General features: G+C 54.4%; 2 protein-coding genes and 19 non-coding genes across 21 annotated transcripts; 9 read left to right on the top strand and 12 right to left on the bottom strand.

The window, feature by feature from the left end:
• The first annotated feature begins 14297 nt into the window (after positions 1–14297).
• Positions 14298–43190, top strand: COL6A2 (collagen type VI alpha 2 chain). The gene is made up of 28 exons (XM_009944894.2): positions 14298–14513; positions 19242–19376; positions 20316–20914; positions 21483–21503; positions 22229–22294; positions 22858–22911; positions 23022–23066; positions 23242–23268; positions 23547–23573; positions 23676–23720; positions 24907–24960; positions 25358–25420; positions 25692–25754; positions 26674–26763; positions 27646–27708; positions 28117–28179; positions 28281–28343; positions 28878–28940; positions 29361–29411; positions 29808–29843; positions 30213–30275; positions 30529–30591; positions 30882–30917; positions 31169–31214; positions 31793–31945; positions 32196–32648; positions 32983–33021; positions 41593–43190. Exons 2-28 carry the CDS (start codon positions 19271–19273, stop codon positions 42198–42200), a joined length of 3060 nt encoding a protein of 1019 aa, XP_009943196.2. The 5' UTR covers positions 14298–14513; positions 19242–19270; the 3' UTR covers positions 42201–43190.
• A 5640-nt stretch (positions 43191–48830) lies between these two features.
• FTCD (formimidoyltransferase cyclodeaminase) lies at positions 48831–55269 on the bottom strand. The gene is made up of 14 exons (XM_075430136.1): positions 55105–55269; positions 54140–54323; positions 53609–53737; positions 53386–53474; positions 52777–52956; positions 52550–52687; positions 52115–52246; positions 51383–51444; positions 50488–50617; positions 50189–50350; positions 49892–49935; positions 49673–49811; positions 49163–49258; positions 48831–48966 (listed from the first exon to the last, which is right to left on the bottom strand). Exons 1-14 carry the CDS (start codon positions 55156–55158, stop codon positions 48880–48882), a joined length of 1626 nt encoding a protein of 541 aa, XP_075286251.1. The 5' UTR covers positions 55159–55269; the 3' UTR covers positions 48831–48879.
• A 333-nt stretch (positions 55270–55602) lies between these two features.
• On the bottom strand, positions 55603–55684 carry TRNAS-CGA (transfer RNA serine (anticodon CGA)). Its single transcript has one exon. It is a non-coding gene; the product is annotated as a tRNA-Ser (tRNA).
• A 262-nt stretch (positions 55685–55946) lies between these two features.
• TRNAP-UGG (transfer RNA proline (anticodon UGG)) lies at positions 55947–56018 on the top strand. Its single transcript has one exon. It is a non-coding gene; the product is annotated as a tRNA-Pro (tRNA).
• Positions 56019–56290: 272 nt separating this feature from the next.
• Positions 56291–56362, top strand: TRNAA-UGC (transfer RNA alanine (anticodon UGC)). The gene has a single exon. It is a non-coding gene; the product is annotated as a tRNA-Ala (tRNA).
• Positions 56363–57184: 822 nt separating this feature from the next.
• Positions 57185–57256, top strand: TRNAP-AGG (transfer RNA proline (anticodon AGG)). The gene has a single exon. It is a non-coding gene; the product is annotated as a tRNA-Pro (tRNA).
• Positions 57257–58094: 838 nt separating this feature from the next.
• On the bottom strand, positions 58095–58166 carry TRNAA-UGC (transfer RNA alanine (anticodon UGC)). Its single transcript has one exon. It is a non-coding gene; the product is annotated as a tRNA-Ala (tRNA).
• Positions 58167–58440: 274 nt separating this feature from the next.
• TRNAP-CGG (transfer RNA proline (anticodon CGG)) lies at positions 58441–58512 on the bottom strand. The gene has a single exon. It is a non-coding gene; the product is annotated as a tRNA-Pro (tRNA).
• Positions 58513–58908: 396 nt separating this feature from the next.
• On the top strand, positions 58909–58980 carry TRNAA-UGC (transfer RNA alanine (anticodon UGC)). Its single transcript has one exon. It is a non-coding gene; the product is annotated as a tRNA-Ala (tRNA).
• An 825-nt stretch (positions 58981–59805) lies between these two features.
• TRNAP-AGG (transfer RNA proline (anticodon AGG)) lies at positions 59806–59877 on the top strand. The gene has a single exon. It is a non-coding gene; the product is annotated as a tRNA-Pro (tRNA).
• An 838-nt stretch (positions 59878–60715) lies between these two features.
• Positions 60716–60787, bottom strand: TRNAA-UGC (transfer RNA alanine (anticodon UGC)). The gene has a single exon. It is a non-coding gene; the product is annotated as a tRNA-Ala (tRNA).
• Positions 60788–61061: 274 nt separating this feature from the next.
• TRNAP-CGG (transfer RNA proline (anticodon CGG)) lies at positions 61062–61133 on the bottom strand. The gene has a single exon. It is a non-coding gene; the product is annotated as a tRNA-Pro (tRNA).
• Positions 61134–61529: 396 nt separating this feature from the next.
• Positions 61530–61601, top strand: TRNAA-UGC (transfer RNA alanine (anticodon UGC)). The gene has a single exon. It is a non-coding gene; the product is annotated as a tRNA-Ala (tRNA).
• An 827-nt stretch (positions 61602–62428) lies between these two features.
• On the top strand, positions 62429–62500 carry TRNAP-AGG (transfer RNA proline (anticodon AGG)). The gene has a single exon. It is a non-coding gene; the product is annotated as a tRNA-Pro (tRNA).
• An 838-nt stretch (positions 62501–63338) lies between these two features.
• Positions 63339–63410, bottom strand: TRNAA-UGC (transfer RNA alanine (anticodon UGC)). The gene has a single exon. It is a non-coding gene; the product is annotated as a tRNA-Ala (tRNA).
• Positions 63411–63683: 273 nt separating this feature from the next.
• Positions 63684–63755, bottom strand: TRNAP-UGG (transfer RNA proline (anticodon UGG)). Its single transcript has one exon. It is a non-coding gene; the product is annotated as a tRNA-Pro (tRNA).
• Positions 63756–64453: 698 nt separating this feature from the next.
• On the bottom strand, positions 64454–64525 carry TRNAP-AGG (transfer RNA proline (anticodon AGG)). Its single transcript has one exon. It is a non-coding gene; the product is annotated as a tRNA-Pro (tRNA).
• Positions 64526–65057: 532 nt separating this feature from the next.
• On the top strand, positions 65058–65129 carry TRNAA-CGC (transfer RNA alanine (anticodon CGC)). Its single transcript has one exon. It is a non-coding gene; the product is annotated as a tRNA-Ala (tRNA).
• Positions 65130–65442: 313 nt separating this feature from the next.
• On the bottom strand, positions 65443–65514 carry TRNAP-UGG (transfer RNA proline (anticodon UGG)). The gene has a single exon. It is a non-coding gene; the product is annotated as a tRNA-Pro (tRNA).
• A 214-nt stretch (positions 65515–65728) lies between these two features.
• TRNAA-UGC (transfer RNA alanine (anticodon UGC)) lies at positions 65729–65800 on the bottom strand. The gene has a single exon. It is a non-coding gene; the product is annotated as a tRNA-Ala (tRNA).
• Positions 65801–65941: 141 nt separating this feature from the next.
• Positions 65942–66013, bottom strand: TRNAP-CGG (transfer RNA proline (anticodon CGG)). The gene has a single exon. It is a non-coding gene; the product is annotated as a tRNA-Pro (tRNA).
• Positions 66014–66682: the final 669 nt, after the last annotated feature.

Genomic DNA, 66682 nt, shown 5'->3' on the forward strand with positions numbered 1-66682 from the left:
GGGAAGCTTTTCTGTGTCCTCTTTGGTGCAGGGGAGGGAATTTGAAAGAGAAGGCAATTTGGTGTGAGAAACTGTAACACATCAATGTCTGGCCTGCATAGCAAAGACAGATGTGACTGTGTCATATCTGCATGGGGTCAGGGAGGCACCACACAATTCAAACCCTTCTGCTCTGAAATCAGAAAAATCGGTTTATGATTGCGTTGTTCCTAGTCTACAAGTCATGCCAGAAGATACTGAAAACACTCTGATTGACAAAGGTACTTGTTGCCTGTGATGTCTGGTGGGTTATTAGGTAAAGAAAAGGGCTAGAAAAATATTACAGGAGCTATTTCGCTGGCAGGGCATTGCAAAACAAAGAAAATAAGAGTTTGCCCAAGACCATAACTCAAGGCTGCAGGAGATGTAGGAATCAAACCTCTCTCCCTTGATTCCACTGTGCAAGGGATTCTGTGAAAACCACCCTGAGTGCACAGGCAAAGGCAGTCATGCATAGAAAAGTCAAGCTCCTGTTCAGACACACTTCTGGCATAATGTTTTCTTCCTCTGTTGTGCATGGAGCATGTGAGCACCCTACTGAGGCACCTATACTGGCTGAACCCTGCACATCACTGCCTTTTATAAGCCTTTTTTGGGGGTATTAATTTCCCATAGTTTGAGCTATCTTCAGTGAAGGCACCTTAGTCTAAGCTAATAATTTAGGACTTCTTCACAGTATGGGCAAAAATTAAGCACGTCTGGAGTAAAATTAACCAGAACCGTATCAGACAAGTTAGAGGGTGACAAACTGGTCCATACAGGTCCCACTTCTCTCTACCGGTTATAAGGGGAGTCGTGGTGGCTGTTTCAGAAGTCCATGGCTCCTTACGATCCCAAGAGTAGACACTACAGTTCAGTTCTTGTATAGTGTTATCATGTATTTTTGTGCAATTTTTTGTAAGCTTAGATAGTTGAATCAAGCCTGTGACCACTGTGTCTCCAGTTTTCTTATAGTCCATTGATTTTGATAGCCAAATTAGAAGCATGTGTTCACTATCAAGTTGCAAAATTGGAACTGAAGTACTCGGTTGACCCACAAACACTATTTTTTTTGTTGCACTTAAACTGCTGATTGATTGTTAGCCACTGGATAGAACATATGTGCTGCATTACTAAAAATAGATTTATTACTTTGCACATTTTTCTCCAGGAAATTTTCATTAAAACGGTCCAAAAAGTCCCTTTAATTCTGTTGGAACAATTGAAATATATTGTTATATGTTATATAATCATTCAATGAATAGGAGCCTGATAGTTTTTACTGATACACTGGGACAAATCTAGTCAGCAAGTGATTTTAATAAGTTGTTATAAGGAACTCACTGCTGAATTGAAAATTATTTTTCTATCTGAATATTTTTGTTAATCTTCTTTCCCAGTCTGGATGGTTTCTACCAGAATTAGGTCTATGTCGTGAAGTAGACACCAGTTCTGGCTTCAAAGTTGGCCTACATGTTGTGATGAGTTCTATAATTGAATGTGAGCCAGTAATACACCCTTGCAGCCACGAAGGCCAACAGCATCTTGGGCTGTAATAAGAGTAGTGCTTCTGAGCAGGTCAAGGGAGGTGATCTTTCCCCTCTGCTCAGCTCTGTAGTGCTGTGTCCAGTGTTGGGGTCCCCAGGACAAGAGAGAGATGGACATACTGGAGAAGGTCCAATGAAGGGCCATCAAGATGATGAAGGGATTGGAGCATCTCTCACACAGGGAGAGGCTGTGGGAGCTGGGACTGTTCAGACTGGAGAAGTCTCAGGAGATCTTATCCATGTGTATAATTACCTGATGGGAAGTAATGAAGAAGCGTTGTCCAGAGACAGGACAAGAGGTAACAGACACAAAGTGAAACACATGAAACTCCACCTGAAGACAAGGAAACAATTTTTTTTACTGTGAATCACAGAATGGTGAGGGTGGTCAGATGCTGGAACTGGTTGCCCAGAGATATTGTGTGGTCTCCATTTGTAGAGATGTTCAAAACCCAACTGGACACTGTCCTGGGGAGCCTGATTGGGCTGACACTGCTTGAGGTGGTGGCTTGGACTGGACGATCTGCAGAGGTGCCTGGCAGCCTCAATCATTCAGCCATGATTCTGCTGGTCCCCATTTCACCAGAAGCAACAGAAAGTGATCTGCTCTGCCTCCCTGCAGAGTCCCGGGCTAATCAGGGTTTCAGAGTATTCAGAGTATTCTGCAATTCCAAGGCTTTACATGAAGTAGAGAAAAATTAAAGAGGTATCTTCTCCCCTCTTTCATGTATCACCTTGGATCAGAAGGGACTCAGAAAGCATGGGGTAAGGTTTATAAACTCTGAGATGGTTCCTGACTTATTTCAAGGGAATCCTGCTGGATTTGGGACTGCCCTTGCACTGGGAGCTGGGCCCCCATTGCTTACTAGCTCCCAAGCTATAGCTGGGGACAATGGAGGAGCAGTCAAGGAGCAGCATGGTTTTTGTCTGTGTGAAAGAGAAACAGCTTACAGAAAGTACAATAACTTGTGCTGATTTTGCTGCTTAGTCATACTGCAGTAACTGTAACTTGGCAGCTGGTCTTACCCTGTTCCTTGCAAATGTTTCCATTTATGGCTGGGATTTTTATTTCCCTTTGACTCCAATCGCCACACAGATGGAAAGTCTCCAAAAGGGGAGGCCACAGTTTATATCAGGAGAAACCAGCTGTGTGTATTCATACCTCGCATTTCAAATATCTCTTACAGGAGAACACCACCCAGGATGCTCAAGGGATTCAGGATTCGTTAGGGATCATTTTGGCTGGAAGCTGGTGCTGTGCCTGTCTGCTGGCAGGCGCACAGAAGTCATGGTGGTTGTCAATATTTTCCTTGCCCAGGGCTCAGATACGCTGTAAAGGGGAAAGATGAAGCCGTTTGACCTGGTTGTCCCTGTTAGCAGCTGGGTGCCGTGCCTCGTCCTGCCAGGGACACAGCAGAAGGGGTGGAAACGTGAGCAGGAGGTGCTGGAGACCCTCGGGGCTGTGCCTGTCCTCTTCCCAGAGCCATAGCTTCTGAATGCTCCGTGCTGGCCTCCCGGAAGAGAGGATCCGGTTGCAGAGAGACACAGCATATGGGATCCAGGTTCCCTCCATGCATTACAGATGTGCGGGTTTACAACGCACTGCGCTCCAGCAAGCCTACAGCAAAAAGTATTCCTGGTTTATGAAGAGCTTTAGGGCAGACAAAGCAGAGTCACGAGCTGGAAGAGGAATGTGCCTGCTGTGAGCTTATTGTCATAGCTGGAGCTGGAGCCTCTGCAGGAATGGCACCAGGATGCTGCAACCCCGTCTTGCTCTTGCGCTTTGCCTGGCTTGCTGGTTCCCCATCTCCTGCTCACATGGATAACATGGAGCAGTGGGCTGAGAACAATTGAGGAAGAAAAAAATTCCTCACCCAGGGCACCAGATCAGAAAAATAACTGGTCTTGCATTTAAGGCCAGGTTTCAGCAAGGCACTGAAGATGCTGTATTGTTGCTCTCGTTCCGTGTAGTTTTGTGGAAATTAAGTGTGTGGCTTGGTGAAACCTGGACTGAGCAGCCAGAGGTGGCTGCAGGTGGAATGGGGCTCCCCTCATCCCCCCTGGAAAGGCAGAAAGGGTGCAGAGACTGGAGCACTGACCTGGCAGCTGCCTCAGGTTATGGATAACATGTCTGAATCGTTTCCTTTCAAATGTTTGGCTGGGTTCTGGGTGTTCTGTAGAAACACGTGATTCCAGGAGAAATCTTTTGAAAAGAGAGCATCAATTTTTCCAGTCAAAAAAGCCTAATCTTTGACATAGCCTATTCCTCCACAATCAAAGCTTTCAGCTCCCATGAGCAGGGAGCCACCACTGGAAGAACAAGCGTGTTGTTATTGCCCTGCCCTGCTGATGAAGTTCTGCCTGCAGCTCTTGGCTTTCTGGCCTGTGTTATGATGAGGCTTCAAGACAAGAAGATGGGAGCCATTTAAAACCGTCACATCATGGCGTAGCATCCCTCAGCCCATGTCTTGGGATGCAAAGAGTATATGCGTTATCCCATTCTCAAGAGCTCGTCTCATACCCAGTCCTTTCTTCACCTGGGCAGGGAGAAGAATGGGAGAGATGTGTGGGGCTAGGGGAGACCCCATAGCGCTCTTCCCGAGTGGGAAGGCAATTAGGTAGACCTAGGACAGGTCCTGCTCCAGACAGGACTGATCAAGGGGTGACATGGTATACGTGTTTAAACTTAGAACCCTCTTAATTTTGGTGTTCGGTAGGGTGAGGGGGATTGTTTTATCGAGTGCATGGACACAGTGTTATCACGTCCATCCGATTTGTCTGGGAGGAAGGGTAGAGTTTGTAGCATGTGTTTGTTAAGGCTGTGATGATTTTAAAAGTGAATGTGTAGTCATAATGAGTATATATTCAAATGATGGCTCTTAAATACACGTTCTCCTGAAAAGTGGGCTCTGGGACACATGAAAGCAGCACCATGTTCTTGCTCTCCCTGAAAGCAGGACTCTTAAGTCAGCATGACGCTATTGAAACTGGGGCTGGTGCTGCTGACTGATCACAGCAGCTCAGAGATAGCAAACCAGATCTGTAATCTTTAGTGGCATTTCTGGTTCAGGTCCTCTCCGGTGTGCTCCGTACCAGCCCGTGCCCACCCCTGCTCTTGCTGCTGGCGGGCAGGGAGTCCCCACAGGTTTTCTCTGGCAGCTGCAGCATCTACAACCAAGGCTGCAGAGGGGCCAAGGTAGACCTGGCACTCCTGTGCTCCCACACCTCTTCCCAAAGGTTTCCACAGCAAAACCCCGGACCGGAGGCAAGCTTGCTGTTTGCTCACGGAGACGAAACACGACAGAGGCTTTGCCAAAACCAACTGCTGCCTGCTGTCTCATGTTGCCAGACGCTGCCAGCCCCCTGTCCTCCCGCAAGGAGATGTCTGTTCACTGCGGTCTCTCGATGGGATCCATGTGTTCTTGAAGACAGGCCTGGGGAACTTAATTGTCCCTGGTCTGGGGTTTTCTATCAAGCACTCCTACAGCCTTCAATTATCTGGATTCCCAGAAGGGATGTGGGAGGCTGATTTCCCCACAGGGTTTCCAGTGGCTCCTGCAAGCCCTTCCTTTCCAGCATCCTTTCTCATCATGCCTGTCCTTGTTCCTCCTGAGGGTGGGCTATGCCAGATCATATCTTGATCAGAGGCACAACTTTTACTTTTTCAAGTGCGACAGAGATGTGCTAAGCAGGCAGGACGTTGATTCTGCCTTCATGAGGCAGCGAGGTGTGCAAACATGAGCATTTCAGGATGCTCACGTTTGCCTGGTCTCATACACGGTTCAGCTGTTCAGCCTGGAAACGGTGAGCCTGTCACAATCACCACCATGCTTTCAGGATAGGCGCAAACAACATACTTCATTCCTTTGTGGCAGGGCACATTTTTTATGTGGTTATACTAGTTATCCTGTTGTGTGAAGAGGCACTTCCCCACTACTCAGGCAAGCAATGTCAACCATTCCAGGATCCTGTAGACTGCCAGAGCCATGCAGGGGAAACCTTTATGTAAAATGAAAGTCTGGTTTCTGTGCCCAAGAAGATAATTGTAAAAGAAAAAAGATAAGGCATGATTTCTTGCTCATTTCTGCTTCTCTTTATATTTTTATCTTTGTAGGTAGAGCCGTTGGAGTCTGGATGGATGGAGGACAGAAGGGAGGGTGAAGAACTATATGTAAAACACAGTGAGTACATGCCTTCACTTTCATCTCCCCAGTGATATTTCTGTTTATCACACACTGAAGCTGGAAAATCTCAAGCCTCTTTGGACTGGAGATAGGCATTCGAGTTCCACTAGCAGTCTTAAGGAAAAGCAGTATAAATGTAAGATTTTATTTATTGTGATCAAAATTGTTTCATTTGATGTTGGAGATTGGGCTCACATTAATGCTCATATGAAGAGCACAGACTTTCAGTTACCCTGGGAAAAGGATATGTCACATCCCTGGCAAAAATATTTTAACTTCCTTGTGACCCTGATCTCTCGGGCTGATCTAATGTGCCATCAAAAAAGAATCCAAGGAAGGATGGAATATTACCCTCCTTCTGGACCTCTGTATTGCTAACTTGCTCTTCAGCATGCTTGCTTGTTTTATCTCAGAGGAATACAAGTTAATAATGCAGCATATTTTTTGGTTTGGGTTTCTTTTCTTTGCTTTTCTTTGTAGAAGGACCTTTGAAATCAACTCAGATAAGAATCTTTTTCTTAACACTGATTATATATCTAATTATATCACATGTCTTACATGCCCAAAACTCCTGTTTAAACACCAATTTCCTTGTCAGTAATAGCAGGTTCGCCTGACGGTAAAGGGGAATATTATTGCAATGTTGTATTTGGCCAAAAGGACACTTCACTACAGAATTATACATTTCCTGAGTGTCAATCTGTAGCTACACATGCAACAAGGGCCTCTAACGTTTTGTGTTAGAGCAAAAACTCGAGCATGTGCGTAAGAGAAGGGGAGGTGTTAAGCATCGTGCCAAAAGCAGCCCAGAAATGCTCTGCTGTACGTGACCTGGGGAGCTGGGCTGAAGTGCTGTACAGGGTTCCCTGGACTCACATCAAATATGTGAACAGCAGCAGCCATCGAGCAGTGGAAAAGCTCTGCAATCTGAGGAACAGCAGCTGGGTGGTTGCCCACCACACTCCCCGGAACAGGGATGTTCAGAGGGCAGGGCAGCTCCCCGCAGCCTCTACACGAGTGGGGAAAGCAGGTCCCAGGATGGCTCAGCACATAAAGTCAGTCCAAGGAGGGCTTGAGACATGCTGGGCTTTTGCTTTGTGACTTGATGGCTGAGGTGGGCTCAGATTTCAGAGGTCTCTATCGCTACATTTCAGAGGCACGTATGTGTGCCTGTGGCATACACTGTTAGCAAAAATTGAATTAGCGGCAAAATTTTGTTTTTGCAAATTATTACAATTGCAAATTTGTGAAATATTTTTCAGATCATTGTTACATTAACCTGTGACAAATTTGGCCTTGCATTCATGTCATGAAAGGGGGTCACAAGGGAAACCCTTGCTCCAGGACTGCACTCACCTTCCAGAGAGTTTGGAGGCAATGTTGTTAGTGAGTAGCTAGATACACTTCCTTACCACTGTGGAAACTCCAGAAGATATTACTGTTCAGTCTTACCCATTGCTGTCGTTTACCTGTGCAGTGTCTTTTGCCTATCAATCCACTGATTCATGCCAGCATCATCAGATTCTCTTCTAGACCCTTGTTGGCCTCCTTGCTGCCTGCATCCTAAAGGCCCTGTGGTTTGGGGAGGTAGAGATTGTATTTCCTTTAACCTCTGTAAGATAAAAATTAAAAGCTTGCTGTGTAGTTAGAGAGAGACTCAAGGGAAGGTTTTTCAGCAGTTTTGTGCTCCTAGAAGGCAAGGCAAGCCTCTTGTAGATGGTGTTAGAGGTACCGCAGCCGCTGCGCCGGCACAGGGCTATGCTGGCAGACCTTACCTGCTGCCTTCAGCGTTGACCTGGGATAATATTTGACTGCTGCACTATTGCAGCCATGTGCTAAAGCATGCCAAGGGAGGACAGCCAAGATCACTTCTCAGACTCCTGGGGGTTTGTGAGGATTAGGGCTTTTCAAGAAGCTAAACTTCATGCTTTCTCTTGGTGAGCACCTTTAGTTACAAGTTGCAAACTTGGAGTCACAGGTTTTCATTTAGGACCTGAATCACAGGTCCCTAAAGCCAGTAAAAGGCCTCTCACTGGCTTCAGAGGGTTTTTTTTGCATTTCGTTTCTAATTCCTTTTTACTGGTCCTGTGGAAATGGGAATCACACATAATCTCTCCCAAGGATTCAGCTCCATACACGGGCTGATGTTGGAAACATTTGTTTAAGACCCGAAGGCAGGCGAACAGTGTGGTTACAGAGAGGCAAAGCTGGGATTAAAGGCAAGATTAGCATTTCAAATAAATCAGCTCAGTTGCTGAGCCATAGTGGGTCCTTGCCAGGCCACCAGACTCCTGAGGGAAGTCACTCCAACCAGGGCCAGCCTGCTCCTAGCCCAGCAGCCCACGCTCCTGTACCCCCACATTCAGAGGAAAGGCTTTTTTTCCTATCTGATCCCTTTCAGCCCCCTCTTTTCCCAGGATAAGTCACTAATTGATTCCTTTCCTTTCTATTTATACCCATTAGTCATTGCAAAAGTGTCCCCCCGTAGATTTATGGTTCAATATAATGAGTATGTCTTGAGGGAATATTATTCATACAGTTAGCCGAAATCTAAGAGACAAAGTCTATATTTTATTTGTAACCTTAGCCAGAGTAGTCATTTCAGGGGGAAGCAGTACCTCCAGGCTCCAGCAGTGAAAAAAGCAAATGTTTAAATAGAAGTTCATCAGCAGAAGGAAACTGAAATCTCTTTCTTAAGTCTGTACATGGCGTTAAGGATCATGGGTGGGGCGGGATGTGACTAAGTTAAAAAATGTACATTTTTTTGAACCATCACTGGTAGAAGGCTGGGGAGGTGAATGAGGTTTCCTCTATAAACTATGTGGTTTTTTTCTCTTAATTTCATGGAAACACTACTGCAAGTTTTTCCTTCTCGTTTCTCTGGTGACAAGAAAATAAAACAAATGCAGCTGGGTCATTCTGCTCTCACTGTATTTCACCACACAGCCCCAAAGACACAAACCGTGTGTTTTAACTCTTTTGCTACCCTGGGCTACGAAACCAAAGATCTTTTGACATCTCCACAGAGATAGCTTGGGATTATCCAGCATGTACTGCGGACCACAGAGGCACCAGCTGCCTCTCCGAGGTCCTGCCTTGCCAGGGAGCTGGAATGCAATTGCTTCACTACGCAAAGGCTCTTCCCAATGAGTCAATGAGTTTTGGAACTCATCTGCCTTGACTGGCTGCTTGGAAAAACTGTGCTGTAAGAGATGAAAGTATCAAAAGGCAAGAATTGTGAAACTGGTAAAAGGGGAAGTATTCTGGGAAAAAGGGTTTCAGACCATCTTTACCCTACTCTCTCTGCCCTTCGTTCACCTATTTTTTGCTTGCTTGTTTCACGTATGATCTTGTGTTGTTGTTGCCTGGCCCCTCTGGGACCACCCCAGGCACCCTCATTCCCCTGGTATTAAAATGTGTGAGATGGCTCTTCCACCCACTGCATGGCTGCGAGGAGACACAGAAATGGTCAGCTGGAAGACCTGGGAGGAAGCAGCTTCAGAAGTGGTGAGCCGTCCGGGCACTGTAGCATAGCTGACTCTACACAACAAGCCTGGACTGAGCAACCAAAGGTAAAATATTAACAAGTTCATAAGTATGGCCTCAATTTCAAAAAGACAAACTTCAAAGACCCAAAGAAACTGTGCAGCAAGAGCAGCTTGGCACAGGAGCCTTGGAGCATCCCTGCCGTTTCTTCAACCCACTGTACTCAGACTGATCTTGTGAAGTGAGGTCTTGAGCAGAGGGGAAATAAAACTTGAAGCAAGGGTATCTGCACCAGTGAGGTCTAAACGAACGCTTCAGGAGGATTATTAGAAATGGTGGGGAAGCAGGCTCATGGCTGGCTGTGGGAGCAAAGCCTTGGCAAGGGGTAACCTGCGGCTGGGACAGAGAGCCAGGAGCACGCCATTCCCTTGGGTGGTCTCTCACTACAAAACCTCTGCTGCGCAGAGCAGAACAAAAAGGAGCCCTCGGCCCAGCACCAAAAGCATGCTGCATCACGCTAACGCCCCACTGGTGGCATTAAGGGTGGCCCCTGTGAGCTTCTCTGGAGTCTGTGCAGCATGGGACTGCCACCTCCATTTCTGGCCGCTAGTTTTCTCACCACTGTATCTAAACATCATAGAGTCTCTGGGATATCATCATCCTCTAAGGATCTTGAGCTCTGGTGAAAAAACACAAGGTCACAGATACAGGCCTGCATCTGGCAAGGCTTCAGTAATGCTGTAGGTTGGGAAATCCTTGGGACTGTTTAAAATAAAACTCTAGAAACTCCAAACAGGACTTCCTCATATGTTAGCAAACAACAATTTATGAGCACAAAAATACTGTATATAAAAACGAGGTGCTCAATAAACAAGAACTGCAATAACATAGGGGAGTTTAAAGTTAACACCAGTATATTCAAATAGGAAAAAGTATGCAAAGCCTCAAATTGCACTGTGTGTTCGTGATGACTTTCTAAACATCCTGGAGCAGTTGGCTTTAATGACCTAAATCCCAGGAAATGCTGCGAAAATATGGTATCAAATGAACATTCGCTTTTTCTTCAGAAAGATTCCCCTTTGTGTCTCATTTTACCACAACCAAGGAATGCCAAACACAGTGGGGACTGTTGCTCACTGGGTTAACAGGGTGAGCATTGACCCAGTTTAATATAGAAAAAGAAATGTTTTTTCTTCTTTTGTTTCTTTAATAGATGTTATCTCCTGGGCACTGGTAAGGATGAGCAAGATCCTCCAGGAATGCCTCAGAGCCAGCCAAGCCTGCACCCAGTGTCTGCACAAAGGGTGGTGAAGATCGGACAGTGGACCAGCACAGGTGTTGTTGCAGTAGGTATCTGCTGCAGACCACCTGATGAAGAAGAGGAGGTGGATGAAGTTTTCTTTAGGCATTCGGAGGAATACTTACAGCCACAGGTCTGGGTACTTGTGAGTGTATTTAACCACCTCGCTATCTGCTAGGAGAGCAGTATGGCTGGGCATGACCACCACAAGAGGTTTCTGTAATGGTTCAAAGGCAATTTCATGATGGAGGTGATGAATGAACCGACTAGGGGAGATGCTCGTTTGGGCCCACTACTCAAACACAGGGAAGAACTGGCTGCAAATGAGAAGGTTGGAGGCAGCCTTGTCTGCAGGGACTACAAGACTGTGCCACTTAAGGTGTTGAGGGAAGTCAGCAAGGCTTGCTGCATTCTGCTGTTCAGCAGAATTACAACCCTGAACCTCAGAGGAGCAGGGGTTTGTTTGCTGGGAGGGAGGAATACAAATGCATTGTACGAACTGAGTTAGGAAGCAAGAATTTCAGAAAAAGGCAACTACAAAAGGGTGTAAAATCCATCCTTCCACTTGTCGTCAGTGAAAATGCTGAGATTATCAGCTGCACACTTACAAATATTTTCATTGTTTTCACTAAGCACTTAAATAATCTTGGCCTTGTTTCTGGTGCTTTTCACTTATTTAGAAAACAAGACGCTTGGAGACCACTGTGTAATCTCAGAATTACATGAATGGTGTGCAATTGTAGACAGACACAAAGAAATTACAGTAGCTTTTTTCCAGAGAACCACAGCAGTACCATAAAGCCGTTTCAGATGTATGTATGTGATTTAAAAGTAGGAGATTGCATTTTATTGGGGGCTACAAGTCAGATGTAAAAAAAAAAAAAAAGGCAGCTATGCAGTTTATAAAGTAACAACTAAACACACCGTAAATCACATCTAAGTCTACAAGCGGATGTAAATGAAATAGTAGCCAGCCGTGCTTGACTGACTCCCTTACTTCAAACTCTACACAGAGCTACAAAGGAGAGCAGAAAATCAAGCCGTTTTTTCCTTCTTTCTTTCTACTCTTCATCTACCTCCATTTCCTCTCTCTCCATTTTAAAGGTAATAGAACACTAAATATCTGTCCAGTATATACTGTGTTCTGTGAGTAGCAATAACTGTATGCAGGTCAGACACACAGGGGATGAGCAACTAATCCATGTCCATGCACATTCTCTGCAAAAGTCTTTCCATGAGATTTGCAGTTCCACTGAAAGGAGAGAAAAAGGAAGGCAATCAATTTGAGGATTAGGAAGAGGAGCCAAAGAGAGGACAGAACTAGTGGATGAGGCTCCCATGAATGAAACGGAGTGATTCCTCACCTGGATGGACCTCCATGTATGTATATATACATATATATAAAAAGCACTATGTGTAAAAGAGGATCACTGCGTAAAGAAAGAAATGTCTTTGCCCATCTCGAATCCCCTTACAAAAAAATAAGAAGATGCTAGATAAAACTTTGGTACTGTCTCAAGAAGTTCCTGCCCCACGTCCATTTTCCTCTAGAGCTTCCTGCTTTCTCGTCCAAATCACAAGAACAAAAACTCAATTACAGAGAACTAGCTCAGGCCTTTAATGCCACCAGTTTTAAAAGAAGATTATTAAAAAGCCCAACAAATCCTAAAAAAAGCAGCATCTGGTTTTGAGGTTATTTTGTCCGGATTTTTATGTAAGCAAGACTTACTACCACTTCAGTGTGCCTGTGTGTCAGACCACCCCAACATAAGAGATGAACTCACCAGATGTGGCCATCTATGACAGAGGTGTGAAGCTAATATTCCTACAAATGTCACGAAAATGGATGCCTAGGTAGGTGATAAAGATGAAGTTAGTCTCTATTGTTGAGGGAAAGATTGCAATAGGGGGCTATTTTGTAAAATGTATGAGAATCTTCATGGGGATGAGGCATTCTGTCATGTCAAGCTGCAGGGAAAGGTTTTGATTTGATGTGAGAAAGTTCAAGAAGCATGCATAGAAAGTTAGAAGTCTGTAGGTCCTTTGGTCAAGAAACTGCAGGCAATGCTCACAAGTCTGTAAGAAGGAAGAGGGAGATATGGAGGTATGGTCCTGTGCTCTCCTCCTTTCTATGCTTTGGGCACTCAGCAGCAATGTGGGAGACAGATGTGCTCTCTAGTTGTTTGTGATAAGGCATCTCGCTGGAGAAACAGCTTCTGCAGGGGCAGATTCACCTAGAAATAGACATACTGAAGGTGGATTAGAAGTAGAATTGATGGGTACTCAGGGACCCAACAGAGCTTGGACACAGCAGCAAAGCAGGCAAAAGAAATGGCCTGGTATGTGGTGTGTTCACTGGGTTACTGGAAGGTGAGTGCTTTGCTTAGACATCTCATGTACTGTTTGGTTAATCTCTGTCCTCAGAAGCTGGATCCCACCTCTTCAATGAAGAGGCTCCAGAAGAAAAATGACTATTCCATTTAGAGCTGCAGGAGTGCCTCTGGAAAGGGATAGCCCCACAAAATCCTTTGCTCTTCCAAGGAATCATTGTTCTTGTTTCTCAGGTATGTTTATTCTTCAGCGTCCCTTTGCTCCAGAATGAGTCCTGCTTCTGTCACTGGGCTTTGAGATGAATGGGAAAACAGGCAAGTAAAATTCTAGCTTATGGCTTTGGTTCCTATAGACGCTGCTGGAGCATCGTAGAATCAGTTAGGTTGGAAAAGAGCTTGAAGATCACCGAGTCCAACCATAAACCTAACACTGCCAAGTGCACCAGAATACTCCCGGTGAAGATGCTAACACAGAAAATACTCCTGAAATGTACCTTTTTTAAGCACTAGCAGCTACAGAGAATTGGGTTTATTATTTTCACCTAGTAATTCAGATGTTTTTCGCAAACACAAGCAGCCTGAGCAACATGTTCCCGTAGATCAGGTCTGGTGGGTTAGCAGTTCACTCTCAGATGTCTTGAGATGAGTCCTTTGCTTTTGTAACTCCTTGGGAGTCAGCAGAGTGAAATAAGAGTTAAACTGGGTTTTCCCATTGCGATTACCTTGTCTGGCAGCTGTGGCCTGATTCTGGTCCCTTCACACTGTTCATTTACACAAGAGTTTAGAGACAAAGTCACAGCTCAAGGGATAACAGGCCATGTTCCTGAAAGTCAGTGCTGTTTTCCATATTTTGTTGGGAAATTTGTCCCTATTTTTCAATTCTCAGAGCTAAAAATGGCCTGTGAAATTAAAAATAGAAAAACCCAGTATCCCCCCAAAAAACCCAACCCAACAACAACAAAAAAAGCAAAAACGCAGAAACGAATCAATGGAAAGAGGTAATACTCAGACTTGGATGACTCTAAGCAAGACTTGGACATTTGCGAGGGCTAAGATGCAAGTTGCTTTTTTCTGAAATGTTCTTGTTTTATTTGTTCCACTCAGGACACGTTACTAGGACGGGAAGAGGAGGACGGGGTGGGGGGGGGGGAAGAAAGAGGAACGTTATTTGATGGTATAAATATGTGGGGCAGCAATGCCAACCACGAAAAGAGGCCTCTCATCACGGAAAAAAAAAAGGGAGACTTCTTCCAGCTTGTTTAAAGAAAAAAAAAAAAAAAAGCCTTCTGCTCCAAAGATGACAACCTCGCCCCAGCCCATCATCTGCCCTGGGAGGGAGGAGCCCGTCCCGAGGTGTCGGTAGACCCACAGTGACTCTCCGTGGATGTTTGGAGCTACTGCAAACGGGGTTTTGCCCGGTTTTGAAGGAGGAGGAACGCAGAAGGCAGTTCCAGCCTGCGAGGGAATAGAGGGACTGGGCAGGAGAAGGCTCTGCTGCTCCGGCCGCTGCTCCCCGCGCAGCCCGGCCACCCGCAGCCTGGAGCTCTCCCTCCGGATGCAGCACCCCGCCTGACACCAGCGCCTCCGCCAAGCCTGCTGATTCCTGACGTTTTCGGGAGGAAAATTTTGAATGACCTCTTTTGTCCAGGTAGGCAAGAGTTTTTTCCTCCTCTTGCGCGGGATATTTGCTGACGGTTCTCCGGCGAGGAACGAGCGAGCCAGGCTGTGACACCCCAGCCTATGCCCCTGTGGGCTGCATGGCCGCTGCCCGCGGGCTCTCCGGCAGCCCGCTCCTCTCAGGCACGCCGTGTTTAGACAGTACCTGCCAGAAGGGAATATGTATGTTTTCCGTTACTTTTGGCGTTTGGCTAGTTCGGGCGTTTTCCCAAGGGTTTATTCCAGGTGCAGGTAGTGTGAGCCATGGGCTCTTATCTGGAGGTCTGGAGAATCCCTCGGGAGGGACTTGTTGAACCAAATTATTCCCCGGGGCTACTGAGCTGAGGTCCCCAGCTACAGCTGAGAGAAGGGATGGCCGTGGTAGCGGCACGGTTTGCCGCCGCTGTGCAGCAGAGTGAATGATCATCTCTTTGATTTTCGGAATTTCAGGAGAGGTGGATTAGACCTGCGACTCATGTCTCCTAGTTGTGATGAGTTTCATCAGCAAGCGATCCTCTGGTTTTTTGGGGGGTTAGGAGCACATTAGGAAATGCCTGCGAGCCAGTTGCGCTTGCCTCCTCAGGTCAGTTAATTTTTTGGTGGCAGGGGTCTGCACCAGCACTGTCAATGGAGGTTTCTGGTTGCCAAAGTTCCAGGGGGCTGCAGCATCCCCCCCGGGGGGGTCAGATGCAGTCCTGCGGCCGGAGCACCCAGGGGCTGCTTTCCCCAGCCTTCCCGTGGCCTGGGCTTCCCCTGGCTGGAGTCCTGGGATGGCTGGAGAAGGGCTGGGCTCCCTGCAGCTGGTGGGCAACCACCCCCAGGTCCTCAAGCTACAGGGAACGTTTGGGTAGCGACTGCAGCAAGCACAGAAATACCCTCCGCATGCAAGGTGCGAACCGCGGGCATGCAGACGAGGAAGAGGAGGTGCATTTGTAAGAGCTTTAGTTCCAAATGGGACATGCTTTGGTTTGGGGGGTTTTTTCCCCCTGGTTTTATTTTATACGGCACATATTTGAGTGGAGTAAAATGGTGCCTGCACAAGTGGGTGGCACCACAGGCACTGCCCGCTGGGCACGGCCTTGAAAAGAGTTGGGACTAGGTCGATGTCAGAGCAGCAGCGCAGTTTCAAACTTCATTCTACGTATGACATAGCTAGCGTAATTCTCCTTTCTTGAGAGTAATGCAGGTTCTGTGGCCTTAAATAAGCTCCTTGAGGGCAGAGTTAGCTTACAGAGCACCTGAATTTTTGTGAATTTGGGAACAACTTGCTCAGCTGTAATAGGTGTTGTCGTATCGAAGGAGGAATACACGGTGCACCAGGAAGAACTTTGGAAATATCAATGTGTGGGGTAAGACAGACCATGGCCCTGCCTGGGCAGGCACGTGAGATGATCTTTCTGGTGCATTAATATCTGATCTATCTGACAATCAGATGTGAGCGCCCAAATAAGCTGACTGTAATTGGCACATTTGGAAGAGTCATTGCAAATTATTTGTTTGCCGTAGTATTACATTTGGTTCAGTCGCTCAGGGTGGGAAGAGGTACCCACAAGTGGAGAACTCAGGTCCTCCTGCAAAACCACCGTTTTCGCAGGGCTCTGTGTAGATAGCTCCATATATTTTTGCAGTTATGTGGGTAACAGCCAGGTCATCTGCAATCTGAGTGTGGGAGCAGCAGAGACCATGCATTTTTTTTGCTGAGCACCTGAGGCATAAGGTAGGAGCATAGACCCTAATGCAGGGAGGATGGCACAAAGCAGTGCCCTCAAAATCTGTTCAGAGGACCCGAAACCACTGCTCGAGGTTCCCTGTTGTTTTTTCTTTGTGTGCATCTGACAGGGAAAGAGATGCATCACTCAGCAATGCAAATATTGAGAGAAGGAGAGAAATCCTTGTAAGGCCTTGCTCCTACAATGTCATGGTCCTGCTCTTGCAGAGAGAGAAATGCCAAGGAAGAAAAAAATGGGTAGACCCAAGCATTCAAACGTAATGAGTCAGCTCCCAGTTTGCTCTTTCCATTAGTTTTATGGACTGCCCATGTTCAAAAATTGTCTTCAACATCCAGAAAATGCGTTAGTCTGAATCATACCCTTTGGCTGGTGAAATCTGAGACTTCCATTTGAGCGTTTCTCAGCAGGAAGTGGAGCTTTAAGGAAAATATCAAATGTTACGAGATTTGTGAGAGAATCTCAACAGCTGATAGTGCTCTGAGGATGAGGAAATGGACACCATTGCCCACCCCAGCCTTGGAGACCCCTTCGATGGGGAGAGGGGCCTCCCCACTATTTGTCCATTCACTGTTAATAACCAGGTGGGATGCTGGCATAGCAAAAGGCTAATGTGGCTCGAGGCATAGAGATGCCCCAAGGGAGACAGAGTGCCCGTGACAGTGGCATGACCTACTTCCGGAGGGGGGTTGGACTAGATGACCCACAGAGGTCCCTTCCAACCCCTACCATTCTGTGATTGTGTGATTCTGTGAAGTCTAGCGTCTCCACCTGTCACTTTTCTGCCTCGCCTTTCTGCCCGTGTAGAGGCTGTAGTGCCTCACTGACCCAGTCCAAAGCCCCGAGGGCTGCAGGCAGGGGCAGTCCCTTGCCAGAGCTGGCCCTGATTGCCCATGCAGTTTAACTGCTCCTCGCAGCTCTGCCTGGAGAGCAGCCCTTCTGCACGGCGCCTTTCCCACCCACACACATACGGCAGGAGGGAGGGAGGGAGGTGGTTAAACTCGGGACACGATGATATGAGTCAGACACTTGGCCAAAGGCTCCAGTGCTCCCAGCCTCTCCAACAGCTGATGTCTCCAGCTTCCTTCGCCGTCACGAAAGACTGGCTCTAAAATGGTGCTGTCTGAAGGCACAAAGCTGTTGTGTCCTACAAGACATCAGGATTTCTGCAGCTCTGCTTTGTGGAGAGCCAACAGGATGAGGGAAGCCTGTGATAAGGCCAGAGGGAGGAAGTCTTGAGCTTAACTAAAATACCCCTTTAGCATTAAAAACAAGTATTTTATCCTTTCAATACCTCTTCTGTTCTCTGCAGTGTGATGAACATTGAGCTGCACGTACCTATGCAGCGACTTCAAGAGGCCACGGTCAGGTCTCTTTGCAAACAGCTGTGCAGCATCTATGAGCTGGAGGGGGAGGAAAAGCACCCATGACCTGCTTGGCAGGGATATTTGGGTGCTGGGCTGAAGACTCGAGAGGCCCTCGATGTCAGAGGGCTTTGCTGAGCCATGTCTATGAAGCACCTCTAGTTGGTGTTCCTGAAGCTTTTGGATCTCTTGTCCCATCCACCCAGGAGATCTCCAAAGAGCGTGAGGGTTTCTCCTTTCCCTGTCTAAAATCCAGCCTGAGGACTGGCTCTCACACGCTTGTTAGCATGTGCACAAGCCTTAGTAAGGAGGAAGGCAGTCACTGTTATAAGGATATTTGCAGCACTGGTAGGAACCAGCCTTTCCAGCATAAACCAGTTTGCAGAACCCGGTGATACACAGCAGCTTGCAGTATAAACTGGAATGGGACGTGTCCTACTGGGGAGCAGCTGGTCACCAGGTGGAGACAAGTCTCTGGAGAGCTGTGGGGGGAGCTGAACTGCCTGTATTCTTCAGGTAACGCCGTTTCTCAGCTGCATTACTAACTTGCACTCCCCTGTACTGCCGATGCAACCGAATGCATTCTCAGTGTCCGTTCAAGCCTTAGATCTTCCAAGAGCTACCCAAAAAATCCATTCAAGGAATAATCTCTCTTTCTGGTCTGGACTCAGGCCTTTTTTTCGTAATGGAGGTCACACGTGCCCCTTTTGGGTTTGTGTTGAGTTGACAACCAAGCAGAAAAATGTCTATGCTACCACTTGGTCTGTGTGCCATCAAGGGCCATGCTGGTTAGTGTGACTGTCCTCTAGACTTCCAGGCGAGCGTCACCTCTTCCTCTGTATTCTTTGCTGTTGAGAAGTGTCGCTTGGGTTTTGTCTGTGAATTCTATCAAATCCTGGGTTCCTCTGAAAACATATACATTCCAAAGAACTTTTCAGACTAGATCTCTGACTCCTCTGCTGCTAAAGTTACCGTAACTCTACACAAAATATACTCCAATGTGCAGTTGGGCCTTGGAAGCCTACTGATGGGTTGAATGCTAAAGACATGAATTTCTTTTAGTGCCTGTTTATTCGTCCCTTCGCTCCACAAGTTGTGCAGCCTACAAAGGATTGCTGTTAACAAGGGATTTTGTACTCTCTCAGTATACACAGGCATCACCACACCCACATGGCGAGACGGAGGTAGAGAGGACCTGCTGCACATCTTCACTGGTGGTCTGGCCAAGCAGGCGGAGAGAGGAGCATGGATGCTTATGTCTGCATGCGTCGAGGGGGGTGGAGTTAAGGTGGGCAGGGGGCAGCCAGACACACGCTTGGAGAGAAGACATGAAATCAGAAGATCCTGACGCACTCTCAATAGCTCCACCACCTGATCCCTCCCTTCAGACTGACAGAGAAGCTAAAGCAGTTTCAAATCATTTGCCCACACTCCAGCAAAGGAAATATTTTAATTGCTTAGCTTTCAAGTCAATATAAAAGTCTACATTAGTGGCACATATGACGGTGATGGAGAGGTCGTGCTTTTCATACGCAGGGTTCACAAGGAGCATTGGCTGGCTTTGTGTCTTCCCAGCAGAGCTAGGAGGTTGTATATCATGCTTAACATGTAACTTGTGTTTTCCCACAGGCATCTAAATATCCAGAGGAACTGCTGAGATGTTCCGAGAAGCCTTTTTTTCTACTCTCCTTTGTGTGGCTCTAGTTCCTCTCCATGCTCAGCTTGATGTGGATCCTGGAGAAGTCAGTCCTACCTCCTGCACAGGTATTAACCGGATAATTGGGGTATCTCTCTCCCTTGTAGGCAGCAATTTTACCGAAAGCAATGGCCAGGCTCAGCTCTAGAGCCTACTCACAAGGAACTGACAGTAGCACTTTACGTCTGTCCTGCCCCTTTGCACTCCTGGGCAGTGCCCTGGCATAGCGATCTGTCTGTAGGGAGCACCATCCTCCACCGAAACTCCCATTTCTGGGTTTGCATTGGAGTGCAGAGAGGTAGAGATTGAAGAGCTGGCGTCTGCCAGCTGTGGCTTCTCCCAGCTGATGCAGTAATAAATACCAGTCAGTCTGCAGACCTCAGCTCTGTATATGACGTCAGAGAATAGTTCGTTTTGAATTAGACAATTTCAGCACTTTTCAGTTGGAATGTGGAGGAGGTGATTTATGTGTCCAGCCTAACTTTTACAAAAAATGGCAAGATTTTCAAGATTAATTCAATAGTGAGCAGGTCTTAGGATTTTGAGGTCCTGGGTGCTGAAGAGTCATCTGGCCTGAATGCAGATGTTACTGCTAGAGCTAAGCGGGACTTGTGCTTTTCCCAGTATCACACTCAGGTACGATCTTTTTGAAAATATTTATAAATCAGATAGCAACCAGCAGCCTGTCAGGCAGGGCATTCATTTAATGCAGGAGAGCAAAAGTCATACCCTTGCTCTTCTTCGTTCAAACCTAGCATTTAGCCCTCAGTTTCCTCGTTTCCTCCAACCCAGGTGGAAATAACTTCTGGTTAGTAAGAGATGCAACACTCTCGCACGAAGCTGAACCTCGAACGTCATGCTGTGGTTTGCTCTCTTCATAACTCTGTGCGCTGCCCTCTATGTGCTGTCTACATACGCTTCTTGGTCTAGGTTTCTGGGGGACAGTGAAGGGGGTGCAGCGGTGCATGAAGTGCTCTGACATGGTCTGAATAATTGTCTCCGTGCAGAAAAGAGGAACTGCCCCATCAATGTGTACTTCATCATTGACACCTCGGAGAGCGTTGCTCTGCAGACTGTGCCTATCCAGAGCCTCGTGGATCAAATAAAGCGGTTCATCCCTGTGTTCATCGATAAACTGGAGAATGAGCTCTACCAGAACCAAGTCTACATCACTTGGCAGTTTGGTGGACTTCATTACTCGGATGTGGTGGAAATTTACAGCCCTTTAACGAGCAGCAAAGACATATACCTCCCCAGGCTGTCCGCTATTAACTACCTTGGCCGGGGCACCTTCACGGACTGCGCTATCTCCAACATGACGGAGCAGATCCAGACCCAGATGGCCTCAGGCGTGAACTTTGCGGTAGTCATCACTGATGGCCATGTCACTGGCAGCCCCTGCGGTGGGATGAAGATGCAGGCTGAGAGAGCGCGGGACATGGGGATCAAGCTGTTCGCAGTGGCCCCCAGCCAGAACGTCTACGAGCAGGGACTGCGGGAGATCGCCAACCTGCCACACGAGCTGTACCGCAACAACTACGCCATCACACAGAAGGACACCCTGGACATTGATGTGAACACCATTGACAGGATAATCCAAGCTATGGTATGGAGTGCTGCCTGAGGTGCAGGGAATGTACTAGGGGGGAAGAAAAGCAGCGCGTAGATGGGGAGATGCTTTCTGAGGGGCCCCATGGTGGGTTTTGGCAGGGCTCTGGAGAGCATCTCTAGCAGGGTAAAGCCTCTGTTCCTTTTTTATGTCCTTTCAGCACTTATGGGCCAAGTGGAGTCTCGAGCATCTCTGATTTCTCTGGTTTGGTACTTAGCTAGGGCTCCTTGGTTTGCGCCTCAGTTCCCAGCTTGTCTGGGCAGGCTACGACCCTAGTCTTGGCTCTTGTTGAAGGCCAGACCCATACCCCAGCCTGCTCCCCATCCAGGGGCGTGTGGACGAGTGTGCAGCACTGAGGTATGGGCTCACCATCAGCATGGTCTTTGAGGCCCCACCTGTGCGGCACTGTTAACCAGAGACTCTGCGGAGAATGTCTTTAAAGGCATGGGACCTTTACCACCTCATGTCCCTGACCGTCACACACACCTCCAAGGGTGTGATGCTGTTTTTCTATTGGAGCTGACCTCCTTGACTGATTCTGTTCATCCTGTTTTCTCCTTTGCAGAAACACGAAGCCTACGGAGAGGTGAGTGAGCAGCATCTTTATGCCGTTGCCACACGACACAGGTTTAAGTTGCCTCTCTCAGAGAAGACTAGCTCCTACCCCGAAACAGCAGGCCAGATTTTGCAGCAAGCTGCATGAGATGGGTCTCTGTCCACTTGTGCATCAGTGCAGAAACTGGGGATCCATCCCCTTACCCAGTGGTTAAAATGACATACTGGACTACTAACTTTCTGCCTCCCTCTCACCTGCAGTGAATTCTGATCTACTGAATACACTCGGTTTGGCACTTTGGAAGCATGTTTCGTAGGTCCTCTGCAAGCTGAAGCTCCCACCCTGCTGGCATCCCATGGACAGGGTTTGGCATACATAGGGAAGAGTGTGCAGAGCGATTTTCCAAAGGGCATGCATGTCCCCTAACAGCCCCAGAAGAGCAAGCCCACGCCACCTTGTCTGACGCTTAGCAGTCTGGTTCTTTTGGTTTGGGCCAAGAGCCAAGCCATAATGAACGTGCTTGTGGCAAATTTCTGCTTTTAATTTACGGGCAGCATTTTTCTGCGTGCTTGTTGCTGCCTCTACGCTAAGCCAGCTGGAGCCGTAGTAGCTGTTAGCACTGCGGTCACGGGGAGAGGTGCGTGGAGAGCCTTGTTGCAGAGCCGAGCTTCGGGTGCGCGCTGGCTCAGCGCGTGAAGCAGCCGGCACACTGCGGCGCGGTGGTTACACCTCCCGTTCAATTTGTTGTGTTTCAGTGCTACAAGATGAGCTGCCTGGAGATTGCAGGTCCGCCTGGTCCCAAGGGATACCGAGGGCAGAAGGTAAGTCACCCTAACTTGTGGGAGGAGAATAATGCCCGTGCCTGCCACTGACACTGCAGGATGCCCTAGATCTCACCTCGCCTGCAGCAGCCTTCACAGGCGTAGCACCCAGGTGGGAAATAACTTGCCAGCATCCGCCTTGGCCCTGGGGTGCTGCTGTGCTGCAATGAATGGAGCACACAGCCAGCACCGGCGTCTCCTCATGTCCGTGCTGAGGCTGATGCACTGATGGCATCTGAGCATCAGCCATGCCAGCCGCAGCTGGCACCTTCAGCACCTGAGGACAACAGCAGTGAGGCAACAGTTGTCTCCGATTTTCCCACTCTCAAGAGCAAAGCTCTGACGTGTGCAGGGTGTCCTGCCTTCCTGCCCCCAGCTCTGTGTGCTCCCCTCCCCATACAGCCTTTCCGTGACTTCCCCAGAATAAAGCAGGTCCCGCTCCGCCGGCGTGCTGCCCCAAGCTCTGCGGGAGCAGCTGCAGTGAGCCTGATGCTCCCAGAAATTGCCATTTTCTCACAGTTGACGCTAAGCCTGGACTTACGTTGGGTTTTTTCTTTCCTTAGGGTGCAAAGGGGAATATGGGTGAGCCAGGCTCCCCTGGGCTGAAGGGACGACAGGTAAGTTGTGGAAAGTAGTCCCCGCCACAGCCAGCAGTGCTGTTCCTGCATTAAATGGGGACGCATCTCTGCCACGCTCGAGCTAACTCTCTGTATCTTCCTCCCCTAAGGGTGACCCAGGTATTGAAGGTCCGATCGGATACCCTGGTCCCAAGGTAAGAATCCCACAGCCGGTGGCTGAGCTCTTTGCATTTGTTGACTTTTGGCAAAGCAGCTCTGCTTCTCCCCCTCACCTGCCTGTTTCCCATGCGAGACCCCCGGCACTCCTCTGCCTCTGCTCCTGCTGATCCCCAGGTACTAACGCAGGGTTCTTCTCTTCTTTTTGTCTAGGGTGTCCCAGGGCTGAAAGGAGAGAAGGTGAGAAAGAAGACACCAAATGGCACGTCTGGGTACTTGGGGAGTGGGAGGGGCACCTTTCTGCTGCAAAGAGGGAGAGTTTAGGTGTAACGAGGAGAATAACGACCCTATTAATGTGTGACTGCAGACATGGGGAGGGATTTCCAGGGGTATCCCAAAGCCTGTCTCTTCCTCCAGGTGTTGCTCATGGTCTTGCAAAGCGGTGATGTTTTTATGATGTAAATGGGTGTGAGGAGATGTAGGCAGAGTGGCTAACTCCTGTCCTCTTCTCTCCCCAGGGCGAGATTGGATCTGATGGACGGAGGGTAAGAAAGGATATTTTGTAACTTGCATGTCGTTCCAGCTACCAACCCTTGAGCGTGTGTTAACAGACCACTGATCCCTCTTCTTCTCCCCCTTTATCCCAGGGTGCCGCTGGTTTGGCAGGCAGGAATGGCACCGATGGACAGAAGGTAACACCACTTGGGAGCACCCTGTAATGCTGCTGCTGCTGTTGTTTCATTTCTTTACCCACCCTTGTCTCCTCAGGTTGTTTTGTTTCTCCCATCCCGCATGCTAGCTTTTTCTTCTAACCAACTGAGGTTTCTGTGAACTTATTTGCACATCATTCTACATGTCCTGCAGAAATACGTGGGCTAGCTGATAAATTAATTCAGGTCACAGAAGTGCTATCCCTTCATCAGCAAGCTCCCTGCAGGAACGGGATATGTAACCTAGCTGTGCTCCTGCTGCAGGAGGAGACACAGCCGGATCATCTGGGTGCAGCCATCCGGAGCGTTACTGACCCCTGCAGGACATCTACACAGAGAGTTCTGCAGAAATTTGGTTTTCATGGCAGCTTGTCACAGAATCTGAAATTTCATTTCTAAGATAGTTCTTGTTAATATTAAACCCCTAAAACCGGGTTCAGTCCTCTGTCTCCTCTGTGGTGACTGTAGACAGCCACGACGTCACTTAGATCTGCGTGCCATGCAGATGTACCACAGTGGGACAGCTTAGTTTGAGATTATTTCACCTGGCTTTGTCTGCTGGCTAGCATGGACTGATTTTTCTCTGCACTTTGTCGTATACCCAGCCAAGTACATCTGTGAGATAATACCAGTTCTTCTTCCCACTCCTAAAATGCCTGCTGATGCTCTCAAACAAAGTCCTTCGGTCACCACCACTCTCTGGCCAGGGGGAGCTGTCTAAGCCCTGCCAGCAAAGCCATTTTGGGGCACAGAGCAAGGCAGTCACTGCTCTCATGGCATCCATCGGGCAGCGTGGTTCCCGTGCACCTGAGCTGCTCGGGTGCCAGATGCACAATGGAGGACCAGCACAACTGTGGATGTGAGTGACCACCAAATCCAGCCTTAAGGGACGTGTCCATCACCCAGGACACGTGTACAGGATGAGCATGCTTGAATTCCCACCAATGCCCGTGTTACAACTTGAGGTGTTTTGACTACTTTCTCCTCCTCCATTTGTCTCTGCACGCTACACTCCTGTTTAAGGAATACACTTACTGTTTATTCTCTAACTGATTGCAGCTACAGTCAGCGGATGATGTTAAAAATTAGTAACTGTTAACAGGAAAAGCTGTATTTTCTCTTCAGACACCTACAGCTTCTCTTCTTCTTGTGAATGCTGTCTCTCTAGGGAAAGCTGGGGAGAATTGGACCACCGGGCTGTAAGGGAGACCCTGGTGACAAGGTAGGAACGCTTTACTCTTTCACTAGGCACATCAGACGTATCGCCACAACTTTAGCTGCTGAATGAGTTGCACATGCAGAGAGATAAAGCCACTGAGAGGTTACTGGCCCATTTTCCAACCGACTACATGATCTGATCCCCCAGGCTTGGGATCCCTGGAATGGGGAGCACAGCCTGATGTTTTTGTGCCTCTTTTCCATGGGCTAGTAATCTGAGATCCCCCAGCGTCCCATCCCTTCAAATAGAGAGGAGGAGCTGCTCCTTTCCTCAACACTAGCAACAAGCAAAAACTTTTAGTCTCTAGAGCAACTCTCTAAGCTGGTTGATTTAGTCTGCAGGGAAAGTGAATGTTGTTGCCACTCCAAAATGTGTGGTTCTTTGTCCTTTCCCTCCCTAGGGCCCTGATGGCTACCCAGGAGATGCAGGAGACCAAGGTGAAAGAGGAGATGAAGGCATAAAGGTACGAATACTCTGAAGAGCGAGCAGAGTGTGGGCAAAGGCCACCAGTGGGGACAGCTAAACACCATTGCCTATATTTGCTCTTAAATCCTTCGCTACTCATGGAGCCCATAGGCTCTGTCTGCCTGGGGTCTGGATCCCATCAATGATCACCGGAGACAAGGGAAGAGCCTTGCTGGCCGTGCTCCTTGGGCTCCTCATGGTGCACGTCAGTGGTGCACAGCAACATGCTGGTGACACGGGCAATGACTCTTTCTCTCTGGCTGTTTTAGGGAGATCCTGGCCGGCCTGGTCGCAGTGGACCGCTAGGACCTCCAGGAGAAAGAGGAAGCCCGGTAGGTTCATGCAGCGTTCGGATGTTTGCAGTGTCTTACTAGGCTCTGCTCCACGTGCTGGGGAGCTGGGGTGGTATGAACTGCTGGTCACGGGGCAGCTGCAGCACAAAGACGACTGCTTGCCAAGGCATCCTGGCGACTCTGCAAATTAGCCCACCAGCATGGAGAAGGCACAAGTCCCTGGGTGGTCACGTGAGCTGTCCCGCCATGCATGTCACTGTCAGTACGGTGGGAAACATCATGTGGGCAGCAGGAGGGGGGACTGCGCAACATCCCTGCAGCTGCCCAGAGCAAAGTGGGCCCGGGTCTCGAGTGTTTGTCCAGAGCAGAGAAAAGCGGGCAAAAGGAGGATTTACCTTCCTAGCCAACCCTTTGCACTGCATCTTTCCTTGTCTTCCCATCTTCTCCTGAGTGGAAAGGCCTTGTTTAGCCATGGTTTCCCCTGCCACAGTCTCACGACTTCCTTGGTGTTTGTGGCAGTGCCAGTGTTCACAGGCTGTTCTTATTCACGTGAGTAAACTTCAGTGATTAATTGCTCAGAGATCTAACGCAGGCTTTACCCACTGCACTGGACCTTATAGTCAAAGGGGTTGCTATGCTAATGGCCAGTTACTTCAGACACAGCGGAGATGGCTGAAATAGTCCTCTGGCTTTAAGCAGGGCTGGGCAGATGCTGTAAGGAAGAGTTGACAAGCCTTTGCACTGGTTGATAGAGAAAAGGTGACACAGCATCCCATTGCTCCAAGGCTGGAGCCTGTGCACATAGCTGTGACATGCAGGCATGGTGGGTGTGTGGAAGCATAAATCACGTGCTCATACATCTGCTGAAGGGTGGACTGCTTGACACAGCCAAGAGGTGTGTGTGTATGTGCACCTTGACCTCTCTTCCGACAAATCGTATTTCTTTTCTTTCTCCAAGGGTCTTCCAGGCGACCCTGGAGCTCAAGGGCCTGCTGGAATTAAGGGAGGAAGAGGTGAAGCAGGACCTCCTGGACCCAAAGGAGAGCCTGTAAGTGTCTGAATAGCTCTCTGGACAGTGGGCACACCATGGAAGCCTGATGCAGTTTCATGGATGAGCTCTGAGAAACTGCCTCATTTAGCCTGCCTCTCCTATTTTCTGCGTGCCAAAAGATATGCAGATGCTGATCTCCTTGTCTCCCCCATCTTCACAGAGCAGTAATCCATAGTCCCAAGCCTGATGATAACCATCTCACCTTAGAGAAGCATCCTGTGTTCTCACATAACCACAAATGCATCTGTGGATGCCATGGGACCCTTTAGCTGTACTCTAGCAAGTTCCTCAAACCTCAGGCTTCTCACAGGAGCTCACAGAGTCGAGCTGTGTGAGTCTGGTGGCTGTTGTGGTAGAGCTCTCTCAAAAGGGCAGCATCAAATCACAGCCGTGTCATGACATCGATGGTGCCACACAAACTGAAGCTAATGTGATGGGGCACTGCAAAATTTAGGGTGTGGGTTGGAGATGACATTCCCTGGCAGAATACAGCAGCACAGCTCCACCAGCACGAAGAGGCCAGAGCCCAGCTGGCTTGTGTCCTTGTGTGAGATCTAGTGCGGGAAGCAACGCCAGGTGAGCTGGAAGGAAAGCAGAGTCTTTAACTGTGAAGGAATGAACCATGAGTGTTTGTGGCCACTGTGGTGACCACCCTCCTGAAAGAATAGTCTGGCTGTGGCTTTCCAAAAGCCACAGGCAAGGTCCCCCAAGCAGTGCCAGCATGGGCATCCCTGCTCCCCTGCTGCCAGGCACACGCTCGCTAAGGGGGCAAGGAGACATTTCCAGGGTCAGGAGGGAGAAAGCAGGGCAGCCAGGCATCACTGTTCAGGTAGTATCCATCTTCACAACCCATTTACGTGACTTTCTGTGTTTTTAAAGGGTCGACGTGGAGATCCAGGGACAAAAGGCAGCAAAGGCACTCCTGGAGCCAAAGGAGAAAGGGTGAGTAAAGCAGCTGCCCAGACCATTGCAAACGAGCCTAAGATGCACAGGGCTGGTGTGTGTCATGTGCTGCTGCCCAGCCATGAAGTGTCCAACACCAGAGCTGGGAACAGCAGATACCGGTGGGGTCTGCATGTGTGCTCTGCTCCCACTGTGCCTGCTGCCTGCCCTGATGGCAGCAGGTACAGCCTCCTCTTCCAGGGCTTGATCCAGAGAAGAGATGAAGAGCTGCAAAGCTCGAGGCTAAGAGACGTGTTCAGAGGGTACACTGCCCTAACACTCTGTTTCAAGCCAAGAAGCACAAGATTTGAGAAGAGCGCCATGCCTCCTCACTCCAAGAAGCACTGACGTGCACATAAACAGCGATGGGGACATCCCTGACCAGGAATATCTTTGTCGTTCTCACAGGGAGATCCTGGTCCAGAGGGTTCTCGTGGCCTGCCTGGCGAGGTTGGAAACAAAGGAGCAAGGGTAAGCACGGAGCAGGGGTTGGTGACAGCCCAGCTTTCCTCCTCTGGCACACCTGCCTGTACCTGCCTCTCTACGTTCTTGTGTCTCGCTTCACTTTGCAGGGAGACCAAGGACTGCCAGGACCTCGAGGCCCATCAGGTGCTGTGGGAGAGCCAGGCAACATAGTAAGTCATCCTGGGACATCTCTGTGACCGTGTCCTCCCTTGCACTACTGACACAAGCTGGCTACACCATCACTCCCGAGGGGACCCTGCTTGAGCTTTTCTCAGGGAGGCTCAGAAATTCGCCCAGAGGCACCTGGCTAGCCCTTCCCAGGGCAAGCAGAAATTTCGGGACCAAGGGAGTCCCTGCTTCTCCATTGCTCCCAGTGCCCAGGTGTTCCCATGACAAGGTGGAAGAGACTACGTCAGAGCAGGTCACTGGGCAAGGAAAGATGGGGCTCCCCGGGCACCTGTTTGTCTTGGGTCTGTGGTTAGTCCAGCACCCCACTGTGGCCACAGTGCCATGACATCCATGTGGCTCCAAGGGATGCGGGAACCCAAGCACTGAATCAGTCACAGTAACCTCATCAGGAGGGGAGGTGGTCCTGCAGCATTATCTCAACAGCTGGTTTCTCCAGCATGGTCTCCTGTGAGGCCAGGGAGCCGCAGGGAATATCCTCACCCGCTGCTTCTGCTCTCCCCAACACTGTCCTGCAGGGATCACGTGGGGACCCTGGTGACTTGGGCCCGAGAGGTGATGCCGGACCACCAGGACCAAAGGTAATGTACCTGAACGCAACTCTGCATTTGAAAGGGTATTCTGGTGTGCTTTTTATTTTATTATTAAAAAAACGGCAGTTTCCACTGCAGAAACTTGTATGCTTCAGGAACAGAATGGCTCAAACCTGAGCCTCCCTACAGGGTAAAGATGTGGGTCTCACTCTGGCCAAAGCAACTCTGATTACACCCCTCACCCTGCACAGATTCAGTGTCATCCCTGGCCTGTGACATCCCCAAGACCCTGCGAAGCCTTGCTCCGCACAGCCTTTCCCAATGTTTCAGGGCCAGCTGCAGAAGTCACGGCTCCTGGTGGTGTCTCACCCCGAGAGAGGATGAAAATAGCTCTGACTGTCACAGGCTTCACCAGGTCAGAAAGGCTTGGTTTGGTTTCTGATGGGTCATTTTTTTTTTCTACCAAAGGGTGACAGAGGCAGGCCTGGCTTTAGCTACCCTGGACCCAGAGGACCGCAGGTATGTATACCATGTCCTGCACAGACAGACGTGCCCCCAAGGAAGCCTGTTTTGGTGGAGGTTGATGTTGGAGCCGAGAAGCCTGGGAGAGGAGGGAAGGAAGAAGAAAAACGATCAGGGTCACAAAACCGTGGAGCCCTCAAAGGTGGCGATGGGAGGTTGAACACCAGGACCGAACCTGGCTGCATCTCCATCAGCCTTGTGACAGAGGTGCTGGGGACCCCAGCCTCAACAGTGGTGATGGGGAGGTGACCGCACCCACGACCCCAACCATCAGCCTGAAGCTACACCTGCTGTTCAGCTTTGTGCCCCTCACTGCAACATTTGGACGTATGCGTGCACGGTGTGGGGCCAGTACCGGCTGGGTGCTGACCGCTCCCTCCTCTCCTTTCGCAGGGTGACAAGGGTGAGAAGGGGCAGCCGGGACCCAAGGTGAGTGTGTTTGTCTCCATCGCCTGTTTTCTTATGCTGACTGAAATGCTGAGTGGCTGTCGCCCAACCCTCCGGGTGTGTGGCCGAGGAGCCTGTCCTGCTGGCAGCTGCTCCGGCTGTTCCCTGCAGCTGCGGAGCCTGGGTGTATCTCCCACGCCCATCTCCTTTCGAAACCATCTGAAATATGGTTTGTAAAAACTTAGTTAATGCCTGTGTAAACACCATTTATATGCTCTGCGCTAAGCTGCTGGTTTAGAAGGTGCTTTCCTGGACCAGGCATGTGTTTGACAAGCTCAGAGAAGTAAAGACTCTGCCTGAACATATCCAGATGTGCTCCATGCCGGATCTGTTTCTCCTTCCTTTGAGCAGGGAGGAAGAGGTGAGCTTGGACCAAAAGGAGTGCAAGGCACCAAAGGAGTGAAGGGGGAACCAGTAAGTAGACTTCCTATACTGCCTGCGGGGTCAGCATCCCCCTCCCACACCTCTTCCAGGCGTACTGGGGACGGGGGACGGCGCTGGCCGCTCTCCTGTCTGCCCTGTGTCCCCAAGCTCAGCTGTGGCCGGCTGGTGGCTGCTCTTAGCAGGGCTATGCCTGACGAGGGGGTCAGGAGGAGCTCCGAAAACCAGCAGCTGCATCACCATCCTTGCCAGGGAAATATTTGACTCTTCCTTGTTTCTTCCACAGGGCGATCCTGGCCCAGGAGGGGAGCCTGGACCCCGCGGTCCAACTGGTGAACCAGGCCCTGAGGTACAGTACCGTGCCACCATGTCTGAGCAGATGCCACAGTTCCCTCCTCACCTCCCCACTTCTCCCTGATGCTCTAAAGCCCAGAGGACCCCAGTGAGTGTCCCCACAGCAGGGTTTTCCGGACTGGACACCAGCTGCCAGACGTATCTGCTGGCTCCCAGCGAGGCTCTCCTACCCTTCCCATGGCAGACCTCTGCAAAAAGCCACGTTTTTGATGGCTCTGACATCTAGATCCCAGAAAGGGAATTCATGGGAAAAGTGTGCCTGAAATCTGTGCGCTCTTCTTACAGGGGACCCCCGGCCCAGCGGGAGATCCTGGCTTGACTGTAAGTAGCCCTGCTCTGCAGCCCCCCAGCGCTTTTCCTCCTGGGCAACTTTGTTGTGCGCAGCCTGAGATGTAACAGGGCGTCAGGTCCTGCTGCTGCCCAGCAGATGTGGCCCGTGGCTTCCAGCGGAAGCCAAGGAGAGAGGGGAGGGGGTCTGCGAGGTGGGAAGGGAAAGGGAAGCCTTTTCCCTGGAGAGGGAGGCTGCTGCGTAAGGGGAGGCAGGCATTCACCCTGCACCCCTTTGCTGGCAGGACTGCGACGTGATGACCTACGTGCGAGAGACGTGCGGATGCTGTGGTAAGGAGACCATCGCCTCTCCCCGTGGCAGGGCAATGACTACTCAAGGGATGGCAAAAGAGACATCACCAGAGGCTGCCTCCTTCTTCAGCAGGCCCTTCTTCTGCCCCATGAGCTGCCCTTTGCACGGAGCCTCTGGCACGGCAGGCTCTTTGCTGCTCTGCACAGCACTGCGCCCTGCAGAGGAGACACCAGGGGAAGTCCTTCCCTGCTCGCCCCGGTCCCAGCCCACCACTGAGTGCAGTGGCACTGCAGGGGCAGCCTGGCTTACATCCCCAAAATTCAGCTCTGCCATCGCAGAAGCAGGGAGCTGTTATACAGAATTGCATGGTCCCGATGATAGGATAGAGTGTATTACACAGCAAGATTAGAAAGGTTTCTTTTGATATACGTCGACAGAAAGATGCATGTAAAATTCTCCCTATGCTGCCAGCTGTGGGCAGCACCACAGACCATGTGGACACTTGGTGTGGTCCTAACTGTATCCATCTTCTCACAGATGGTCTCTTCTGCCCTGGTGGCTCTTGTTCCCACCATCACTGACCTTTGTGTTTTCCTCCTGCTGTCCCTCTCCCCAGACTGTGAGAAGCGCTGCGGTGCCCTGGACATCATGTTCGTCATAGACAGCTCAGAGAGTATTGGCTACACCAACTTCACCCTGGAGAAAAATTTTGTGGTCAATGTGGTCAGCCGGCTGGGCTCTATTGCCAAGGACCCCAAGTCGCAGACAGGTCTGGACTGTGTGGGGACAGAGCAGGGCATGGGGAAAAGAAAAGTCTTGGATCCTTCCAGCTTCCACATTTGTCGTAGCTGTCCTGGGCTGCAATCCATCTCTCCAGCATTTTTGCAGCAGTTTCTGCTTTTTCCACTTCCTGTCTTTGTAGGCCAGTCAGGCAGCTCTTTGCTGATATGAAAGTTTGCTGCCTTTCTCCACTTTTCACTGAGGACACAAAGCCAAGTAACGTGACGCTTCATTGGCAGGTGCTCGTGTTGGGGTGGTGCAGTACAGTCATGAGGGGACCTTCGAAGCCATCAAGCTTGATGATGAGCGCATTGATTCACTGTCAAGCTTCAAGGAAGCAGTGAAGCGCCTGGAGTGGATTGCTGGAGGCACCTGGACACCTTCTGCCCTTCAGTTTGCCTACAACAAGCTCATCAAGGAAAGCAGGCGAGAGAAAGCCCAAGTGTTTGCGGTGGTGATCACGGATGGGCGCTATGACCCCCGGGATGACGACAAGAACCTAGGGGCTCTTTGCGGTAGAGATGTGGTCGTCAACACCATTGGCATTGGAGACATGTTTGATCAGCCAGAACAGAGTGAGACCCTGGTGTCCATCGCATGCAATGAACCCCAGCGAGTTCAGAAGATGAGGCTCTTCTCAGATCTGGTGGCAGAGGAATTCATTGACAAGATGGAGGACGTGCTCTGCCCAGGTCTGTACCTATCCTTGCACTGCTTACGGAAACTGGAGTTTTCTAGCCCCTGGGGTTTGGGGTGGGGGCCATATATGGTGTGTTGCAATGATCGCAGAGGCACTGTGTTCCACCAGGTTGGCCATAGCTCATAAATTGGGTCATTCATGGTGGGGGCTGACCTTTATGGAGCTCTGGATAAATAATACTTCCTGAGATACGGGCCAGCCTTCTGGGGCAGTGCTTTGGAATGCTTTCCCCTTTTGAGAGACCTCGCCCTGCCACCCTGGCTGTGCAAGCCGTGAAGGGGAGTGGCAGCACATCACTCAATTTTCCTTGTTTCTTTTCCTTCTAGATCCACAGATCGTCTGTCCTGAGCTGCCCTGTCAGACAGGTAAACATTACAAGTAGCTTCATGTCATCTGCACAAAGGGGTAGGTCCGAGGGAGAGTCCACAAGGTTCAGGAATGGGAGGGGAGTGTGCAATCCTGTCCATTCCCTTTGGATGGCAGGGGGTTGGGAAATAGTGTGATTTTACGTGAGGAAAGGCTCCAGGTTTTCATCTCCTGCTCTTTTCCTGTCTCTCTGAGTTCTCTGCGCAGGTAGGTACAAGTGCACTGCGTTAGTGCACCAGCATGGCTCAGCCCGGATAGTTCTCTCTGTCCCAATTCCTGGGAGCCACCAGGTTTTGACCTCCAAACTCAGCAATTAATTTCTCACTTGTTCCATGTCTCCATTACATATCAAGTCAAAACCCCCTTGCTAAACTCTCTCACCCATGTGAGCTTTGAAATGCAGAGCCCAACCTGCAGCACTGGGCAGGATGCTCCTTGGGAGCGACACGGGCGGAGCAGGGGGGAGGGACCGTTTGGAAAATGACACCACAGTGGACCCAAAGCTTTGGCTTCTCTAACGCTGGCTGTATTTAATTAACAATTAACTCAGGGTGTTGGATCAAAGGAAAAAGGCTGTAAGGATCCTCTGGTATAAAAGAGATGGCTGCTGCTCGCTGCAGGTAGCTTTACTTCATCACATTTTGCTTGTTAAGGCGCAGATCTGCAAGCTGAATTCCTAGAGGTCCTGTCTGTCTGAGTCTCTGTGCCTCTTTAAATACAATAGATGCACTGTTTGCTGATACACACAAAGCTTATAGGGGAAAAAGTTTTGCTAGTTCTGGCAATTTTTATCTCTACTCTTGCCATGAGTAAGTTTTTGTGACAGTCCCCAACTTCAACTCAATACTATACAGAATATCATAGAATCATAGAATGGTAAGGGTTGGAAAGGACCTTGAAGATCTAGTTCCAACCCCCCTGCCATGAGCAGGGACATCTTCCACTAGACCAGGTTGCTCAGAGCTCCATCCAACCTGGCCTTGGACATTTCCAGGGAGGGGACAGCCACGACTTCTCTGGGCAACCTGTGCCAGTGTTTCACCACCCTCATGGTGAAGAATTTCTTCCTAATGTCTAATCTAAATCTGCCCTCTTTCAATTTAGAGCCATTCCCCCCTTGTCCTATCACTACACACCCTTGTGAAAAGTCCCTCTCCATCCTTCCTTGTAGGCCCTCTATCAACTTTCATTCTCAGAGAAGTCCATACAAAGCAAAGGAAAACTGGTCCCAGGATGCTCAGAAATCTGAAGTCAGTAAAGATACAATTATTCCCATCTAAAATCTTTTGGTAATATTTTGAGTATTTGCACCTGGCCATGCAGAGAGCACAATGTCCAACCATGACGCTGAGCTATCCACACAGGCTCCTCTGCAGTGTCCTCTGAGGAGCTTTGTCCTGTGGATCCATGCACAAGGAGGTGACTTCCCCATGCCACACTGGTGACTGCTCAGGTGTCTTTGAAGATATTGGTGTTTGCAGCCTCCCCGTTCCTGAGGAACACTGCAGGAGAGAGACTGACCCAAGCAGTGGCACACTCATATTCTCCTACGCTTAGGCCATCAAAGCCTTCCAAACAAGGTGAAGTTGGCAGTCCTTTCCCTGGAGTGCACTTGGGTGTTTCTGTTCCTGATGCAAGGTGAGAACAGGTCGCTGGTACCTGCCAGTCCTGGGGACCAGAGGAGAAATGGCTTGAGGAGGCATCTGAGGGGGTTCACTCTTGGGCGAATCCCTCAAGCCATGCCGTAGGCAGGCCAGGTCAAGTGCAAGCCCTACACCTGCACCCCAGAGGACTTGGGAGATGGAGCAACATGGCCGGGTAGGTGTGGGCCTCGTGTGAAAGTGCCAGTACAAGAATCTCAGCATGGGCAAAAGTTGTCCTGATGTGCAAAGATCTATACTAGGCCTGGTAGACCAAGTTTTACGTGATACCCAGGGATTCAGCAGCTTTTGGGCAAAGCGCCTTCCACCTGCCACACTGGATGATCCGTGATGCGTTACCGTCATCATCTAGCAGGATTTGTCATGATCACATTTGCGTAGTGGCAAAGGAATGTATTGGATGGGATGTGACATAAGGCACGTAACAGAGCCTGGGGCTTCTCTGCTCAGTGCTCAGCTTCCTGCGGTTCTCCGAGAACATCTCAAGAGTTGGTGCCAATTCACCTGCAAACCCTCAGGGTGGAGACGGTGCCCTTCGCAGGGTATGTGAGTGAGCGAGCTTTATGCACGTCCAATGCGTGTGTCCAGTCATAGACAGGCCAGACAGGTTGAAGTCGCGGAGGCAGCTACACCCAGCCCTGTTCTTGGCCCCATGGCTGTCACAGTTGCAGTCCTGGCACTTTCAGGAGCAAACCAATGGCTCATGCCAGGTACGCCAGCTCCAGCCTGGGTATTGTCAGCTGAGCACAGAGAGGGACAGGTAGTGCATACACCCCAGCTTCCTCCCTTGCTGCCTTGCAGAGCCAGGCACGTCGCCACTTTGGGTTCATCCGCAGACGAAGGCATGCTGCCTCAGTGCTTTGCCTAAGGAAATGCAGGTTTTCCTGTTTTCAGCCAGACCCTTTTCTCTCTGTTACCGCCCATCGATTAGTGCGGTGCTAACGGGATGCTGGAGTGTTAAATGGGTTAAACGCTGAGCAAACCTGAACTGACCACTTGCTTCAATAGAAACTGCATGACCTTCTGTGAGGCTCTTTCTAACCCATGCAAAAGGCTTTGCTTTGAGCTTTGGGATTTTATTCAAATTTAAGTTCAGCTCAGCCAGGTGGAGATGGAGGCTCTTGGGTCCTGACTAGCCCGGACACTGCGCAGGAGCATTGCACACTGCAGGGCAGTGACTCTAGCCAAAACACAGCGGGCTGAGTGCCAGGCAAGGAGTTCACATAATGCTGTCCCTTAGATGTCTTCCCTGGCTGTACAGCATCATGTGTGCAGTTTTCACGTAGCAGAGTTCAAAGCTATGTGATGGCTGAATCCCCTATGCAGAAAGAAGTCGGACCTCGTGGCCCTCTTCCTGAGCACTGCTCTTTCTCCTTCGTGCTTGTGGTGGATGAGTAGCAAGGAACTGGGCAGTTAGGGTTCCATGTCATTTTCTGAGGTCTCTCGGTTGATATTGTGAGTGATTTCAGTACAAAGCCCACAGTTCCTCATAAACGTGGCAGAAAGATTTAAGATCTGGCTTTGGTCTTTACTCCTCTGTCCTTGTTAGTTCTGTTCTTCTCTGGTGCAGTGCACGTAGGAAAGCCAGGTAGCTTTCAGAGACCCAGCCATTGCTAGCAAGCCCTGAAAATATTCTTTTGACCCTCACTTGCAGATGACAGGAACCCTGGGAACGTAAACCCACTTATTTTCCGCCCCATGGAAGAGGGAGTCAACATAGATTTCCCCAGCACCATACATTCGATCGCCCAGTTCCTAAACTCCACGCGGGAAACCCAAGACCCCAGCATGTACACCCAGCTGGTGGCCACTTTGGCCTTTACCGCCGAAAAAGCCAAGTTTGCCACTGGAAATGAGCGGCAAGAGTGGATGGACTTGTTCATTGACACCTTCAAAATGGTGCACAACGAGATTGTGGGGGACCCAGAAACTGTGCTAGGGCTTTGCTGACATCTCTGTTAGACATCACGTGAAGTGGGTGGAGGCAGGGGTTGAGTGGAGGTGGTAATTGTCTTTTCTCTAGTGCCTGTTTGGCAGAGCGGGCAGGTACATCAGTAGGTGCTTTTAGTTTGGAAGAAACAAAGGCAGTGAAATAGCTTAGCTGCGCTCAGTTGGAGATGGGACACAAAGGGCAGTCCTCTCCAGCTTGGCTGGCTGATGAGCATGGCACCTTTCTCCATCAGTGTCAAGAGATGCTCTTGCTTTGCCCACTGCTTTCCTGCAGAGGAGCTGCGTTGGCTTGGTCCCTCAGCCAGCCACGCTGCTCCCCTTCCACGCTCCCACCTTGCTCCATCAGGCTAGTGTGCCCCAGCCCTCAGCCATGCACGAGCACCAGGCCCCACCAAGGAGGCTGCTGGCGAGCGCGTGGCTGAGGACTGGAAAGAGCACCTTGTTTGCAGAGAGCCTAATGATGCGCTTTTCCCACTCCTTCCTACGTATGTATTTGCTGATGGCTGCTGAAGCATCTTCTGCATCCTCTCGCTGGGTTACCCTGAGGGCTCTCTTTGGGTCCTGCAAAACATTTGTGTGGCAAGACTGACAAAGCAAGGTGTATCTCCTCTTGCTGTGGCAAGCGTCTCTGGACAACCATTCAGTGGGCAGCTGTGGATACTGAAGGGAAGGAGCAAGCAGTATCGGCATCCCTGGCTTTCGCTCGAGAGCACCAAAAGCTCAGGAGTGCTGCTCACAGAAGCTGTATGAGCTCCCTCTGCCTTTTTCTCTGCTTATACATTTGTGTTTCTTCTGTCTTAATTAGGAACATGTACCTGTTCATGTCCAAGGGATAGAGGTTATGTAGGGCCAGGCGGTTGAAAGCAAAACTGCAGGACTGTGCAGTCAAACCTCTGTGATGTGTTATGCGAGATATTTAAGAGCAAGTATTTAAACTTGATGAAGTACAGCCCATGCAATCCACACCCAGTGCTAGTTTGTTCAGAGAGACGCAGACCCACCACCTGCACTACGGTTACATGCATTTAGATGCGGAGTGATGTTCCCGTGAGCTCAGCTCCCCTTGGGTTTCACAAAAAAGTCAGGCAGATGACTTCCAATCCTGCCTCCAGAATAACTACTTCCCTCTCAAGCCACAAGAAGAGAAAAAGGCATTTCGTGTGCAGACACAGGAGTAGAAGTGTTCACTGCTGGCAAGTGAATTTTGCAGCCTCTCTAACTGGTATTATTGCAATAAAGTATACTCAGCAAATGTCATATTTCATGGATAGAAGGGAGATGTACAGTCTTCAAAAACGCGGTTAGGCTGTAATGTTTCCAGGTGTGCAAAGTGGAGCCAGTCACCAAGCTTAGGCATGGGAATTGGAACAAGGAACTTGCCCACTTTGAACTTACTGCAGTGTTTTCTTCCAGCTTCCAGCTTCTTCTCTGCTTCAACATCTGGGGCTTGCCAGTTTACGCTAGAAGCCATCTGTAAAACAGGCACGCAGGGGAGGTGTTTGTGTCACTCAGCACATGAGCAGGTCAGACGAGCTGCACAAAAATGATCTTTCTCCCAAAGCTTCAGTAGTTTTTGCTCCCAGTCTATAGAAAGCTCTGTGGTTGGCGTACAATAGAGGGAAAAGGGTTCAGAGAGCTTTGCATGGCGTACTCCACGTTTTTGGTGAAGGCAAAAGAATCAGCCCGTGTGAGTCCACCTGCTAGCTTCTGGTCATAATCCACATTTCCAGATTGTGCAAAGCCAAGCTCCTTATTCCATTTTGATTTTTACCCACAAGTTAGCATGGGACTCAGCCTGCTGGGGTGCAAGTAAGAGGACTGAACTCAGAGTAGTTAAGCTGCTCCAGCCATGATACTAGAGGAAAATCCCTCCAAAAAACACTGATTTGAAGAGAATATCTCAGGGCTGGGACATCTTGCTGAACAAGACGAGGATTTGGCAGGACTTCAGCAAAGGGGGTATTTATTTCGTTTCATCACATGGCGGCTGTTAATTTCATTTCCCTTGGAAATATTTCCTAGCAAAGTAGTACAACATTAGAAACAAAGTTTTTTACCTCTCAAAAACCTTCAGCTCTTTATGGGGGAAAAAAAAAGAGAGAGAAAATGTCTCTTTGCCTGAGCACTATTTGTGTTGGCACTTGTTAGAGGCAAGTGGGTGTAGTGGTGTTTTGCTAACATAATCCTGGGTAATCCCTCTAATAGAACCAGATAGATTTCATCACAGCAGCAGTTCCTTCAGTGAAGCTCTTGGGCGAAGGAAGGACACAGATCAGGGCTTGGGGAAAGGACAGGCCACACCTCCCCAAAGACACGGGAGGCTGTGGAATCGGGAAGCCCCAGAAAGCGCTGGAACTCAGGCCCCCTCTCAGTGTTGCTTTCACCTCCACTGTCAACACCATGAAACAACAGAGGAAATACAAGTTACCCAGGTTTTAGAAGAAGCAGGAACGTGATGTGAAAGGGTGGGGTTACTCTGCACATGCACGTAGCTAATCCCTAATGGCAGGAAAATGGATGGTATTTCTGCTTTTGTAGACATCCTTGGCTCTGTCCTAGCACGCAGTGTGCAGTGCGGTGAGCTACAGGCTTTCACGCCTTTGCTGTAAGCCGTGGGAGAAGGACCAGCGCACCAATTAAAAGCATGATGTGAAGATTTTAGTTGTCCTGATTCATGGTGGTGCCTCCGAGAGCTTCTCTCCCAGTTAAGGACGAGAATCTTGTTCCCTGCTGCTGGAAAGGGCGCTTGGGTCCTCAGCCTCTCAGAAACGGGAGGAAGCTGCAACTGGAGAGAGACACTGAGCAGGACAAATCCAAGGTTTTGCTGCACTGCTCACATCTGTGTTATGTTCCCCTGGGGTGACTCATAGGTAAAGGCATCTTCTCACTCGGCGCAGAGGCAGCCCTCTCCAGCCATGAGGGCTGAGCAGCAAGAGGAGTCTCGGGGGAGTGCTCCTGCAGTACAGGCTGCCTGGAGAGCAGCTGAAGCTCAGCTGCTGTCTGCTTAACTAGGTGTTCGTAAGGCTTGCTTTGGGTCATGTGGGAGGGGTGTAGATCTTGCTCGTCATCACAAGAAACATCACCTCAAGTAAACAAGGGAAAAAGAGAGACAGCCTGGTAGGACTTCTCCAACAGGACACACGGCCCTTTTGCAGACCGCTACTTAGATTTCTGGACTGCGTGGTTGCGAGGGGCATGCCTTCCTGCCTTTTCCCCTTCACAACCGCGCAGAGCAGGTGAGGACCAAGAGTGCAGGCACTGCCAAGGCGCAGTTTTCCTTGTGGCGGCAGCGCCTGTGTACCAGGAGCCGCAGCATCGATGTGCTGTTAGACAACGTTGCTCAAGGAAGGTTGGGCAGAGGTGAGTACTTACCTTTATTGCTTTAAAGGAGTGCAGTGCTGCAGTTGAATTTGGAAGTGTGATATTCAGAAAAGCTCATGGGGGAAAAAGCATCGTTTGGAGGTTGGTTTCTACTGCAGTCAGAACTGGGCTTGCAGAAGCCTGTCGTTCACAGTAAGACAATGTACAGTGAGCACCATTCAAGGCATGCCATCGTTGTAGAGATGTTTTACGGTGTGGGCTAAGGAGAAATGCAAGTCTGCAAAGTTGGGGGACACAATACAGAAACAACCACGGATTTTTGCTATGTCCAGCAAGTTAGGTTAAACCACAAGTACCAGCAGAAGTTCCTGCATCAGGTTTTGATTGTTTTATCGTGGATGGAAGTGGTGCCAAACAGTCTGCAAGCTCAATGATATGCACCATCAGAGCTTCTGCTACACTCTCTTGTGCTGTTGGATCCGTGCTGGGTGCTGTCTCTGTAGTCTAAGAGTGCGTGTATCTACTTTGCTTAAAATACAACTTCGCTGTTTGCTGAATGTTAACTACACGCGTAGTACTCATGTACTAAGCAGTGATCCATTTGTTGCTCAACTCGTACAAAGGATTACGCTGGTTCAGCACCCCGCCGTGCTGAACTGGGGTGTAGCAGCGTTCGGTGCTGAGGAAGCACCTTGTCAGTTTGGATTTGCTCATAGTGCAGAAATTGAACCTAATGTGATACTCCTATTCAAAACGTTACCCCTCGTTGCCAGAAATGGATGCTCAAGCTGGGGCTACTCCAGAATCTCCTGTTCCTTGCCAGTCATGCAACACATGACATCGGCTCCAGGACTTCACCCTTGTGAGCATCAGTCTCAGAGCCACAGCATTGCTTGACAGCAATATGGCCATTGCCCTGCTGCCAACTCAGGGGGGGGCCAGCCACAGCAAGTACATCACAAATCAATACTGCTGTTGCAGTTGTGTTCCTGACCAGTGCTTTCAGCAGAGAAGGAAACTCAAGAAGAAAATTCAACTGTGCAGCAGTGGAGGTGTTTCTCAGAGTAGCAGTGCACGCAGAGGAATACTAAATGCAATACACGTAACTACTGCAAAGGGGCGAAATCATGGTCCCTGACTAACAGCTGATCCCAAAGACAGCTATTTTCTTCTCCTTTTCTTTCTGAGTTCATTCACTGCGTATGTTCGTATGCCCGCACGCCTGCTTTGTGGACAGGTGCTGTTCTGAGTGACTGAAGAACAATGTACTGCTGTGTTTCGCTCACATGTTGGTCTGTTGTATATTACAAAAGCTGCTTTACTATGAACAGGTGCACGAACAAGGGTAGTCCTGTTTTCCAACCACACGACCCAACCTTTATAAGCTCTTCAGGTATTTGTGATTGCTGATTAAACTAATCTGGGTGAAAGGTATGAAAACAGCTTTCATCTTACAAATCTGTGTGTGAAGAGTAACTCTGAAAGTAAACCACTCTCTAGAAGTAACGGAGAGCTTTGGAGACACTGCCTGCCATTAATCTCTGGATATTCCTATTACAGATCAGAGCCAGGAACAAGCCCCAGCCTTATCCTGTAGGCTTTCTTATGCTCCCAACTCTTGTCTTCTTTCTCCTGCAGAGCTTGCAGTGGCCCAGTGCACGCAGCGCCCCGTTGACATTGTCTTCTTGCTTGATGGCTCTGAAAGGATCGGGGAGCAGAATTTCCACAGAGCCCACCGCTTTGTGGAGGAGGTGGCCCGACAGCTCACGCTGGCCAGGAGCAACGGTGACAACATGAATGCCCGGATTGCATTGCTGCAGTACGGCAGTGAGAGGGACCAGGACGTGGTCTTCCCACTGACCTACAACCTGACAGAAATCTCCAACGCCCTGGCACAGATCAAGTACCTGGACTCATCCTCCAACATCGGGTCAGCCATCATACACGCCGTCAACAACATCGTGCTCAGCCCAGGAGATGGGCAGCGACTCGCCCGGCGCAATGCTGAGCTCTCCTTCATTTTCATCACTGATGGCATCACAGGAAGCAAGAACCTTGAGGAGGCCATCAACTCCATGAAGAAGCAAGATGTCATGCCCACAGTAGTGGCTCTCGGGAGTGATGTAGACATGGACGTCCTGATGAAGCTTGGCCTCGGGGACCGGGCAGCCATATTCCGGGAGAAGGACTATGACAGCCTCTCCCAGCCTAGCTTCTTCGACAGGTTCATTAGGTGGATATGTTAAATGAAGGAAGTGCACGTCCTCCTCTCACCAGTATACACACCCCTGATATTACCTGTTTTATTTGCTTCCCTCTGTATGGTTGCTAGCAACTCTGAGCTGGCCCAGAACAGCTGCCCTCTGGGTCCTCCTTTCTAGCCAAAATCCAGAGCTTTTTTTTTTATTTTCATGATCAAAAGTCGTGTATCTTACATTTATGGTGCTAATTAAAACCAAGATCGAAGCAGGATACAGAGCCATACAACGTACTTCTGTAAAGCTTTATACACATCAGGCCATGACTTGCGTATGTACTGTAATCCTAGGAGGGCCTATCAGAGAAGCAAGAAACCTTTCCAGCATAGCAGGACAAGTGATCATCTCTACTTTTCAGATAAACTCTCAATATCCCTCAGTGTCCTGTGAGGAGCTTTACGGTTGTAACATCCCCCCCTTCTTTAGCAAGCCCTTTTCCAGATTTTCTCATCTTTTTTGTTTTCTCAGTTCTTCTGCCCTGAGAGGACTGAGTGAGTTTATGACACATCACATGCTGCTTGAAATAGTCAGCGGCTTGCTTTCCTTTTGCATGGCCCTTGGTGGCTTGCTCCTCTTTCTCGGGAGCAAAGGGGTGGTGAGAGGTTTTGCTGCCTTCTACAGTTGTCTGCAGATGCTCCTTTTGGGGCTCTGTCTATCCTTAATTTCACAGATCATCTTTAAGATCTTTTTTATTTTTTTCCCATGGGCCATATCTCCCTTGCTTCCTTCTGCCTTCTTCCAACCTTCATCAGAACCTGTTCATTTATTACTGCACCCAAAATCCTGGCTGAGAGGGACAGCACACCTCCCAGCATCTCACAGAATACTGGGCAGCCGCCGGAGCTGCCTCCCTGCCACCCCAATGTGCTCAAAGCAACCATGGTGCCTTCTTCCCACTGGTGTCTGCTGAGCAATGCCCAGACTTGAACTTGAATTGTGCTGTCTGCGAAAATAAACAAATAAACTCTTTTCACCCTATCCTGAAAAAGCCTCTTTATTCTCTAGTTTGTCTCTTTTTTTGTAATTGTTTATCATGAGCAGCTGATTCTCCTGGTGCAAAGCTGGTAAGTCCAGGTAAGTTTGTCTTCTGCCTCTTCCCACAAGTGAAGGAGCACAAGGCCAGGGGTCCCTGCAGCACAGTGGTCATGGGGCGCTGCTGAGGACCTGAAGGACCGTGGGAGGCTGACGGGGCCCCTCCAGCCCTCCCCGCTTTCTCCAGCAGTCCCCTTGCAGACCTACTCCCCTGCCCCTTGGCCCCGCACCCCCGCAGTGCCCATCCAGACTGTGATCTCTAAGCGTGGCAAAGACCATGTCTTCATTCCTCACCTGTTCTTGGGTGAGGAAAGCTCAGGTACCCCTCTTTGAGGGGGACTGTGCGTTTCCCCACTAGGAAAGTGGCACTGCACCTGACTCAGGCTTTCACCGTGCTTTATTGAGCCCCTCTTGCATCCAACACTGGTGTGTCTCAAGTCAGGACAGCAGGGCAGGGGAACCCTCCAAGGACAGGTGCATTTCTGTCAGCTTGCATCCATGGTGGTGGAGGTCAGATGGGGCGGAGGGGCTGGGCAGGGCTTGGGTTGTCCGTAGGGAACCCCCAGCACGGGATGCAGAGGAGTCAGTGGCACGGCTGCAGGGAAGAGCTGCTCTCTGCTATGGTGAGCTGCTCGTGTTTGTCCCACTAGGCCCAGCAGCCAGTCAGACCGGGCTGGGAAGGCTCCCCTTGAGCCATGACAATGGGCAAAATAAAAATAAAGCAGCCCTGTGTTAAAATTGTTGTGGTGAAAGCGCTGCCAGGCTTTTCAGCTTTCCTAGCAAGTGTGCTGCAGTCCCATGGCCGTGGGCCAGGCGCTTTAGAAAGAGAGCTCACTACTTTTTCCTGTTAATTATTACCCTGATGTGGAGGATGGCAACCCACACAGCTCAGCAAGGGGAAAGTTACGGCATTCCCCGGCCAGCCCTTCTGCTACAGCTGGGAATGCTCACACGAAGTTTAAGGACTGCTACAGGCGGTGGGATCCACATTGGCAGCCGGCATCAACGCACAGGAAAAAACACACAGACACCAGCAGACTTCAAACCAGCACATAATGCTCCCCACACTGCTACCTGCAGCAGCAGGGGTGACTTCTAGCAGGCTCTCACAAAAGACAGAGGATGGAGCTGCTGCCCATCATCTCTCAGTGATTCCAGATCAAAGAATTTACAAGCAAAAACAAAGAACATCATTAAGCAGGGAAAACACCATTCTTGGAGAAAGAGGAAAGGAGCGGAGCAACAAGCAGGCTGATCTTTTTGGGGTGTTTGTCTTCGTGTTTCATCGCTTCACCACCGTGAGGGTAGCAGACGTCCTCTTCAGTCAGTCGGAACTGCTGCTGCTTGAGCTGCTACTGGAGCTCTGGAAGAGATAAATATGACTTTAGGAGAGTGCGGAAACAACCCTCTTTCACACCATTTCTGATGGGTGTTAGCAATCCTGCGGTGGGTGCCCATTGCCGGCGCCCAGCTGGGTCCAGGCTGAGCCTGCAGCGGTGGTGGCTGTGATATCGGGCAGAAATGTTTAGATCATATCACTAAGCTTGGGGCGTAGTGATACAGGGCAGGCATCCTTAGGTCTTAGCGACATCGTTAAATTTAGGCTTTGTATAAACAACGCATGCCTTACTAAGAATTATGCCCTTGAAGAGGAGCTAACAGGCTGACGAAAGAGGAACATCCAGCCCAGAAGGCACCGAAAGGTGGTTGATTGCCAAAGAAGCATCAAGTTATCAAAAACCTAGGGTAACGAGGAAAAAGGTAAAGGCAGCAGGGGGAGATGGCGACTACCAACTCGGTTCAGAATGAAAAAGACTGTACCCCCCTGCCAGCACGTGAGCAGGCGTAGTTAGACAAGGAAGGAATATACCTTGAAGATAAGCATATAACGCCATGAACCAGTCAGAATGTAACGGGTAATTTGTTTTTGTAAGAGTATGGAGTCTTTGTGAGTCTGCCAAGCAGTGTGCTAGCTTTGTGGAATCGCCGCCTAGCACCCGTACCTGGGCAAAATATGCGATCAAGACAAGACCTCTGCTCTGCGTGTGGTTTGGCTTCTCGCACAGCGGGTAAGCGACCCCGCTTTGCGGACCACAGCTGCCCTCAGGTCTGCGCGCTGGCTGGGTTGCAAGCCAGGAATCAGCTGATGCCAAGGCCCCGGGGCCGTGCGAAGGGTGAGGCTGAGCGGGAGTCGGCACAGCACCACGGCCTCAGACAGCAAACCCCGGCCGGGATGCCTTGACTTGAAGATAAAATAGCTACTAACAACACCACCGCAATGTTTATTGCAATGCTGCTACAAATCGCTTCTCAGGGTTTGGAGCCATTACTTTTCCGCATGGAGAATATAATTATGGGCGTGTCATGGGAGGGCGATTTTTTTTTATTACTATTTTACAAGGCTGTTCAGGCCAGTTAAGCAAATTCCAGCAGGGTCCTGCTCTCTGCCAGCGAGGGCAAATGTCAAGGCAGATCACTTTCCGAGCCGTTAAGCAGCAAGAGGAGCTGACGATTTGCTTTTTTCAGGAAATGCTCCTATCTCTGATGGTGGAACTGGGGGGGGGGGTCTTGTTTAGCAGTCCCTCACACAGACCTACTCCAGATGCGCCGCCCCCCCCCACCTCCCCCAGAATGGCATTTCCTGCAGCATCTCCTTTTGCATCTCCTCCACCACTTTTCTCTTTTTTGTCTTTGTTTTTTGTGATTTTTAAGAGGGAACTGAACTGCTCTTCTGCTGTGGGACACTGAGCAAATGTCCCTCACACAGACACAACTTCTCATGTGAGCGGGACAAAGTCCTCGAATTTAGTACACCACGAGGTGCACCCTGAGCTGTGCCACCGTTCTGAGTGGCTTCAAGGAACTTCAATTGCCAAAGCCTCACTTGAAATGACTCATGCTTGCCTATTTATTAACCAAACAGGAGCCTCCATGTCTGAAGACAAAGCCACTGAGGTGTTGGCAGCTCCCTCCAGCCTCTGCGGAGCGGGACAGGGGAGTCCCAGCTGCCCAGGCTGGATGCAGTGGCACACGTGGGGGTGTCCAAAGAACCACAGCAGAGATTCAGAGGGATCCGCCACCTCACTCTTACCTTGCCGTGCTTCTTTTTGTGCTTCTTCTGCTTCTTATGGTGCTTGTCATGGTGCTTGTCATGGCAGCCAGGGGGGCACGGTGGGCATCCCGGCTTCCCCGGATGGTGGTGCCCATGAGGGTGATGCCCCGGCGGGGGATGCCCGTGGGGGTGATGTCCTGGCGGAGGATGCCCATGGGGGTGATGTCCTGGCGGGGGGTGCCCGTGGCAGTGATGCCCCGGGTGGTGGTGCCCATGGCAGTGATGCCCCGGTGGGCACGGGCCAGGTGGAGGGGGGCCACCAGGAAAGCAGGCTGGGGGTCCCGGAGGACAGGGCCCTGGAGGAACAGGCTGCACTGGAGCGCAGCCGGAGTGGGCACCTGCTGAAGTGATAGTAAAACGGTAACCCACAGAGTTAGGCGGGCAAATTTCAACTGGCGGTGGTGGCACCCCTCCGGGTGCACCTAGGAAGCAGAGGGGAGCTGTTAGAGAACAGAGCCAGCCTCTCCCTGGACAGGCAATGCTGGTGCGCCAGAGCACCCAAAGGACCCCTTTCAGACTACCCCCTCCTCACAAATGATGCCCCACTCCCCTTTGGTACGTAGGCAATTCCCCCTGGGTGCCCCTGGCAATTGCACCAAGCCCCTCCCGGAGCCCGACGGCCGTGTAGTACCCACCGCCCTGCCCCAGCCCCACGGTCCCTCACCTGGGTTGGGGTTCCACATCCTCCGCGGCCCCCAAGCTGCAAGAGAAGAACAGGCACCGTCAGCGCTCCCTCGTCGCACCTCCCGTCACGGGGATGTCATTGCCCTGCCAGCAGCCAGGATCCGGCTCCTCTGCCACAGGCACAGAGACCGCGCTCGCTTCCCCGAGAGTGCCATCTCCCTGCAGAGCCTGACAGCCGCCCCATAGCTTTGGGTGACAGCACTGACCCCCAGAAGTGACTGTTCCCACCTCTGTACATTCCCAAAGCCCAGGCGCATGGTTTCCATCATTAATGGAAATAATAAACTGACTCTGGATGAGCCTGGGTGCCCAGCCCACGTCCTTGTGGACCACAAAGGGCTGGGGACACCATGTCTTGGTGCAGTGCCAGCCACGGGGACTGCGTACCCTGGCCCATGGCCCCACTGCCCCCGTGCTCCTCGGCTGCCCTGTGCCCTGCCAGGCGCTGCTGCCTCGGGGAGACGCTTTCGCTCACCCAACCTGCCAGAAAATCTCCCAGCAGCGGCGATGCTGGCAGCACCCTCCGACAGCAGCACTCCCGATCGCTGTCCTAGGCACGACTCTCCCGGGGCAGCGGGCACCCGCTAAATACCGGGGCTCTGCCCAGGCGACGAGGGGTGCGGCGGGCAGGGGTGACACCAACCAGCAGTGAAACTGGCCACACCACTCCCTGCACCACAGCCGTCACCATGGGCACACAGAAATGTCAACATGCCGCTCCCAGCTGGCACAAAGGTCCCGCAGGGCAGATAAAAACAGGCAACGGAGAGTGGTGGTTTCAACCTCCCGGTGTCAGGTGATGGGGTGAGTCAGGCATGACCGCTGTGAACCTTGGCTTGGTGCCCCCAGCATGGAGGAGGGGGGGGGGGGGGGGGGGGGGGGGGGGGGGGGGGGGGGGGTCACCATCCCACAGGTGCTGCTGCAGGATGGCAAGGCATGGGGTCCAGCTAACAACCCTCCGTGTTACTGCTCAGGGTGATGTTGTGGTGTGTGGGTGGAGGAGATATCTTCCATCTGAACATGAGGAAGATCTTCTTCCCTCTGAGGGTGACGGAACCCGGGAACAGGCTGCCAAGGGAGGTTGTGGAGTCTCCTTCTCTGGAGATATTCAAGACCCGCCTGGACAAGGTCCTGTGCAGCCTGCTGTAGGTGACCCTGCTTCGATAGGCGGGTTGGACTAGGTGACCCACAGAGGTCCCTTCCAACCCCGAACATTCTGTGATATCTGCTGTTAAACCCGGTCAACGGAAGCAGGGCTGGGAGCCCTGATGCTCAGAGATTCCCCTCGGGCATCTATGAGGAGGGGGCAGAGCTCCCCTCCCATCCTCGTCTCCCTGCTAACAGCCACTGACGCTGCCCCACTTTTTGGAGCTCCTCTCCCTTCCCGGGCCAGCGAGCAACGCAACGGGCTGGTCTCATCATGCACCGGCAAAAAAGGCACCTCGCAGAAAGGGACTGCACCAGGCCCTGCCCCAGCCCTGCGGGCAGGGACCTGTGGGCTGGGCACACAAACACACAGGGGACTGCAGGGTCAGGAGGTGTCAACACAAGGGGATCTCCTCCTGGGCAGCACCATAGGCCCCCTGCCATCCCCTCCCATGGAGCCCTGTGGCCCCAGGCACTTCCAGCCCAGCCAGCTCCTTCTGCCTCAGGGATGGAGGGATGAAGGCAAGCCCCAGGTGGCAAAAATCACCCTTAGCCAGGGAAAAGCCCATAGGAGACATGACGCTGGGATCTGCCTGAGTGGAGCAGCTCTCCCAAGGTGGATACTGAAGGAGCCCAGACATGGACGAGCTTATTTCCCAGCTGTATTTACTCCTGCAGAGCCCCCAGCTCCCCTCAGGCCACCCGCTTCTCCAGCAGTGCCAGCACGAGCGCAGAGCCTTGCTTTGCCTCCTCCAGCAGTCCGGAGACCTTCTGTGACATCTGCATGGGGAGAGAGAAGGTGCATCTTTTGTCACCTGACAGGACAGAAGAGACGTCTACCATCCACCCCATGCATCCCACTGGTGGCAAAGGGAGGGGATGCCCAGGCATGGGAGGTCCCAGGGGCTTCATGTCCATCTCTGTCCCACCTCATCTCCGCCACCAGGGCTGGGGCACACGTGGGGCCCCTGCTTACCGCAAGCTTGAACTTCTCATCTGTTATGTCTTTGAGGTTGATCATGACATTGAAGTAGGCTCCAAACACAGCTGCTTCCATCATTTTGGCTCCCACCTAGGAAGAGGCTTATGAGAAGCTCTCCTGCTGAACCGGAGCATCACCAGACAGTCCTGCAGCAGGGCAGACCCTTACACTGCAGGACTCCCACCCTCCACGACCCAGCAGCCCACAACACTTTCCAACCCAGTATTTTCCACCCCAGGTGTGCCTCCAGCAGTGGGAAACACATCATGGCCTTGTGACACATGTGGGAAAACTCAGGCAAGGGCTGGTGGACATCAGCTCTCCTGGAAAGGCTGCAAGCTGCCAAAAAGATAGCTGGAGGAAACCATGGGCCAGTTTGGGAAGCACGGCTGGAGAGATGCATCCTGCAGGTCAGGACATGATGGGACACCTTTCATGGAAAAGCGGTGAGCCCAGCAGCCTCTAAAGCCCCAGTCGGGGCAGCACGTGAGCCCAGGGCCATACCTGGATGTCAGATTTGCAAGCCAGGTTGCAGTGGCGAGACAGCTCCGTCAGAGCGGGCCAAAGCCCGCTCACCTTCTCTGCCAGGGCACACGGCACCCTCACGGCCGTCTTCAGCCCATCTTGCATGGCAGCCGCACGTCTGGGAGGGGGGACAGCCCCGGGATGAGCGCTGGGTGGCTGTGCTCCCCCAGCCTGCAGGTCCCTGCCAGCCCGGCTCACCTCTTCTGCTCCTCAGGGGTGCTTTTTGGCAGCTTCACAGCTTCCTGCAGGCAAAGCAAAGCAGATCTGCTACCATTTGCTCCAAGACCCCACATGCCTTGCACTGGGGCCAGGGCAGACCCAATAGCTCTGATGCTCTTGCAGACCTCCTTTAGGTGATGATGTCCCTTCCCCGGGCTCTGGCTTGGGCCAAGGTCCCAGCCCCTCTCCTAAGGACACCAGGGTGCAGCGATGCCAGCCCTCCCTTCCCAGACCCCCCACTTCCCCATGGGACATCCACCACTGGTGGGACCTCACCATGTAGCTGCTGAAGGCACGGGAGTCAGCATCCACCATCGCCACCAGCTCGTCCATGGCCTGGTGGAAGGGAGGGATCAGCTTCCTCATGATGGGGTCCAGCTCCTCAAACTGCCGTTTCCCGTAGCTCATCAGCCCCACCATGCAGCCCAGCGCTGCTCCCTGCGAGGGCATGGGGATAAACGCTCCATCAGGACACAACACCCATAACTACCACTGTGCCAGCTCCCCTTGGGGGCTTGGCACACCCAGAGGACCCCCAGGCAGGCAGGGACCCCATCCTGCCGTGGGACACGTACCAGGGCGGCCGCGGCTGCAGACACGGAGCCTCCTCCCGGCGCTGCCGACCTCCCACCGACTGCTCGCACAAAGGCACCCAGTGGCTTGGCCACCAGTCCCCCATCCACCTCTCCTGCCTGCACCAGGTATCTGCGGCACAGTGGCCCTGTGGGTCAGAGCCGCCCGGGTGCAAGGACACCTACCACCACTCCCCAGTCCCTTCTCACTGCCCCTTCCAACAGGTTTCCCTCCACCCCTTGGCTCTGTGGGTGGCTGAGAAGGGTGTTAGCCAAAAAAACTCAGCAGGTGGGTCGGGGAGAGGACAAGGAGCCCCATGGGGATAGACATGCAGCTGGAGAGCATGTCCTGGTGGGGTGGAGGGGTTGCTCTGCATTAGACAGGGTGGGCTCAAGCAAACAGCATTTGGTGGGACAGAAACACCCCTACAGCCATGTCCACAGAGGGGGACAAGAAGGACTTAAAGTGCCCATCCTGACATCACCTTGGCAGGGGTGGCTTTCCCTCCCTCTCCCCCGCAGATGTGTTTCACACCGGGCGCTGCAGCACTGTGTCTCTCCCTGGAGGGCAGCGTGCGAGCCAGAAGCAGTGAAATTTGGGATGGGGTGGAAGATTTAACGTGTACATGCTCCAGTTTGTCCACAAAACCTGCTGCCATTGCCCGCCTGAGTGACCTGGATACCCCTCCCCCCCCTTCCCCATCCACAACCGTCAGCGTTTGGGAGCAGGGACCACCCCGCGCCCACAGAACACCCAGCAGAGATGTCTCCTGGGTGTGAAGAGGAGCTGGGTGCAGGCACCACTCCCAAAACAAGCTGAGTGCAAGACGCAGGCAGCGGGATCCCCCCGTCTAGGCAGGGGTGGGCACCACGATGAGAAGCAGGATGGGGTCCCTACTCGATGATACGCTCCCGGGGGTGAAACGGAGACAGGGAGTCCAGGCCCAGCCGGCTGACCACCTGCAAGGAGCAGCACCACCACGTCAGCCCCGTCGCGAAAAGTCCCATTGCCTTCTCATTCCCTGCTGTTAATTAACTATGGGTGATCAACCCCTAGGACAGAGTTGCTCAGGCCACCATGCAGGGAGAGGACAGCCGGCGTCACCAGCCCAGCCCATCCCAGACTTTGGGACGGCATGTGGCCACCTACAAAACGACTGGAAACCGCACCGATAAATGATTAGCTTGCTCTTATCTAGCTCATTCCCCATAGGGTGGAAAAGTCCCTCCCTCCTCCAGCTGGAAAGCAGAGCCTGTCTCCTGGTTTCCAGCTTACGCCGGTCCTGGGGCAGCTTCCCATAACGTCACGCACTGCCCTTGAGCTCTGGGGAGGTCTCCTTCCTCTCCTGGCCTCCATGCTGGCAAGCTGGGCAGCTGCTGCCCGCACTCTGTCCTCACAGGGTGGGCTCTCTGCTCCATGAGCACCTCAGCGTCCTCAGAACAATAAAGCAACTTGTCCCTCTCGCTGTGCCCTCCCTGCACTATCCCTGGAGACAAGACTCCTGCATGGGGACTGCTGTGGTCCCAAATCTCTGCTCTGTGGCACTTTGGGAGGCTGATGGGGGTTCTGGGGGTGGTGGTGTCTCTCATGATCCCACCCTTGTCTTGGTACCGGGAGGAGCCACGTTACCAGTCTGATCTTCTGCTCCTCCTCCAGGATGAAGAGGTTTTCCTTCTTGATGTAAAATTCAGCTGTGTCCAGCATGGCCTTCTTGGGAACAAGCCCCACCAGCTGGGACCCCACCACAGGGAGGTTCAGTGCCTGCGAAGGACATCAGAAATGTGACTGTCCCCAGAGCCACCTGCCCTGCCACTGCTGCTACCCCAGCCCAGTGGTCCTCGTCCCTTCCCAGGACCTGTGGGGCTCATGGAAAAGCCTTAAATGGAGGACCTAAGGACCAGCAGCAAATTGCTGAGCTTTTGGGGGTTTTGTGTTCAGTGAGATAAAACATGAGATAAAGCAGAGCCTGACCTAGGGATGGGGATAAAAACTTGGAGGGACACATCCTCTGCAAAGCCCCCACTGAAACAAGCGTGGAGTGCCACCCCACCCCACCCCACCCACCTCCGCATCTCGGCAGACCTCCTCGTAGACAGCGTGGAGCGGCGTGGTCTCAAAGTCCAGCAGGTTGGTCGAAACCTGGGCTATATTCTCTTCCTCCAAATACCAGCCAATGCCCTGCACCCTCTTCAAGCGTCCAGGCTACCAAGACCCATCATAAGTCAAGGCATGGCCCAGGAGGTGCGGGGGCGAGCGGGTCTGCTCCCAGTGTGCCGCCAGCACAGGGGTACCTGGTTGGGACCTCGACCCTGCTCACGGAGGTTGAGGGCGATGCGGTGAGCCAGCTCCTTGGTGCACAGCAGGTTGACGTTGTACGCGATAAGGAAGCTCCGGGCACCCGTCACCGTGGCACCCCACCGGGGGACAAAGGTTGGGGGCCCAAAATCAGGCGCCCACTCTGGCTTTGCAAGCTGGGGAGGAGAATGCGTGGGCTGGCACTATCGGATAGCATGAGCCACCTTTCTGGGGATGACATCTCCCTCCCCAGCCGGCATCTACCACATCCACCTCCATGTTCAGCAGCACCCAAAGCATTTCATCAGCTCCTCTCGGTGCAGAGGGACTGCAGAATCACAGAATGTTCGGGGTTGGAAGGGACCTCTGTGCGTCATCTAGTCCAACCCCCCTGCCGAAGCAGGGTCACCTACAGCAGGCTGCACAGGACCTCGTCCAGGCGGGTCTTGAATATCTCCAGAGGAGGAGACTCCACAACCTCCCTGGGCAGCCTGTTCCAGTGCTCCATCACCCTCAGAGGGAAGAAGTTCTTCCTCATGTTCAGACCCCAGCACCCTCCCTGAAGCCAGAGAGACACAGCTTGACTCTGCCCAGCCACGGCTCACCTTCTCGGGGAGTGCCTCGTACTCCCCGGCGCGGATGGCGGGCAGAGCTTTCCTGCTGTCCTCCTGCGCTGCCTCTCCATACAGGTAAACTGCAAGACAGAGCCAGGGGTGGACACCACCAGGTAGGGGCTGGTGGCACGTCATATAACAAGGTCTGGTTTCCCCACAGCTGGAAGCATGTGGGGCAGGACAGAACGGGCAGAGGTCCCCAGCCCTCACTCACCAGGCACCCCCAGCTCCGCTGCCAAGCGCTGCCCAAAGATGTGGGCGCAGGTGATGCACTCCTCCATGCTGACGTTCATCACTGGCACGAAGGGGCAGACGTCCAGGGCCCCCATGCGAGGGTGTTCACCTGAGGACAGGGAAGATGGAAGGATGGAAGCTGGGAAGTGCAAGCAGACAAGAAGGGCTGAGGGCCCTTTCCCAGTGTCTGTTGCAGACTGGGCACTGCCACCGTGAGGAAAGTTGCTCTTGCGCCAGTCATGTCTACTCCAGCCCAGGAACAGCCAGGGATTCAGCCTGCCTGGATCAGGAGGATGAGCAAGAGCTTTGCACGGTCCCACCACCACCCATCCTGGTCCCACCACCATCCACCCTGGCAGCGTTGCTTGCTGCAGGTGCAGGAACAGGCTGCGTTTGGCCACCAGCAGCTGATATTAGCTCCAGCCACGCAAGGTGCACTCGGAGCCAGCCATGCACCGCAGCCGAGGGAAGCTCCGCGCCAGGTCGGCTCCCGCGCCGCCCCCGAGCTCACCCGTGTGCCGGCTCATGTCGATGAGCTGCCCAGCCACGCGGGCCGCACTCAGTGCCCCTTCGACGACGGCTTTGGGAGACCCCACGAAGGTGTAGACGGTGCGGTTGGTGGAGGCGCCGGCGTCCACGTCCAGCAGCGTGCAGCCTGGTGTTCCGGAGATGGCTTGCCCCAGCGCATCGATCACCTACCGGGCAGTGGAGGGGAGCAAGGTGGCTCAGCTGGCCGGATCCTCGGCACAGCCCCAGCTTTGCAAGGTGGGGGACCCCTTTTCTCAGCTCTCCCCTTTCCCGCTGGTGCTGGGGTTGCGGATGACTCCACGAGCTGTGGGGATGCAGCCAGGCACAGCAGAGGATGCGGTTTCCAAAGGCACGACCATCCCACTCCTACCCAGGAGGTCTGGGACAACCCTGGCTCCCAGCGAGCCCCAAACCCACCGCGGTGGGGCAGAGCCGCCTGGCCGCTGCTGCACGTCGGAGACCACCATCACAAATTGCTGTTCCTGAGGATACTGTCCCCTGCCAGCTTCAAAACAGGTTTGGCTCTGCAAAGCCTGTTCCATGGAGGAAGCAGTGCTTTTGTTGCAATTTGGGGTTTGCTGAACTCCCCTGCCCGCAGCAGGGCCAAAGTTCAGCCTAGGGCTGATGCCCAGCACAGATCCCATTAACCTGGGCGATGGGTTTTGACACAACAACTGCAAGAGACATTTCTCTAAGAGGGTATGCCAGACCACCATGAGCCCTGGTGCTACAGCACCCTGCAGGCAGTGGGGAGGGGAGGTCCAAGCCCCCACTTCTCACGGAGGTGCCAAAAGGGAGCAGGGGTTGCCTTTGGGCATTTTTGGCATTAGCCAGGCAGGGAGAAGTGCACAGAACTTCCAAGGAGGCAGGGCTGAGTCTGGCAGCGGGTGCAGCCCAGCCATCCACGCTCCATGGTCAGCCACCCCTTAGCCCCTCCGCGCTCCTCACCTCCTTGTTATTTCCCTCCGAGAAGTTGGGGACGCACTCCACCAGCTTGGCCATGGTCCCAGGGTCTGCCGGCACCCTGCGGCCCCGCACGCCCTGTGGGTTTTCCTGCTCTTTCCCGTCCCACAGCGGAGCAAAATCCTCCCGGCACCCAGCCCATTGCCCCTTCTCCCACCTGAGGTTTCTCATTAACCGCATCGATCTGTGGCCAGAGGGATAAACAACGTGGTACTGGCCTTTCTGTGCCTGGAGCAGCTCCTGCTTGCTAACGAGAGCCAGCCCACGACACTAATTACCCACAAGTGCCAATTAATTGCTAGGAGTAGGTGATGCCCCATGAAGAAAAGCAGCTGCAGGGCACAGCACCACGCTGTGGCCACTGGATGGGACATCCTGCTCCTGCCCCGGGTGCAGCACCAGGACCACCAGCACTCAGGGATGCTGGGGGAGAGCTGCTCAAGGATGCCCAGTGTGGGCACTGGGGTGGCAGGCAAAACCTGTCGCTGTGAGCAGGATTCGAACCTGCGCAGGGAAACCCTATTGGATTTCGAGTCCAACGCCTTCACCCCTCGGCCATCACAGCCCCAGCACCCAGCCCCCGGGGGGGACACCTGCCCCCCGCCCCGGGCACCCCAATCCCCCCGGGCACCCCCACTGTCCTGGGACTGGGGAAGTGTCCGCAGTGCCCGGTGCATCCCCGCACACCCCCAGCCCCGCTCTGCTCCCCAGGGGGTGGCGGCACGGCCCAGCCCCAAACAGTGGTGCCTGGGGTCCCCGGGCAGCCCTGCCCCCCCAGCACCCCAGTGCCCGGCACAGGCTGGGGGTGCCTTGGGGTGCAGCACCCCGGCTCGTTGGTCTAGGGGTATGATTCTCGCTTTGGGTGCGAGAGGTCCCGGGTTCAACTCCCGGACGAGCCCCCCTTTTGGGCACCCACCTTCCCCGGGGTCCCTGGGACCATGGCGCAAGCTGGGCACGGTGAGGGCAGCGCTGGGCGGCAGAGGGGGGGTTGGCCCGTCCTGGGTGGGCAGGTCCCCGTGGTCAGGACAGAGCCCCGAGAGGCGTCAGGGTGTTCCCCGAGGGTCTGCTGGTGGGGTCGGGTGGGGTGGGTGAGAGCAGGGGCAGCGGTGGGCAGTGGGTGAGCGCTGGGGGGTGAGGGGGCTGGGTGAGGCCCCCAGGGCTGGCTGTGCAGGGGGACGTAGCTCAGCGGGAGAGCGCTTGCTTTGCATGCAAGAGGCCCTGGGTTCAACCCCCAGCATCTCCATGGCCTTTTGCCTCCCCACAGCCCCCTCTCTATGGTCTGTGGGGTAGGCTGAGCCCCCCAGATGCCCCAGAAAAGCACTGGGGCTGCCTGCGGGCACAGCTGGACTGGGGATGCCTCCTGGCACCCACAGGGCTGAGGAAATCCCACAGCCCTTTTCATCCCCTGCCCAGAACTGCAGGGCACGGGGTCACCTTGTTTGCCTTCCCACGGGGCTCTGGGTGTCTCTTGAGGTGAATGTGGGTGCTGGTGGGAACAGCTGGGTGGGAGCAGGGCCGTGGGTGCCCAAAGGAGGGCTCAGATCAAGTCCCCATGGCCCCAGGCACCGCACAGGCAGCTGGGGGCTGCCCATGGCGCTGCCTCTCCCTCCCCTCTGCTCCCCAGCCAGCGGCTCCCCAGCTCCCCAGGGACGAGGCACAGGGCGATGTGGTGGAGTCCACTCCGCATCCAGGGAAAATGCCACGTCGGCACCTCTCCCGGGTCTACCAAACCTGGAAAAGCCCTGGGGGTCCTGTGCCCCTCCTTCCCCGGGCCCATCACAGCCCCGGCCAGGGGCACCGTGCGGCTCCCTCTGCACCCTGCCTTCCACTGCCTTGGCACCTCAAAATCTATCCAGTCGCCCGGGGCGCTCCCGTTTTCCTGGGACTGGGGAAGTGTCCGCAGTGCCCGGTGCATCCCCGCACACCCCCAGCCCCGCTCTGCTCCCCAGGGGGTGGCAGCAAGGCCCAGCCCCACACAGTGGTGCCTGGGGTCCCCAGGCAGCCCTTCCCCCCCAGCACCCCAGTGCCCGGCACAGGCTGGGGGTGCCTTGGGGTGCAGCACCCCGGCTTGTTGGTCTAGGGGTATGATTCTCGCTTAGGGTGCGAGAGGTCCCGGGTTCAACTCCCGGACGAGCCCTCCTTTTGGGGCACCCACCGACAGCCACAGCTGCCCAGGGATGGGGAACGGACAGGGTGATGCTGCCCGGCACATGGGGATGGGTGGCCTCCCCAGCTCGGCCACGTCCCCGCTGCGTGGACGGTCCCACCACAGCCGGGACCCAGGTGCTGCCCGCTGTCCCGGCCACTCCGGAGACTTCCCCGCTTCCCAGGATAAGGGGGGCAGCCAGGATGGGCTGGGACAGGGGGAGCCAGGGCTGCAGATGGAGACCCACGATGGCCCAGGATGGGGCTGTGATGGCCCTGGGGCAGGAGGGGCACAAGATCCCCTCCCGGTGTTTTCCAGGCTTTGCAGACCCGGGAGAGGCGAGGGAGCAGCCATCGAGGGGAGTGGCTGGGAGCTGTGGGCCATTTAGCCGAGATGCCACATGGGTCCCCATCATCGCCCCCTGCATCACCCCCGGGGGAGCTGGGGGAGCCGACGGCCGGAGGGCAGAGGGGAGGGAGAGGCAGCGCTGTGGGGCAGCTCCTACCTGCACTGGGCATGCTGGGCTCCCCAGTGAGCCCTCCTTTGGGCACCCACGGCCGGCCACCCACCCTGCAGGGACAGGGCACGGGCAGGGCGATGCTGCCCGGCACATGGGGATGGGTGGCCTCCCCAGCTCGGCAGCTCCTGCAACACCAACATTCACCCCGAGCCCCCCTGGTGAACAGAGTCAAGATGCCACCACACCCCACAGAGCCCGGGCAGGAGAGAGAAAGGGCCATGGGCAGCCCCAGGGCTTTTCTGGGGGGTTTGGGGGGCTCTGCCAGCCCCGCAGCCAGCAGAGAGGGGGCTGTGGGGAGGCAAAAGGCCATGGAGATGCTGGGGGTTGAACCCAGGGCCTCTTGCATGCAAAGCAAGCGCTCTCCCGCTGAGCTACGTCCCCCTGCACAGCCAGCCCTGGGGGCCTCACCCAGCCCCCTCACCCCACAGCGCTCACCCACTGCCCACCGCTGCCCCTGCTCTCACCCACCCCACCCGACCCCACCAGAAGACCCTCGGGGAACACCCTGACGCCTCTCGGGGCTCCGTCCTGACCACGGGGACCTGCCCACCCAGGACGGGGCAACCCCCCCTCTGCCACCCAGCGCTGCCCTCGCCGTGCCCAGCTTGCGCCATGGTCCCAGGGGCCCCCGGGGAAGGTGGGTGCCCCAAAAGGGGGGCTCGTCCGGGAGTTGAACCCGGGACCTCTCGCACCCGAAGCGAGAATCATACCCCCAGACCAACGAGCCGGGGTGCTGCACCCCAAGGCACCCCCAGCCTGTGCCGGGCACTGGGGTGCAGGGGGGGCAGGACTGCCCGGGGACTCTGGGGCCCTGGGTACCGATTTTGGGGATGGGTCATGCCACCACCCCCTGGGGAGCAGAGCAGGGCTGCGGGGGTGTGCGGGGATGCACCGGCTACTCGGGACATTTCCCCAGTTCCCAGGAAAATGGGAAAATGGTCCCAGCATGGCCAGGGCAGGTTTGGAGGGGCCCAGGGCCATTGGGCTATGGCGGCCAGGATCTGGGCTGGGTCCCAGCTGGGCACCCCGGCTCGTTGGTCTGGGGGTGTGATTCGAGCGGTGGGCAGTGGGTGAGCGCTGGGGGTGAGGGGGCTGGGTCAGGCCCCCAGGGCTGGCTGTGCAGGGGGATGTAGCTCAGCGGGAGAGCGCTTGCTTTGCATGCAAGAGGCCCTGGGTTCGACCCCCAGCATCTCCATGGCCTTTTGCCTCCCCACAGCCCCCTCTCTGCCGGCTGTGGGGTAGGCTGAGCCCCCCAGACCCCCCAGAAAAGCCCTGGGGCTACCTGCGGGCACAGCTGGACTGGGGATGTGTCCTGTTACCCGCAGGGCTGAGGAAATGCCCACAGTCCTCTCCGTCCCCTGCCCAGAACTGCAGGGCATGGGGTCACCTTGTTTGCCTTCCCACGGGGCTCTGGGTGTCTCTTGAGGTGAACGTGGGTGCTGGTGGGAACAGCTGGGTGGGAGCAGGGCCGTGGGTGCCCAAAGGAGGGCTCAGATCAAGTCCCCATGGCCCCAGGCACCGCACAGGCAGCTGGGGGCTGCCCATGGCGCTGCCTCTCCCTCCCCTCTGCTCCCCAGCCAGCGGCTCCCCCAGCTCCCCAGGGACGAGGCACAGGGCGATGTGGTGGAGTCCACTCCGCATCCAGGGAAAATGCCACGTCGGCACCTCTCCCACGTCTACCAAACCTGGAAAAGCCCTGGGGGTCCTGTGCCCCTCCTTCCCCGGGCCCATCACAGCCCCGGCCGGGGGCACCGTGCGGCTCCCTCTGCACCCTGCCTTCCACTGCCTTGGCACCTCAAAATCTATCCCAGTCGCCCGGGGCGCTCCCGTTTTCCTGGGACTGGGGAAGTGTCCGCAGTGCCCGGTGCATCCCCGCACACCCCTAGCCCCGCTCTGCTCCCCAGGGGGTGGCAGCACGGCCCAGCCCCACACAGTGGTGCCTGGGGTCCCCAGGCAGCCCTTCCCCCCCTGCACCCCAGTGCCCGGCACAGGCTGGGGGTGCCTTGGGGTGCAGCACCCCGGCTCGTTGGTCTAGGGGTATGATTCTCGCTTAGGGTGCGAGAGGTCCCGGGTTCAACTCCCGGACGAGCCCTCCTTTTGGGGCACCCACCGACAGCCACAGCTGCCCAGGGATGGGGAACGGACAGGGTGATGCTGCCCGGCACATGGGGATGGGTGGCCTCCCAAACTCGGCCACGTCCCTGCTGCGTGGACGGTCCCACCACAGCCGGGACCCAGGTGCTGCCCGCTGTCCCGGCCACTCCGGAGACTTCCCCGCTTCCCAGGATAAGGGGGGCAGCCAGGATGGGCTGGGACAGGGGGAGCCAGGGCTGCAGATGGAGACCCACGATGGCCCAGGATGGGGCTGTGATGGCCCTGGGGCAGGAGGGGCACAAGATCCCCTCCCGGTGTTTTCCAGGCTTTGCAGACCCGGGAGAGGCGAGGGAGCAGCCATCGAGGGGAGTGGCTGGGAGCTGTGGGCCATTTAGCCGAGATGCCACATGGGTCCCCATCATCGCCCCCTGCATCACCCCCGGGGGAGCTGGGGGAGCCGACGGCCGGAGGGCAGAGGGGAGGGAGAGGCAGCGCTGTGGGGCAGCTCCTACCTGCACTGGGCATGCTGGGCTCCCCAGTGAGCCCTCCTTTGGGCACCCACGGCCGGCCACCCACCCTGCAGGGACAGGGCACGGGCAGGGCGATGCTGCCCGGCACATGGGGATGGGTGGCCTCCCCAGCTCGGCAGCTCCTGCAACACCAACATTCACCCCGAGCCCCCCTGGTGAACAGAGTCAAGATGCCACCACACCCCACAGAGCCCGGGCAGGAGAGAGAAAGGGCCATGGGCAGCCCCAGGGCTTTTCTGGGGGGTTTGGGGGGCTCTGCCAGCCCCGCAGCCAGCAGAGAGGGGGCTGTGGGGAGGCAAAAGGCCATGGAGATGCTGGGGGTTGAACCCAGGGCCTCTTGCATGCAAAGCAAGCGCTCTCCCGCTGAGCTACGTCCCCCTGCACAGCCAGCCCTGGGGGCCTCACCCAGCCCCCTCACCCCACAGCGCTCACCCACTGCCCACCGCTGCCCCTGCTCTCACCCACCCCACCCGACCCCACCAGAAGACCCTCGGGGAACACCCTGACGCCTCTCGGGGCTCCGTCCTGACCACGGGGACCTGCCCACCCAGGACGGGGCAACCCCCCCTCTGCCACCCAGCGCTGCCCTCGCCGTGCCCAGCTTGCGCCATGGTCCCAGGGGCCCCCGGGGAAGGTGGGTGCCCCAAAAGGGGGGCTCGTCCGGGAGTTGAACCCGGGACCTCTCGCACCCGAAGCGAGAATCATACCCCCAGACCAACGAGCCGGGGTGCTGCACCCCAAGGCACCCCCAGCCTGTGCCGGGCACTGGGGTGCAGGGGGGGCAGGACTGCCCGGGGACTCTGGGGCCCTGGGTACCGATTTTGGGGATGGGTCATGCCACCACCCCCTGGGGAGCAGAGCAGGGCTGCGGGGGTGTGCGGGGATGCACCGGCTACTCGGGACATTTCCCCAGTTCCCAGGAAAATGGGAAAATGGTCCCAGCATGGCCAGGGCAGGTTTGGAGGGGCCCAGGGCCATTGGGCTATGGCGGCCAGGATCTGGGCTGGGTCCCAGCTGGGCACCCCGGCTCGTTGGTCTGGGGGTGTGATTCGAGCGGTGGGCAGTGGGTGAGCGCTGGGGGTGAGGGGGCTGGGTCAGGCCCCCAGGGCTGGCTGTGCAGGGGGATGTAGCTCAGCGGGAGAGCGCTTGCTTTGCATGCAAGAGGCCCTGGGTTCGACCCCCAGCATCTCCATGGCCTTTTGCCTCCCCACAGCCCCCTCTCTGCCGGCTGTGGGGTAGGCTGAGCCCCCCAGACCCCCCAGAAAAGCCCTGGGGCTACCTGCGGGCACAGCTGGACTGGGGATGTGTCCTGTTACCCGCAGGGCTGAGGAAATGCCCACAGTCCTCTCCGTCCCCTGCCCAGAACTGCAGGGCATGGGGTCACCTTGTTTGCCTTCCCACGGGGCTCTGGGTGTCTCTTGAGGTGAACGTGGGTGCTGGTGGGAACAGCTGGGTGGGAGCAGGGCCGTGGGTGCCCAAAGGAGGGCTCAGATCAAGTCCCCATGGCCCCAGGCACCGCACAGGCAGCTGGGGGCTGCCCATGGCGCTGCCTCTCCCTCCCCTCTGCTCCCCAGCCAGCGGCTCCCCCAGCTCCCCAGGGACGAGGCACAGGGCGATGTGGTGGAGTCCACTCCGCATCCAGGGAAAATGCCACGTCGGCACCTCTCCCACGTCTACCAAACCTGGAAAAGCCCTGGGGGTCCTGTGCCCCTCCTTCCCCGGGCCCATCACAGCCCCGGCCGGGGGCACCGTGCGGCTCCCTCTGCACCCTGCCTTCCACTGCCTTGGCACCTCAAAATCTATCCCAGTCGCCCGGGGCGCTCCCGTTTTCCTGGGACTGGGGAAGTGTCCGCAGTGCCCGGTGCATCCCCGCACACCCCCCAGCCCCGCTCTGCTCCCCAGGGGGTGGCAGCAAGGCCCAGCCCCCACACAGTGGTGCCTGGGGTCCCCAGGCAGCCCTTCCCCCCCTGCACCCCAGTGCCCGGCACAGGCTGGGGGTGCCTTGGGGTGCAGCACCCCGGCTCGTTGGTCTAGGGGTATGATTCTCGCTTAGGGTGCGAGAGGTCCCGGGTTCAACTCCCGGACGAGCCCTCCTTTTGGGGCACCCACCGACAGCCACAGCCCCCCGGGGATGGGGAACGGACAGGGTGATGCTGCCCGGCACATGGGGATGGGTGGCCTCCCAAACTCGGCCACGTCCCTGCTGCGTGGACGGTCCCACCACAGCCGGGACCCAGGTGCTGCCCGCTGTCCCGGCCACTCCGGAGACTTCCCCGCTTCCCAGGATAAGGGGGGCAGCCAGGATGGGCTGGGACAGGGGGAGCCAGGGCTGCAGATGGAGACCCACGATGGCCCAGGATGGGGCTGTGATGGCCCTGGGGCAGGAGGGGCACAAGATCCCCTCCCGGTGTTTTCCAGGCTTTGCAGACCCGGGAGAGGCGAGGGAGCAGCCATCGAGGGGAGTGGCTGGGAGCTGTGGGCCATTTAGCCGAGATGCCACATGGGTCCCCATCATCGCCCCCTGCATCACCCCCGGGGGAGCTGGGGGAGCCGACGGCCGGAGGGCAGAGGGGAGGGAGAGGCAGCGCTGTGGGGCAGCTCCTACCTGCACTGGGCATGCTGGGCTCCCCAGTGAGCCCTCCTTTGGGCACCCACGGCCGGCCACCCACCCTGCAGGGACAGGGCACGGGCAGGGCGATGCTGCCCGGCACATGGGGATGGGTGGCCTCCCCAGCTCGGCAGCTCCTGCAACACCAACATTCACCCCGAGCTCCCCTGGTGAACAGAGTCAAGATGCCACCACAGGGCACAGAGCCCGGGCAGGGGACAGAAAGGGCCATGGGCAGCCCCAGGGCTTTTCTGGGGGGTTTGGGGGGCTCTGCCAGCCCCGCAGCCAGCAGAGAGGGGGCTGTGGGGAGGCAAAAGGCCATGGAGATGCTGGGGGTTGAACCCAGGGCCTCTTGCATGCAAAGCAAGCGCTCTCCCGCTGAGCTACGTCCCCCTGCACAGCCAGCCCTGGGGGCCTCACCCAGCCCCCTCACCCCCAGCGCTCACCCACTGCCCACCGCTGCCCCTGCTCTCACCCACCCCACCCGACCCCACCAGCAGACCCTCGGGGAACACCCTGACTCCTCTTGGGGCTCCGTCCTGACCACGGGGACCTGCCCACCCAGGACAGGGCAACCCCCCCTCTGCCGCCCAGCGCTGCCCTCGCCGTGCCCAGCTTGCGCCATGGTCCCAGGGGCCCCCGGGGAAGGTGGGTGCCCCAAAAGGAGGGCTCGTCCGGGAGTTGAACCCGGGACCTCTCGCACCCAAAGCGAGAATCATACCCCTAGACCAACGAGCCGGGGTGCTGCACCCCAACGCACCCCCAGCCCCTGTGCCCCACACCTCTGGGGGTTTCGGGGGGCAGCTGGTGCTCTGTGCAGCCCTTGGCACACTCTGGGAGCAGGGACATCCCTCTGCCCATCCCTGGTCCTCTCCGCCGGCAGCTGGAGGTGACAGCAGGGTGTTCGTGCCACCACCTCCAATCCCCACCTCCCCCAGGGGTTTTCCTCTTCAAAACCACCTCCGGGCCCTGGATTGGCCGCACCCTTGCACCATCGCCCCTCGCCCTTCTCCCTCCTAAGGTGACCCCCAAAGCCAATCTCCCCCTCTCACCTGGCTTTCTCTTCACTCCCAGAAAATCCCTGCCGCTGCTTCCTGCCCCAGCCCCTGGAGCTGCTGGACGTGGGCTCCGGTGCTTTGCAGGCACTGGGTGACCCTCGAGTGCCCCAGGTTGCCATGGGTCCAGGAAAGGGGGTGTCTCTGGGGTGTCTCTGGGGTAGGCTCGGGCCATGGTCCTGGGACGCAGCCCCTGGGTGAGGGGCAGCCCATAGCTGTGCCAGGGCAGGCGGCCGAGCTGCGTCGGGAGCCGCGGGTGCGGTGCCATCGCCCTGCCCGCAGCCAGCACCGCTGTCCCGGGCAGAGCTGCCCCGTGGGGATGTCACCGTGTCCGTGCCCGTCCCTGGGGGGCTGAGGCTGTCGGTGGGTGCCCCAAAAGGAGGGCTCGTCCGGGAGTTGAACCCGGGACCTCTCGCACCCTAAGCGAGAATCATACCCCTAGACCAACGAGCCGGGGTGCTGCACCCCAAGGCACCCCCAGCCTGTGCCGGGCACTGGGGTGCAGGGGGGGCAGGGCTGCCCAGGACCCCAGGCACCACTGTGTGGGGCTGGGCCGTGCCGCCACCCCCTGGGGAGCAGAGCGGGGCTGGGGGTGTGCAGGGATGCACCGGGCACTGCGGACACTTCCCCAGTCCCAGGAGAATGGGAAAATGGTCCCAGCTTGACCAGGGCAGGTTTGGAGGGGCCCAGGGCCGTTGGGCCATGGCAGCCAGGATCTGGGCTGGGTCCCAGCAGCGCACCCCACTCGTTGGTCTGGGGGTGTGATTCGAGCAGTGGGTGCAAGAGGTCCGGGGTTCAGCTCCCGGACAAGCCCTCCTTTCGGAACAAACCCCTCATTAGGGGTCTTCATCCCTGCCGCCTGCAAACCTCACCCCATTGCGTGGCCAGGGGGATGCTTCTCCAGCCAGCAAGGGTTTTACCACGGGTGGACTTTGCTGCTGCAGTGCTGAGGACAGTACACCCTGCCTGGGCATCCGCACTCAGAGGGGATGTAGCTCAGCGGGAGAGCGCTTGCTTCGCATGTAAGAGGCCCTGGGTTCAACCCCCAGCATCTCCACGCTTTTCTTCCCTGAAATCTCAGCTGGCCTGCGGGGTAGAGGGTTAACGGCTGGTACTCATGGGAAACATCTTCCTTGCTGCGTGGCACGTCCCTGAAGCTGGTCACACACTCACACCAGGGTTTCTCCTCCTTGCTCCTTGGAAATGCCGGTGGCCGGTTCCTTTTCCAGCTATCGGCTTCTGCCCCGGGCAGAGCTGCCCAGCAGGGACGCGGTGGCAGCAAGGCCCAGCTCTGCCATCCCCCACTGCCCCAACAGCCCCTTCCCCACCCAGGAGGGGTCGAGTGCTGGCACGGGCTGTGCCCAAAAGGAGGGCTCGTCCGGGAGTTGAACCCGGGACCTCTCGCACCCAAAGCGAGAATCATACCCCTAGACCAACGAGCCGGGGTGCTGCACCCCATTTTACGCACCCAGCCCCTCTGCCCCCCATATTTGGGGGTGAAGGGTGCAGCTGAGGCTGTGGTTTTCCCCCGGCACACCTGCAGCCTGTGGGTGCCAGGAAGCAGCCCCCAGGCCAGCCATGCTTTTCTGGGGTGCCTGGGGGGCTCTGCCAGCCCCGTGGCCAGCAGGGACGGGCATCTGGGGAGGTAAAAGGCCATGGAGATGCTGGGGGTTGAACCCAGGGCCTCTTGCATGCAAAGCAAGCGCTCTCCCGCTGAGCTACATCCCCCCTGCACAGGCAGGACCTTGCTCCTGGCAGTCCATCTGCCCATGGGGACATGGCACTGATCCCCAATATTGTGGGCACAGCTGCCCTGACCATGCCCCGGTCACAGCTGGTGCTGGCAGGGAAGGTGGGTGCCCAAAAGCAGGGCTCGTCCGGGAGTTGAACCCGGGACCTCTCGCACCCGAAGCGAGAATCATACCCCTAGACCAACGAGCCGGGGCAGAGCCACCCTCTCTGCCCTCAGCCCCTGTGCTCCATCCACTCATGGGGCTGGGCACGGGGTGGTGTCTCTGGGGTGCCCCCATCTCCCACCAGCACCCCTCAGAGACCCATTTGACATGGTCCCAGGGCTAACGATCTCCCTCTCCCCTGCCCCACGGGTGCCGGTGTGGCTTTGGCACAAAGGACGGGAGCAGCGAGTGCTGGGTTACCGGGAGATACCCCCAGCCGTTCCCTTTTCCCGTCCCCCAGGAGCTGCCAGCCTTGGGGGTCAGCAGGGTGCTCCCACGGGTGCCATGGGGAGCAGGACCGGGAGGACGGCTGTGGGGCAGGCCAGGGGAATTTCATCTGGACGCAATCCCCGGGGTAGGGCTGCCGGTGGCTGTGCCGGGGTGGGAAGCCGAATTCTTGCGGGAGCCCTGGCTGGTGGGGACCCCCCTCCATGCAGGCAACGAGCTGATTTTCAGACAGCCCACCCTAATTGCACTAATTATATCACGTCGCAGGCTGCGCCTGAGCGAGGGTTCCCTCCCTGGGGCTCATCCAAACCCCGCGAGCCGACCCACGGGGAGTCGGGAGGAAGGATCAGCCACAGGCAGAGGTGGGAGGAGAGGCTGCAGCCCCCCGATTTCCAGGTCACGTAACCCCCCACGGCTGCCTGGCCTC

This window comes from Opisthocomus hoazin, chromosome 9 (genome assembly GCF_030867145.1).
Source record: "Opisthocomus hoazin isolate bOpiHoa1 chromosome 9, bOpiHoa1.hap1, whole genome shotgun sequence".
Taxonomy (NCBI): Eukaryota; Metazoa; Chordata; class Aves; order Opisthocomiformes; family Opisthocomidae; genus Opisthocomus; species Opisthocomus hoazin.

Coding starts and splice junctions, on each gene's coding strand:
- COL6A2 (XM_009944894.2), top strand. CDS start 19,271: ATGTTCCGAGAAGCCTTTTTTTCTACTCTCCTTTGTGTGGCTCTAGTT. Junction 23,067..23,241: donor TCGGATACCCTGGTCCCAAG/GTAAGAATCCCA, acceptor CTTTTTGTCTAG/GGTGTCCCAGGGCTGAAAGG. Junction 30,918..31,168: donor CGGGAGATCCTGGCTTGACT/GTAAGTAGCCCT, acceptor CTTTGCTGGCAG/GACTGCGACGTGATGACCTA.
- FTCD (XM_075430136.1), bottom strand. CDS start 55,158: ATGGCCAAGCTGGTGGAGTGCGTCCCCAACTTCTCGGAGGGAAATAAC. Junction 49,259..49,672: donor CTTGCAAATCTGACATCCAG/GTATGGCCCTGG, acceptor GCCTCTTCCTAG/GTGGGAGCCAAAATGATGGA. Junction 48,967..49,162: donor ATGAGAAGTTCAAGCTTGCG/GTAAGCAGGGGC, acceptor CTCCCCATGCAG/ATGTCACAGAAGGTCTCCGG.